The sequence below is a fragment of the Rutilus rutilus genome, assembly GCF_951802725.1.
Source record: "Rutilus rutilus genome assembly, chromosome: 1".
Taxonomy (NCBI): Eukaryota; Metazoa; Chordata; class Actinopteri; order Cypriniformes; family Leuciscidae; genus Rutilus; species Rutilus rutilus.
Genome location: NC_140209.1, coordinates 28,790,835 through 28,847,440, shown reverse-complemented (window position 1 = coordinate 28,847,440; position 56,606 = coordinate 28,790,835). Strand labels below are relative to the sequence as shown.

The window sequence follows — 56,606 nt, the reverse complement described above, 5'->3', positions numbered from 1 at the left end:
ATTATTTCCAAGACCCTTGTGATGGTACATCGACTTACAATAGGTTGAATGACACGTCTGCCATAGTCTGACAGGCACTATCGCTTTTACTGGCACTACGGAACTTCGGGGGTTCAGGTAATAACCCGAGCACAAAAAGAACTACAAAATTAGACTGCTTTACGGCATACCTCACTTCCCCCACCACCCCCCATTTCCTCAAATTCGGACGTGAGAGCCCAACTAGCGTTTGTTTGCCGGCTGGTCCATTTTGTGTATGTTGTTGTCATGGCCGAAGCAGCAACGAATCCGAAGAAGGCAAAGGTTTTGCCGGAGGAGACTAGGAAGAGAAAAAGGGAGAGTGACAAAATCAAAGGCCGGACGAGGATCAATATTGGTCCAGCATTCGATCTCTGGCGTGAGCTAAAGGAGGAGGAGGAGGGGTGCCCGACCGATGCTGACTAGGCCGTCATGCTATTGGACTAGTAAGTAGGGATGTCCCGATCAGGTTTTTTTGCCCTCGAGTCCGAGTCCGAGTCATTTGATTTTGAGTATCTGCCGATACCGAGTCCCGATCCGATACTTAATACATAAAAAAAAAGAATAAAGAAGAGCGAAAAAACAGATCCAGGATGTTCCTTATTTTTTATTTAATTCACCTTATTTTAACATTCAACAACTCTGTTAACAAACAGAGCACTTCTGTGAGGTAGCTTGAACAATCAAGTAATAAATAAATTCTTCACTTTTGGACTTAAGTGCAACAGCAAATATAAAAAAAGTCTAATATATAAACAAATAGCACCTCAACTTAAAATAGCCGGCAGGCATGTAAACAAATAAAAAATAAAAGTGCTACAGTGTTTGCAAAGCCAGTAATGTGCTTTTAGGAACTGCACTCCTAACTCTTACGCCGGTTTCACACTGCACTGTTAGCAGAGCGTGCAGTGCGTATTTTTTTCGCCGCCCATGTTAACAGATTAAACCAGGCTTTAGAGCATTCACACTGCGCGCAGAGGTGGCGCGGCAGTGACTAGCAGAGCAGAAGTGCCGCGATCGTTTCGGCGCCGAGTCTAATTTTGCTGCGCCGCTTTTGCTGAATTAAAGTGGCAATACATTGATCATGGCCAAAATACACCGCAGTTTTATCCAAAAAGTGCATTGATGATATCTGTTGTGTTTTAAACAGTCAATCAAATGACCAACAGCAATTTAAAAAGAAAACAAATGTCCAAAAACAAACTTGTTGCCATAACAATAAAAACAAAGATGAACCAAAAGTTATATAAATGAAATTATTAATAAAATAAGCTTCTTGACAAGTCTTTTCTCTTAAATGTATTTGAAAACGAAATAAAGCAATGCCAACTTATCCCTTATAGAGTCCTCTGTCTGTAGCCTACACAACCCGCGGTTCAGTCGCGCGTGACAAACGCTGCCAGTGTGAAAGCAAAACGCGCGTGTCCTGCTCCTGCTCACCATACACACTGCTCCTGCACTGCTTATGCTCTGCTAACGCGTGCAGTGTGGAAACGGCGTAACTCTGTGCCACCGCATAACTATATATGTGTTAAAAAATAATGAGATTATGAGAATATATATACATATATATCCGAGTCCTGATCGGGAGGTAACGTCCGATTCCGATCGAGTCTGAAAACACGTGATCGGGCCCGATTTCCGATCACGAGATCGGATCGGGACATCCCTACTAGTAAGTATATTGCTTGCATACTATCTCTAGTTTTTCGAATTTGTTGTCTGCCTGGCTATGTTACGGAAGCTATCTGGTCCTTCATTTATCTTCATATGACATGCTGAAATATGCCACTGTACCTGGGATGAAGACATTTCACACACAACGCAGGCAGTCTGCCCAAGACGTAAGAACTCCTGCAGAGTTCAGGGGTATCGGCTTGTCAACAAATGCACGTGTATCCCCTGGTGTAACCATGACAGATTTAACGACAGTAGTAGAAGACAATATTGTTTCCCAACTGTAGGGGGACCCCGAGAGCAAAACTTACATGGTGTTGCTTTAATATATAGCCATAAATGGTCAATTCATTTATTGCAGTATTTGGAAAAATATACTGCACTATATCCTATATATGTAAATGCATTATGTAATATATATCGCATTATATTTTGCAGTATATTCCCATTTATTTTTGTTCCGTAAGGGATGGCCTACTTGAAGAAAACCTGGGGAAAAGTTCCCTGAGTGTAAATAGGAGTAGTAAGTGGTGCCTTACTGCAAAAATGCTACATAGGTTTTTGAAATTATGGAGCTTCCGAGCACACTGCTTAAAATATGTGTGTTTACTTTCGAAGCAGAGGGTCCAGAGGCCAATGAGGGAGCCACATTTAATTATATGGTCTGGGTAGAGAAGGAGGAAGTGGTGTTTTGGCTTTAGACTCCAAATATTCCAAAATGGGGGGACAATTTTCGCACTTAAAAAAAAAAGCGGGAAAAAAATTAATCCCATTTCCTGCATTTACATACCTTTATGGACTATGGTGATACAAAATCCAGGAAATAATTAAGTTGATTATAATGATAGATTCTGCCAAAAAGAATATAGTAGGCTACTAAACTATGTATAAGAAAAATGTCTTACTTTCTTCATTGTTTAATAAGCGTCGATTGCCAAGACTTGAGAAAATCATTTTATAAAGTAAAAAATGTTCACCATTAATGTTTTGTGTGTAAATAAAATGTAAATAATGTGAGACTCAATTTCCACTGTAATGTAGAACCAACATAAAGCCAGTATATTTAAAATAATTCTTTAATGGCATCTTTTTTATGAATGAAGGCCAGTATCACTGATATTAAAGGGATAGTTCACCCAAAAATGAAAATTCTATCATTGTTTACTCACCCTCAAGTTGTTCCAAACCTGTATGAGTTTCTTTGTTCTGCTGAACACAAAGGAAGATATTTGGAAGAATGTTTGTAACCAAACAGATCTCGGTCCCCATTGACTACCATAGTATATTTTTTTCCTACTATGGAAGTCAATGGGGACCGAGATCTGTTGATTACAAACGTTCTTCCAAATATCTTCCTTTGTGTTCAGCAGAACAAAGAAACTCATACAGGTTTGGAACAACTTGAGGGTGAGTAAATGATGACAGAATTTTCATTTTTGGGTGAACTATCCCTTTAATATAGCTACTGATGTTTCAATGAAAATTATTTTTTACTTTTGAAAATTATAACAACTTTTAATGTGAGTGAACTTAAAACAATCCTCACATAACCCAAAAATAAATGTCATATTTACCTGTGCCCTTCCTGTCTAACAGGTATGAAATATACAGAAATTGAATAAGGTTATCAAACAGTCCGCACTGCATAAATTATAAATTAAATATAGATTAAACCTTATTAAAGCTGCAAGTGTTCTTTAGTCAAGAGCATTGAGTGATTTTCTCTGTTCCCTTTGTTATTTGGTTACCTTTACTGACAGAGAAAATTAGTGGCTGCTGTCACTTTAAGATCTGCCGCTGCTGACAGGATCTCACGCATCTCATTTTCTCATTTACTCTTGTTCATTTAAGACTTTATTTAACTCATTTAAGACTGCTTTTCTGTTATGAGGATACTCTGACAGGTTGGCATAAATGTGTGTGTTATTGTTCGCTCAAGCACGAAAGAGAACTGCCCAGCAAAACTGATTCTGGCACGCTGTCTGTGCGCTCGATACTGGTGCGAGTCTTTCTGTGACTAACCCTAACCCTTTCAGTGAGGTATTTTTAGTGTGTGCAAGCAACGTTTAATGCTGTGAATGGAAATGCTGTAAAGAATTGAAAACTGAGTCTTTTTTTTACTCCATCTACACATTTGCAGGGAGATGTTCCTTAGCATGCTGAATCATTGGGACGTCAACCAAGACAGAGTGGTGCTTGTGCTGCGAGACAGTGGTGCAAACATGATTAAAGGCCTCAGACTTAGGCCCTGATCACCAGTGACGTGCAGTGATGTCTTAAAGAGGCTAGGCACTGAGTTATGAAAGCCAGATTACCTAATTTATTGTTTAGGCTAATAATACGTAATAACAGTAAACTTTACGCACAAGCGCGGCATATCAAGAAATGTACAAATCAGGATGTATATCGTGTACTTTCACAGTCTCTCTCTCTCTCTCGCACACACACACACACACACACACATACATACACGCACGTCGCATGCACAGTCGCACACACAGTCACACACACACAAGCGCGGCACAGGTACACACCGGTAGTTAATGTCCACTCCAGCATCAGAATGCAACCATTCTTAATCCTTAATTGTTGCACAGCGGCCAATTATGTTTGTCAGTCAGCAAAAGTAAAATAACACACTGCTCAATTGAATATGAAGGCAAATGGCTTGCATTAATTCAACCACATTTATCAATTCAATATTAGTCCTTCATTGGGCCTTCAGTTTGCAAAGTCTCTGGCTCTCAATTGACAGAATGGCAAGGGCTGAAAGACGTGCTTGCCCGGTCCGGTTTCGACTGTAGGTTTTGATCTGTTTCAGAGTGGAAAATGTGTGCTCCACCGAAGCTGTAGTGGCTGGTATTGTCAATACCAGTTGCAGCAACTTTGTTGCTTCAGGAACTGTTGCTTTCAAGTCATGTTGTATTAAAAAGTCAAGAAGCTGTGTCGGTGATTTGCCCCTGAGTTCTTGTGAGCCATACAACCCCACAAGATCACTTTTCAGCCTGACGAAGTCAAAGTACCTTGCATACTTTGACAGCTTCTCCAGTTTGCTGTCATCAAACTGGCGCAACATCTCTTCAAACTTTTTACAATCTACCAGTCCAATGAAATCGAGATCGGAAAAATGATCCACAAACCTGGTCTTCATCTGAACATTAACATTGTCAAGAATGCAGTAGTAGATGCGAGCTCGTTCTGTTTTGTTTGACAGCCCATCTCGTGTCTCACGGTGAACGAGGCCCATCTCATCACATCTTTCCTCAAAGTGTGCATGAAAATGGTCAAAATCCTGTCGCTTGCTGTCCAACACTTTCATTGTGTCTTTGATGAAGATCCCTTCAAAAGCAATCAGTAGGAAACAGGAGGACCGTTTTGAAAGCCACAACTCAAACCCAGCAGCCATTGCCAGTGTTTCACCGTCCCAGTTGTCTGGATTGTCGCTGATTGCTTTAAACATGGCACGTAGATCTGGAAGGTGAAATAAAATCGTTTGGACCAGCCTTGAATTGGAGCTCCACCTGGCTGCTGCTGCTCTGGGTATGCAGCGTTTGACAGTCTCATCCAGGAAATGGGTGCGTTTGGATGATTTACTAAAAAAAGCAGAAAGTCCCTCTGCTGTCTTGAAAAATGTTCTGCACTCGGGGATGCATTTCGTGGACTGGGCTAGAACCAGATTCAACTTGTGTGCATAGCAATGCGTGAATATAGCTTCGAGCACCTTTTCTTTAACTTTTGCCTGCACATAGCTCTGAGGCCATGACAGAGGCTTCATCGTATGTCTGTGCAACCAATTTATCGCAACAGTTGTATTTCTCTAACGTGCCCAATACATACTGCGAAATAGCTGCTGCTCTCCGGTCGTTGCTGACATCATCAAAGCCAAGAAAGGCTTCTTTTACCTTTTACCTCTACATACATAACGTACAACAACAGATATTAGGGCTTTATTTGTCACATCAGTCGACTTGTCCACCTCCACAGCAACAAAGGGGGGTGCATTTAGGTCACTCCTAATGTCAGCGAGGAGCACGTCTGCCACTGAGACGATCAGATCATTTTGTATTCTGTTCGATGTTCCAGAAAATACAGTAGATGTACGTAGATGTCTAGCAAACCTCTCGTCTTTCTCAGCTAGCACATCCAGCAACTCGATGTAATTGCCCCTATTGATAGAGCTAGCGCTTTCATCATTGCCACGAAAAGCAAGCTCTTGCTTTGCAAGGAAGCAGGTCGCATTTATCAGATACTTTAAAACCTCTCTGTTTTCCTGTACCTTTTCATTGTGGTAGGTTATATTCAGCCTCCTTTGCTCGTCAAGTGCAAGGTCGATCCGAGATTTTCCAAAGGTTTTCAGCGTAATTTGACACTGGATGTGAGCTGACGACTTTTCATGCTTGGTTAAAGCTGCGGGCAGGTTGTTCAAATCACAATATCCCGCTGTAGTTCAAACAGTCTGACTCGTTGAAAAAAGCAGCCAGGGATAGCAGTACAGCCGCTGATTGTTAGCACAGCCACATAGCCAATCTTTTCTTCCATACCAGTCTGTTTGAAACGATCTGACAATTTTTGGGCCCTTTTGCTGCACTAGTCCATCTAAGCCTGGCGTAGACCTCCCTCTTGCTATTAACTCAGATTTTGAATTAAAATCGAGCTTGGAATTTTGTTTTAACTCTGTGATCATGGCCGGTGCTGTCATTTTGACTTTGAATTTGGCGGGGATTAGGCATGTAGGCTAGCTGTGGTGTAACATTAATGACGTTAGCTGCGCAAATGTCCAGTAATATCTCGATTTGAATTGGTCCATGTCTGATATGTAACGGAGATGTTTACGGGCATAACATATTTACGTCCAAAGGCACAGCAGATTTGTGCTTTTTGCCGTACATGTTGATGAATACAGGATCGAAGTGCGCATGCGCAACATGGGTTTTTCGCTTGTCATCTGCAATGAATGGACAGTAAAAGCACTGCTTATTCTACCATTTGTTTTTTATTTGATTGTGCGTAACTGCTACATTTGTCATCATAACGTCTAAACAATTGGAATAACACACATATTGCATATATAAATCACAAGAATAAACAGTAAAAATACAAATACAAGTTTATTATTTAATAAACATATTTATTTTTAAATAAATGAATTTTGGCAGGGTAGGCAGTGCCTAGTTTGCCTACCGCACGTCACTGCTGATCACACAAAACGCGTTCCCTTTCGAAAGGGAACTCGCACTGCTTCAATGATGCTTTGGGGAATGCCTCAGGCGTGACAGATGTCTGAAATCACTATCAAATCACGGCAATCATGTTGACCAGCGACAGCCCGTGAATCATTAGCGTGAATGATTAACGTGCGACCTGGAAATATAAAAGGGCGCCTTGCAAACATGACAATATCCTTTTCGTCTTTAGGGACTGTTCTGTCTGTAACGCTAAAGAGGATTACGGTAAGAAAATGATGAAACGCACGGCGAAGACTAACAGTTTTCTGAAGTGTGCCGACCCGTGCCCAAGGTTTTTGATGCCGGGTGACACACACAAACTGTGCGTTTTTTTGCCTGGGTGAAGAGCATGGACGGCGAAGGCGCGCTCAGCTGCTTTTAAGACCAGCACACCGGTGAGGTCCGGGCCCAAGCCCAGGCAGGCGGGAGGGCCTGGCCCTTCAGGATCTGAGGACCGTAGACAGGGCCAGAGAACCAGTGTCGCCTCTCGTGCGCCCCCTCCATGGAGGAGTAGGGCACAGAGGAGGCGTGACTCAAGATGGTGCTTCAGGCAGAGGATCCCACCACAAGGGGTATCAAAACACTCAGAGAAACCATGTTCCAAACTTGGAGAGACGATTTGCAAAGATGGAGGAGACCAAATGTTTGGTGCTGGCAAAACTGCTTGTTCCTCGGTACAAAAACTTGGCTGTAAGAAGAGCACGCCATTGTGTTCAAACAACAAAAAGGAGCCAACAGTGGAGATAATATTATGATTGTTTTAATCAAATCTGACTTCTGACCTGTAATGATGCCTGAATCATAATCATACACTGTTCGTTCATTGGCCAGAGGAGAAGTTTTCTTTCTCCATTCTGTCTCCTGATGGGAGTTTTGGTACTTTTGGATGTCATATATTTGTTTTTTATTATTATTAAAGCATTTAAAAATTTAAAAAAAAAAAAAGGTACCCATCACGTATTTGACCCACATAATCAAGCAAGTTAAACTCATCGAATTTAACATTTAATTTAATATTCAGCAATAATAATGATCTGCCTGCATTGACAGCATTATATGAGAACTGAACTGAGCTGGACGATGACATCACGGTTTTCTCCAGAGCGGCTATATATATATATAAATGAACTAAACTAATAACTTTTTACAACAAAAATGAAACATCACTGAACTTACTTAAGCTGCTGTGATGCTATTTTCTTCTGGAAACACATTTTGTTGCGTTATTTTCCTGTTATCTCTGTAAAGCTGCTTTGAAACAATCTGTTTTGTAAAAAGCACTATATAAATAAATGTGGCTTGACTTGACGAAGGATCAGAACCGAAACGGACAAGGGAGGAAGAAGAAGAGGAACCCGGTCCCTCTGGTCTACTTGAGAAAATGTATGCAAACATTTTGGGGGCTCAAGGAGCTCCCCATGTTTTTTTCTTGGTAAGAGCGTTAAAGGGTTAAAGACAATTACGTTATTCACTTTATATTCCAATACATTTTTGTGTGTCCATTTTATTACATGTTTTGTTATAAAAGTGATTAATATTAAGCGCACACAAATACGCTTATACTGTACACAAAATCACAACTTCTTTTGATCAATAATGCAGAGCAAAAACAATATTACTCCTGAATTTCTGAATTCAACAAAGAATCAACTTCTTTTATCTAAATAAAAAAACTTATTTCTAACTGTTGACAATGTTAACATCAATTGTTTTACACCGCAAAATTCCCAGAGTTAAATTAACTCTGCTCAGAGAATATTAGGTCCCTCTCTACAGAGAGTTAAAACAACTCTGAATCAGAGTTAAAGTTAATGAGATACTTAAGTGATTAATTAAGTGATGATTGAGCATTAATGATGAACACCTGCTGTCAACAAGCAGAATCACTGAATGAAAGAGATTCAACAAGAACAGAGAAAAAGAGAAACACAAGAACTACAACTGACTTCCAACCACAGCCTTGGATGAAATCACCTGAAGACAAAGGAAGGCATTAAATCTGTGAAGATCTCAGCAGAGGAGGATTAAACAACTCCACAAACAGCATTATCAGCTTCACTTATTACTAACCAGACTGACTTTAATTCTGTCAGACGTCTACAGAAGTTTTATTGAGAATTAACAGAGGTTTAGATGTTGATGATTTATTGAAAATGTTTGGTCACCATTGTGGTGACCAGTGTTTCCTTTAGTTGGGCAGTTTGCCAGTTGTTTTTCTTTTTGAGTTTGTGGTTTTTGTAACAGTTTTTACCATAACACGTAATTTGTTGCAAAGAAAGCTAGAAGCAAAAATGATCAGGTGATCTAGTTTTCAACAACAAAAAAATAGAATAATGCACCTATCTCATCACTGTCCCAAAGTGTTTTTTTGATGTTAATAGATTATATTCACCAACAATTCTCTCTTGCCAGAGAAATATTCTCTCTTGTTCAGAGTAATAATTATTCCTGCGGGCGGTGAGTGAGTGAGTTTTTTGAAGAACAAAACACAAAACCTTGCATCACAAGAACTGTATTGTGTTTGTCAAAACATAAATTTATTTCAATATATATCAGGTACAGTACATGTTAATTTTTCTCAAGGAAAAAAAAAACTATACAGGGAACCCTGTCAGCTGGTACATTATTATTGACATGTAATTAAAATGTTGCCTATAAGCTTTTGCCTATTCACTTTCCCCTATAGCATAACACGCAGAGTTACATGTGAAAACAGAAACTAGATCAAAAGTTAACAATGCAGAGGAATTCATTGTTGATTGATTTAAAACTTGTAAAGATGATTATAATTCGGAATTAATGAAGCCATCAAACATTACAATGAAAGCAACGTCTGACTTGAAGAGACACAATGAGTGAAGATTTAAAGTTTGTCCCTGTCCTGTACCAGTTCTGCATCAACACTACAGTTCAGGTAACTTATTTTCCCAGTGCTTTTCAACTTGAACACAGTGTCACACCAAGCACCTTTCTGACCTTTTGTCTTGACATCAGTGACCATAAACTTCTCATATGGAGGAATCAGCACCTCTTTCTGGTCTGGATATTTGGAGTATTTCATCACATCAGCGCCTTCACAAGTTTCAATCTCAAAACAAGATTTTGGTCCAAAATCATTTGCTACCTTACGCTCAAGAGAGGAGGATGCAAATGAGCCGAAACGAACCTCTTTGTTCAGAACATTCTTCTCAAACTCAACTGTAGTGCCACGATAAGTTGAATAGCATTTGCTTTGAGTTTTCTTCAGAATCTTTATTGCATCTGTTACCAGAAAGTGAAGTGAATACCATTTGAATGTCTTGTCTTTGTATTTTTGTTTCTCACTACGAACAGCATTATTGAAATCACGATAAACATTTGAATTGTTGTTAGTGTACACATAAATGGCGACTGAATGAATCTGTTCCAAATTTTCCTGTGGTTTCTTGGCTTTCTCTTCACCGTCGTTCCAAGTATAATTAAATTCAGAAGACTTATTGATTTCCTCCTTCAGATATTTTGTCTTCACCAGGTTTGTCATGTTCTCTCTACAACCGTCATACTGGTCATCAACAGAATTCAGTGCCATATCCAATGGATATATCTTTCCTACAGCAGCAGCTCTGTGATTCTGCAAAAACAGGAATCATAATGATCACATCATCAGTATTCATGTCTGTAATACTCTTACCAGCTGTAACTGTAGCTCAAACAGTAGAGTGTTGGCGCTTGCAACGCCAAGGTCAAGGGTTTGATTCCCAGGGAAAGCAAGAACTTATAAGAATGTAATTGTACACCTTGAAATACAATGTGAGTTAGATAAAAGCGTGTGCCAAATGTAAATGTAGAACACAAGCTTACCTGTCCTAGAGCAGCTAAAATGAGAAGAAGAGCTTCAATGATTAGCAGCATCTCGATTCAATCAAATCCCTCTGATGACCTAGTAGATCTAATGAAGAACAGATGCAGAAAGACAACAGTGTTTCACCAAATCCATTACTCCAATGGCAAAATGTCCCCTAAAATTACCTGAGAATATCGTGGTCTATTCTTGGAGAGGAGAAGATCAGAAAAGTCAGTCCCTCACAGCCAGACGACAACGACTCTTCAAACCAAGAGATGAGGAAGGTGGCTTTTTTATATTGCTGAAAATGTCTGTGCTTGAGTACTGGAACATATAGCAACTGTGCAACAGTTCATCTGAATAGTTTAACTCTCCATAATGCAACACCTGTGAAAGCGTGGTGTATTTGTGGTTTACAAAGGACAAACTCGTTCCTGTCATGTCAGTGCCAGCAGAATGGAAATGTGCATGTTTTTCTCCAGATTTCTGCAGGACTCACAAACACATCATTCAGTTCATTCTTATTTCTGGCAACACTAAATAATTTGTACATAAGCAGATGTAACTTAACATTAATATCTGAAGAGCTGCTTGCAGCGACTACAGAGACAGACATGCATCTCCTGTTGTGAATTAATTAGAAAAATAGTTGTGAATGTTCATAATAGTGCTGAATAATAACAGAAACAGGGAAAACTGCCTTGATTTAGGCTGTTCAGCTTTAAAAATGCTCTTCCCATAATGCTTTGGAGAGAGTAAGAGCTGTGAGGAACAGGGCAGAGAACTAAGAAAGTGATTCAATATGTGTGCGCTGCAGAAACAATTGAATCCCTGTTTAATACTGCTAAAAACTTCAGCAAACAGTTTTATTTTAATTCAAGTTGTCAGTCGTCATAATTGCATGCTAAGAAGAAAAGACACGACACCTCCAGTAGGTTTTGATAGTGTGATAACCAAACTTTTGTGGGTTGTTTCTCTGTTCACTGTGGCAATGACTCTTACACTGTTAAAAAAAAACTGTTAAATTTACGGTAAAAAAACGGCAGCTGTGGTTGCCAGTATTTTACCGTAAAAAATAAGGTAACAACCTTTTATGTTTTACGGGATTTAAATTTACGGGCAAAAAAAACACAATGTAAAAAAAACCCTGTGAAATTTACGGTAAAAAAACGTCAGCTTGGTTGCCAGTATTTTACGGAAAAAAATACAGTAGGAACTAGGGCTGGGCGATTTAAATCGCGATATTGTTATGCGCATCTCGTCAGAAAAGACGTTCAGACATCAATAATCAGCCTGTGAATCTCAACAATGGTGGTGACAATAATAAAGCATGTTGCAGTGGCTGCCACCAATCACAACTCATTAATGGCTCCCATCATGCATTGCGGTATGAATAAATTATGATCTGAATTGTCTATGTAATTTACTTTTCCTAATTGAATATTCTGCTCATCACCATTGTTGAGATGCATAGATTGAATCTTGACATCTGTGTGTGCCTAAAAGAACGATTTTTTTTTTAAACAAGTTTTAAGAAATCCTTTAAATATCACATATTCTGGCCATTTATTCAGATTCACAGTTATGCTGTAACCAACAACACAAATCGAAGTCAGAAAGAAGGATCTTAATGAGCTCAGTGATCGAGTTCAAATGATGATTGTCATAATATAGCCTAACCAACAAAGATCATTTTTTTTTCTTTGTTCAACTGGCAGTTTTAACTCAGATACAACCGCCAAACAAAACCTAAAGTACACATGAAAGGGTCAGAGCCCAACTAAAGCAACTACCCATCACAATAATGGTAACTTACAATTTGCGATTTTCTCCTTCAGCGATTCTACTTGTTAACATCAGGTGTCTTCAATAATGCTCAATCATCACTAAATTAATCACTTAGTTATCTCATTAACGTAAACACTCTTGAGTGTGGACTCATACACTCCCAGGGGTGTTAATTTAACACTGGAGGTTTTGCTGTATACAAAGAGCCGTAGTTAACTGACAAGCTGAGCCATATCGCATTAAATATCGCTGGCGATACGTCCGCGATATTGATGTGATTTGGCTCAGCTTGTCAGTTAACTACGGCTATTTGTAGTAAATGCCGCTTCATCTGAAAGCAGGTGATGGCGATTTACTACTAATCAAGGAACCGGCATTACTGATGAGATGCGCATAACAATATCGCGATTTAAATCGCCCAGCCCTAGTAAGGAACCTTTGTTCCTTTGTAACCAGACTGACTTTATTTCTGTCAGACGTCTACAGTTCTGTTTGAGAATTAACAGAGGTTTAGATGTTGATGATTTATTGTTTCATTTGAAGTCACCATGATGGAGATCAGTGACTGCTTTAGTTGGGCTCTTGACCCTTGACTTGCTGACATTAGTTTTTCTCTGCCTGCTATAACTCTGTGTTTATAAGACATGTTGATTATGGCTAGGAAATCAGAGAGAAAACGAACCATGTGATGTTGTTTGTATATCAGTGATGGCAATCACCTTGTTTGATTCACTGAGCTCTTATCTTTGATTATATGTGTTATTAATTTTACGTTATTGATTGTAGCAGCCCTATGATTCTACAGCATGTGGTTCATCATTGCTGTGATAACCAGAATAATTTTTTTAATATTGTGTACAATAACGGTTTGAACTACTGTATCTTTCAGACACACACAGACATCAAGAATCAGCATATGAATCTCAACAATGGTGATGATAAAAGTGCAGTGCACTTGATGGAGCCACCAATCAAAACTCATCAGTATCTCCCAGCATGCATTGCAGCAGGAATACCTTATGCTGAATTGCCTTAGTATTTTCTTTTATTATTATATCTGCTTTTATTTTTGATGTTGTTTTTGTTGCAGCTTTTTAGTAGCTTGTTTTGTGATGTTCAGAGTTTTATCTGATTATTGTGTTGATTGTCACCGTTGTTGAGATTCATACGCTGATTCTTGATGTCTGTGTTGGTTTAAATAAAGCAGTAATTTAAAACCTTTTTTCTACATCATGTATTTTTTAAAGTTCTTCAGATTATCTGTTGCTCACTGCTGGCTTACAGAGATATTATACTCAATAATATGAAATATTTATTTTTAATATTATAATTAATATTATCACTTTGCTCATAAAGTGAGAGATAAGGCTCTTTGTAAGATCACTGAATCAGGCCACAATATGACGACTATCTCAGCATTAACCATAACGCTTGTGTTATATAACCACACAGTTAAGGCAGTCAGAGTAAATCTACAGTTAAAAAGTCAAGGGTCAAGACCCCAACTAAAGCAAACAGTCATCTCCATAATGGTAACTTCAAACTTTATTATTTTCAATAAAACATCAACGTCTAAACCTCTGGTAATTCTCAATAATTAGATTACAGGAAACCACAGCTGGCAGGTTTTAATTTTTAAATTTTTTATATAAAAGTTCAGTTCAATGTTCAATGCCATAAAACCTAAAATATTACTACCGTATTTTTTACGGTAAAGCACTTGCAAACTGCTAGTTTTTTACTGTAAACTTTAGTTCAGTGCCGTAAAAGCAAAACAAATTCTACCGTATTTTTTACGGTAAAGTACTGGCAACCACAGCTGCCAGTTTTTTTCCGTAATATTTAGATCACTGCCGTAAAACCTAAAATATTACTACCATATTTTTTACGGTAAATCGCTTTCAACCAGCTGCCAGTTTTTTACCGTAAACTTTAGTTCAATGCCGTAAAACATAAATATTTATACCGTATTTTTTACGGTAAAGTACTGGCAACCAGCTGGCAGTTTTTCACTGTAATTTTTAGTTCGATGATGTAAAACTTTGTAAAATTAGTAAACATTTGCTACCGTATTTTTTACGGTAAGGTACGGTAAATGCAACGGTAAGTTTTTTTTTTTACAGTGTACTTCCAAAATCCGTACATTTAACAGTATATTAATGTAAAATTACATGAAATGTCCCGTGAGAGCTATTACAGTTTTTCACTTTATATAGTAAGGGTACATACCGTTAAGGAATTAACAGTTTTTTTCCGTTGCTTTTTTACAGTTTTTTACAGTTAAAATTACGAAAATTTTTTACAGTGTACAATGGGGTTTTCGTGAGAACGGTGTTGAAGCTTTGTCAGAGTTAAAGTGAAAAATGGTATGTGATTCAGTTTAAATATGCAGAAAGGTGTGTTCCCTTTCGTCAGCAGGGAACTCCGACGCCTCGTCGGGGGAGTTCCCCTGACGAATTGGGATCACGCTAGGGAGACCAATTGCCTTTGAGTGAATTAAAACGAGCCAATGAACATTGGCATGCAAGATTTGCATTCCGCAGCCCGCCTACCAGTGCGGGTATAAGGCGGAAGCAAGCGCATACACAAACGTTTTTAGCTTCGGAGCCGACCGATTGTGTCCTCTCTGAGTGAATGAGCTTTAAGATTGTATTTATCTTACGCTCTACAAGTCTGCTGTTTCGGGAAGGGAGCTCTCTGTGTTGGTGAGACGGCGTTTCAGCGACCGTGCGATTTCCTGTCTGCCGGCTGCGTTTTTACAGCTGGTAAACGGTTGAGTGGGGCACAGCGGACTTGCCGCGTTGGGTCCCTGTGTGCTTCAGCACAATAAAGAGAGTATTTTCTTTCTGAAAGAGCAACACGAGTGAAGATCGCGTCCTTTTCAGGATGACGTTTCACTCGTGTGTTTCTGGATGTGATCGTTTCCTGTCCTCATTGACGGCCACGTTCATTGTTTCACATACCTAATCAGTGTGTGAGACTACGTTCGTGGGTGGTTCATGTTCTCTCAGGAGTGCATGACCACGTCGGCACGTTGTTCGTCTCCCCTTTTTTAAAAGGCTCGAGCCGCTCAGCGTGCCGTGTGCCGTCAAACGCCGGCTGACAGCGCGGGTTGTCACGGCAACCCAGCGCGCGTCATTCGGCGCTCTAGATGCGCGATCGAGACTCGTGTACCTCTATGAGGTTGAGTCCCTTTGCTTATTCCCCATCTAGTTCCTTTTCAAAAAAGAGAACTACTTTGGCTAATAGCATTGGTGATCTGGGGGTTACAGTGCGGAATGTCTCGCCAGGTGAAAGACCCTCACGAGCTTCCCACTCCTCTAGCGCATTGCAAACATGCTGAGACTGTGTTCGTGGGTGGTTTATGCTTTCTTATGAGAGCATGACCACGTCGGCGCGTTGTTCGCCTTGCCTGAAGGCTTGAGCGCCCAGCGTGCCGTGTGTCATCGAGACGATGGCCACGTTCACTGTCTTGCATGCCTGGTTGACGGCCACGATCACTGTTTCACATGCCTAATCAGTGTGTTGAGACTGCGTTCGTGGGTGGTTCATGTTCTCTCATGAGTGCATGACCACGTCGGCACATTGTTCGTCTCCCCTTTCTCATAAGGGCTTGAGCCGCTCAGCGTGCCGTGTGCCGTCGAGGCTTTCGGACGGGATTCTGGTCTTTCTCATGAGGGACCAAGCATTTCATTCGGGGCCCCAGGGGAGGGCAGATGTCGATTGCTACATCGGAGAGAGGGCTGTTATACTCTGAAAATGATGCTGAGTTCCTACTATAATGGTGTGTTCTCATGTTGAAGATTCAGACTTGACAGCCACACTTTCCTGGGCTGTTCTAAAGTGCCTGGATGGGTGTGAAAATTTTTGGCAGTATGGAAGCATTTTGGTGCCAATATGGCAAGCCAAACATGCCTAAATCTGCAGAAGTTTTTCCTCTCTCACTACCCCTGCACATTCAGTGCACGTGGGTAGTTCTGACTCGAAGTAGAGCTGCGCTTTATGACTGACCGTGATTAGTCACAGCGCTGGCCTTCGGTCAGACGATGTCCACACTGGTGGTCCAGAAGCCCCCCAGAACCAGCCCGCTCGGAGTTCGTTTCCCCCCAGCAAAAGGAAGGGAAATGACCCTGAGAGGAGCGACCCAGAGTATGTGACGTCTGCTCTTCAGGAGTGCGTGTCATCACCACTCCTTCCCCCGGAGGAGGGCCGGGTGGAGAATTTCGTTTCTGTTCAGTCACTCACGGGCCCCAGCGCTCAGATGACAGTGAGGGCTACGGCCTTGTCGCTCTCGTCTCTCGCTGGGCGAGGAGGAAACCAGGACTCGATGCCCCCGGGCCTCGCTCCTCGTTTCCCCTTACGGTTGAGACTGGCAGTAAAATAAGGCCAGTCTCCTCCGTTCGAGAGGGTCAGAATGGCAGTGCGCGCCGCCCCTGAACGGCGCCACTCCCGCTCCCCTCTCCCCAGCTTGCAGATAGCAGTGCCGCCACCTCGGTCACGTCACTCCTGTCTGCCACTGGGCGGGAAGGCTCGGAGACCAGCAGCCGCCCTTGGGCCTCGCTCCTCGTCTCCTCCCCTTCCTTCGCCAGGCGACAGCCCGCAGTAGAACACTCTCGGGTCTTCTCTGCCGTCTGTCCCCCGGTGGAAGCAGGTAGGTGTTGTCCAAGTACACACCCTGACCCCGCTCTCGGCCGCTGCAATGCCACCGGAGCCGTGTCCCTGCCTTCCACCTCACTGCCCCTCAGCGGGTACGCCGGTGCTGCGGGTGGGCTCGTTGCGGCGGGTTCTCGGAGCCTGGTTTGGGCTCTTGAGGCCGTCGCGCTGGTTCATCCGCACCATCCGGCTCGGCTATGCAATTCAGTTTGCACGCCGGCCTCCCAAGTTCAGGGTTAGGGTTAGGAAGAATCGAGACATGAAAGTACGCGTCCTTCAGGTCGATCGCTGCAAACCAATCCCGGGGACGGATGCATTCGAAAATGCGTTTCTGCGTGAGCATCTTGAACGGGAGCTTGTGCAGGGCCCGATTCAATACTCGCAGATCCAGGATTGGCCGTAACCCACCGCCTTTCTTGGGTACAATGAAGTAAGGGCTGTAGAACCCTGACCTCATCTCGGCTGGAGGGACCGGCTCGATCCCGTCCTTCGCCAGCAGGGCGTCGATCTCTTTCCGCAAGACAGGAGCATCCACCGGACGCACACGGGTGAAGTGGATGCTCCTGTCTTGCGGAAAGAGATCGACGCCCTGCTGGCGAAGGACGGGATCGAGCCGGTCCCTCCAGCCGAGATGAGGTCAGGGTTCTACAGCCCTTACTTCATTGTACCCAAGAAAGGCGGTGGGTTACGGCCAATCCTGGATCTGCGAGTATTGAATCGGGCCCTGCACAAGCTCCCGTTCAAGATGCTCACGCAGAAACGCATTTTCGAATGCATCCGTCCCCGGGATTGGTTTGCAGCGATCGACCTGAAGGACGCGTACTTTCATGTCTCGATTCTTCCCCGACACAGACCATTTCTTCGGTTTGCTTTCGAGGGTCGAGCATATCAGTACAAGGTCCTACCCTTCGGGCTGGCCCTGTCGCCCCGTGTCTTCACGAAAGTCGTGGAGGCGGCCATTGTTCCCATGAGAGAACAAGGCGTTCGCATTCTCAACTATCTCGACGACTGGCTCATTCTGGCACACTCGCGAGATGTGTTGTGCGATCACAGGGACATGGTGCTTCGGCACCTCAGCCAGTTGGGGCTTCAGGTCAACTGGGAGAAGAGCAAACTCGGCCCCGTGCAGAAGATCTCTTATCTCGGTATGGAACTGGACTCGGTCGCCCAGACTGCGCGCCTCACGGAGGAACGCGTCCAGTCGGTGCTCAACTGCCTCAAGTCTTTTCGAGGCAAGTCAGCGGTTCCACTGAAACAGTTTCAGAGGCTCCTGGGGCATATGGCAGCCGCAGCCGCAGTAACGCCGCTCGGTCTGTTGCATATGAGACCGCTCCAGCACTGGCTTCGCGATCGAGTCCCGAGGTGGGCGTGGCAGAGCGGCACGTTCCGGGTCAAAGTCACCCCGCACTGTCGCCAAATCTTCACCCCTTGGTCGGATCCTGTGTTTCTACGGGCCGGAGTGCCCCTAGTCCAGGTTTCCAGGCATGCTGTGGTGTTCACAGATGCTTCTGCCAAGGGTTCGGGGGCCACGTACAAAGGGCATGCAGTCTCGGGTCTGTGGACGGGGCCCCAGCTGCATTGGCACATCAACTGCCTAGAGTTGCAAGCAGTATGCTTAGCCCTGTGTCGCCTCAAGGGGCTTCTCAAACACAAGCACGTACTGGTCCGTACGGACAACACTGCGACCGTTGCGTACATCAACCGACAAGGTGGTCTGCGCTCCCGTCGTATGTCGCGACTCGCCTCCCACCTCCTCCTATGGAGTCAGAAGCATCTGAGGTCGCTTCGTGCCGTTCATGTCCCAGGGGAGTTCAATTGTGTGGCCGACGAGCTTTCACGTCAGCCTCCCCTTCCGGGAGTATGGCGACTCCATCCCCAGGTGGTCCAGCTGATTTGGCGAATCTTCGGAGCCGCACAGGTAGACCTGTTTGCCTCTCCGGACACGACCCATTGCCAGTGGTATTACTCCCTGACCGAAGGAACTCTCGGCACGGATGCCCTGGCACACAGCTGGCCCCGGGACTTACGCAAATATGCGTTTCCCCCAGTGAGCCTTCTTGCACAGACCCTGTGCAAGGTCAGGGAGGACAAGGAGCAGGTCCTTTTGGTGGCCCCGTATTGGCCAACCAGGACTTGGTTCCCAGAACTCATGCTCCTCGCGACAGCCCCTCCTTGGCTGATTCCTCTGAGGAAGGACCTACTTCTCAGAGACGGGGCACTCTGTGGCACCCGCGTCCAGACCTCTGGAAACTCCATGTCTGGTCCCTGGATGGGACGCGGAGGTTCTAGATGGCCTGCCACAGTCAGTGGTGGACACCATCTCTTCAGCTAGAGCCCCCTCTACGAGGCGCCTCTACGCTCTGAAGTGGAACCTGTTCGTCGGCTGGTGTTCTTCCCACCGGGAGAACCCACGAACTTGCCCGATCAGAGTCGTGCTCTCCTTCCTACAAGAGGGGTTGGAGCGAAGGCTGTCTCCCTCCACCCTCAAGGTGTATGTTGCCGCAATAGCTGCACATCACGATGTAGTTGAAGGTAAGTCCGTGGGGAAGCACAACCTGGTCATCAGATTCCTTAAGGGTGCTAGGAGGCTAAATCCACCTCGCGATTTGCACCCTGTACCCTCTTGGGACTTAACTTTAGTGCTTAAAGCACTCCAGAGTCCTTCCTTTGAGCCTTTGGCGACAGTTGAGCTTAATTTCCTGTCCATTAAGACAGCGCTCCTGTTAGCATTGGCATCCTTCAAGAGGGTAGGGGATCTGCAGGCTTTTTCGGTCGACGAATCGTGCCTAGAGTTCGGGCCTGGCCTTTCTCATGCTATATTGAGACCCCGGCTCGGATATGTGCCCAAGGTTCCTACCACTCCCTTCACGGACCAGGTAGTGAACCTGCAAGCGCTGCCCCAGGAGGAGGCAGACCCAGCCCTAGCTTTTCTCTGTCCCGTCCGGGCCCTCCGGGTTTATATAGACAGAACGCAAAGCTTCAGGACCTCAGATCAGCTCTTTGTTTGTTACGGATGCCAGCAGAAGGGGAAGGCTGTCTCCAAGCAGAGGTTAGCCCACTGGCTAGTGGATGCTATCACCAGGGCTTATGAGTCCCAGGGTGAGCCCTGCCCACCCAGGTTGCGGGCTCACTCCACTAGGAGTGTTGCCGCTTCCTGGGCTCTGGCATAAGGCGCCTCGCTAACAGACATTTTTAGAGCTGCGGGCTGGGCGACACCGAACACGTTCGCTAGGTTTTATAGCCTACGTGTGGAACCTTTTTCCTCCCGAGTACTTGCTACGGCCAATAATTAGAGGGAATAGGTGTGTCGGCTTGCGACGCCATTCCGTAAACGGATACGTGCGTCTTCTTGCTCCGTTGGTTAGTCCAACAAACGGCTAACCTCGTGAGTTCCTCCATCACCCCCTCCGGTGCCAGGCGTTGCGGACCGCCCGGCACCAGGTCTGCTACCTTCAGTAAGGAGTTGCTAGTAGACTGGGTGCTTTTTCCAGTGGTCCCTGCGGCGACCCGTGATTGCCACGTGCAGTTCAGCCATGTCTTCCCCTTGACAGACTCATTCTGTCGTCCCTGTTGAGTACGCTCCTCACTCCTCCGGACTGGGACTACCTTCATGGACTGCCATATGTTTCACTACCCTACGTGGTTAGTACATGTGTGTATTTGAGGGCCTTCCTCTAGGCTGCCTCAGCTTCCGCAGCGTCCCCCCCCCTATTATTTCCTTGGGGTCGGGCACGCTTTCCCAGTGTTATCCAATATCCACTGATTGGGTCTTGCGGAACAGCAGTGTGATTCCCTAGCTAGCTCCCGCAAAATTTCTGGAAACTGCTGCAGGGCTGTAGCTTAGCTGGGCGCTGGAAGGGGCCAGCACCATGGCGTTTTGGTAGGGATCCCAATTCGTCAGGGGAACTCCCCCGACGAGGCGTCGGAGTTCCCTGCTGACGAAAGGGAACGTCTCGGTTACGTATGGTAACCCTCGTTCCCTGAGTCCAGGGAACGGAGACGCCTCGTCCCGTCGCCATGCTGCTGTACCTTCGCGGAGGACTGGACACCGTTCGGCTCCTCAGCGAAAAGCGTTTGTGTATGCGCTTGCTTCCGCCTTATACCCGCACTGGTAGGCGGGCTGCGGAATACAAATCTTGCATGCCAATGTTCATTGGCTCGTTTTAATTCACTCGAAGGCAATTGGTCTCCCTAGCGTGATCCCAATTCGTCAGGGGAACTCCCCCGACGAGGCCTCTCCGTTCCCTGGACTCAGGGAACGAGGGTTACCATACGTAACCGAGACGTTTCTTAATGTGTTATCTGTAAGGAATGAATAATGACTTTAAACTACAGCAATATAAAACAACAATTTAAACTTTTTGACCTGTTGATGGATGAATATTCAGAAGTGCACTTAAAGATATATAGCAACAAATGTTGTATTGAAAGCAGAATTAAAGAAGTCTTCTACATAGAATTTATCCATATATCTCAAACGTTTTTTGCTATGGCGAGGGATTAAAGTAATGTCAAAAAAGGAAACAGAAAAAGTCTATTAAAAATGTAAGCATGTTTGGAAACATTTAAAGGGGTCATGACATGATAAATCAAATTTGCCTTGATCTTTTGACATATAAGAGGTATTTAAAGCATCCTGCAAGTTTCATAGCTTAAAGGGACACCAGGCAAGTCTGAGTGTTTTTTCTCTACGAAGCTCCCCCTAGCGTCTGGTAGTAAATGCTTTCAAACACATTGTCGTAAAAACGAACTGTTGTCCCTCGCCCCTCGCCACGAGCAACCCAGCTGATCAGCTGTCAACCCAGCTGAGCAGAGGAACCGGCTATTTCAAAACCAGTTATGTCTACCGAGGCAAGTAAAGCAATATTTTCTTCACAACTGATGGCGATTTTTTTATATTTTTTTTATTGTGTTATCATGCATACTAGTATTTTTACCAGGAACGAACGATATGAACGAGGCTAACTACTGCTTTCGTGTTTTGTTTTTTTGGGAGAGTGGACATGAGCATAAAAATATATATATATATATATCGGAGGATAATATTTGTCTAAAGTTATATTAGCAAGGCCTAAAAGTTAATCTGGTATAATGACGGTTTACCTTTGCTTGTCTAAGAAAACATCAGAACGTTTATTCTAGCTCGATCATGATATGTGCAACATGTTTATTGCCTATTATCCGACTCGTTGACTTAGTGACATAAAATAAAAGTGTAGGCAAGCGCAAAAGCAAGAATGCGAGGTCTGCATCTGACTTGGAGCCTTCTCTGTCTTTCAGCTCTCGCCATTCTGAAAAAGCTTGACCAATATTGATTTGTGTGCGAGCCCTCGCTCGGTCTGAAGCTCTTTTCCTTTTTTTTTATTCTTCTGTCAAGGGTTTTCGCTGCTTCTTCCCCGGCTCTGCCATTATCAACAATCTCTAGCCGAATTTCTTTAGCCTGCCTCTGTGCTGGGGATGCTTGCCGTAAACTGATCCTGCTTCTCGCGATGTTTGAGACTTTGTGAGACTTTGCGAGACTGAAGGACGCAGGTAGGATACACTGAACTTGCAAGCGGGATATTCTTCCTACAGGCAGTATTTGCGGGTGAGAGAGTCTTCATTCGCCCTGTAATGAGTCATTTAACCATATACCGACTTACGAAGATGATTTATTAACACGAAAAAGTTGCCTGGTGTCCCTTTAAAATCAAGCTCCAAATACGGCTCGTTTTGATAATGCGGGATCTGTGACGTCACACGGGCAAATTAATTTGCATAAGACTGCCTCCAGAGTAAGACATCGACGAATAGTTTAACATCATCGCATCACAGGCCCCGCCCACTGGAGTTCAGATGCTTAACAGCTGACGTTTGCCTACACTGGACTTAAAAAGGATCCCAACATCAGAAACAAGTGGATGGTTTATTTTAATGCTGTCCCGAATCGTGTCGGAGGATTAAATGTTTGTTCGGGGCATTTTATTTAAGCCGCGTTTCCACCGCAAGAACTTTCCCCAGGAACTAGATACTTTGGGGTGGGACTTGATGTGTTTCCATCGCAGGAACCAGAGTCTATATAAAGTTCTCGGTAAAAATGTCTTCCTCCAAAAGTCTCTGCTTGCGAGGTAGTACTTTTTCAAAGTTCAGGAACTTTCAGGGGTGGGACTTGGGCACTGCATGTTGATTGGATGAGTTCATGCCACATTTTGATTGGTTGACTCCACGCAGCATTTTATTTTAACCACCATCTGTTGCGGTGCGTGCAGTAACAGTTGTTTGCTATTCAAATCGACAATGGAGTTTAAAAAGTACGACCAACGCCGACGAAGTTCAGGCTTTATTAAGCTTAAATTCAGAAGATGAAATCCAGGGGAACTGTAAAGTAGCGCGCAGTCCTACGTCACCGGACTAATTTGCCTAATCTTCACGGTACTTTAGACCTCGATGGAAACGCAGACAGCAACAGGTGTAGGGGAAAAAAGTTCCATGGGACAAATTGCTCCGGTTAATTTCTGTGGAAAGGTGGCTTTAGTCAGCTAGGGACAGTGTAATGGAGAGTTTGTAAAGAAACTTTTGCTGACAGATGAAGCAACAACTGTATTACATCTGACAGCAGCTGCATCACAAACCGTAAATAAATAATCTCATAATAATTTGTCTGTAAAAGATGGTTTTATATGGATAATGTTTTTAAAACACTTACTTACATGCAATAGCGAGTGGGCGTTGATACTGTTTCCATTACAATGACAATTGTAGCCAATCATAATAGTGGCTGTTTATTGACAAGCCTTAAATGAGTCGCGCCTTAAAACTGATGATTTCAGACAGAGGGTCAGAATGAAGGTTGAAAATAATCGTCATTAAAACATTAATAATAAAATCCATATCATGATCCCTTTTAGCTAAACATTTCGTATAGCTGTGAATTTTGTGGACTGGAAAAAGAAACAATTTTGCATTTGCATTTACTCAAGAATATTTTGGAAGTATTTAGAAACCTATACTAGCAGAAAACAAAGTGTTTGCTTTTTTTATTTTCAGAATGACATTTTGGAAAGCAAAGAAAATTTTATGGCAGCTAATGTAAAAAAAATGACTGTGTGACTTGTTATTGTGGCATTGAATAAAAAAGTACATACAGGTGGAAAAGAAAAAAATGATATAATTTCCTGTTTCACGGAGTCTGTCACCTTCAGCTCCACCCACTCGTTCCCAGCAGAGGTGGGAAATCCAGGGGCCAATGAGTAAAAGTCCTGCCATATGTTTATTCCACCCATGAACTCAGTCAGCTGATTTCACTAATTAATTCTATCTCCTGTCTGAATTAGCAAATCCAGGTGATTGGAACAAAATACTGAGGAGGACTTTTACTTTCTGAACCTGGACTTTACACCTCTGGTTCCCAGTCACCCGATGTCAATGAGGAATTAAAAAAATTGGTTTGAGAGCCTGACCCCAGATTTGATCAGATGATATTTCAGAACCTGCTCTACAACTGTACCAAATTTCATGACATTTTGCAAAGTGTAACGAGGTTCAGATGTTATGGGAAGAAGGAGGCGGGAACCGGCGAATATTCAAGAATTTTTCCTCACGGTCGACTACCGCCACACATAATAAAACAAAACACAACATAAATTCAGGCCTGTTCCTCTCTCAATCTCCACTGTCGTCGCTCCTCCAGTTATGCTTCCGCTCCTCCGCTCATTATCAATCACGCCACCGGCCTTGCGCCGTCCTCCCACGGCCCTCGACCTCGTCCTGCTCGCCACACATATAATTGCACACGGTTCTGGCTGTCGGTGGCAAAGGGATCAGAAAAAGAATGAGAAAACTAACAGACGCAACATGCCAGCAACTACTTGGCCTCTACTAAGTCAGTTCAGTGCTATAAACTAAACACTTATTGTAAAAGAGATTTGCTTAAATTCAGCTTTTATAAAATAAAAAAATGAGAATAAATTAATATAATACTTTATGCTTTATGCATTTTAGTCTGGAACTAGCTTAAGCTAGCTTGTCTATGAAACCGGGGGAAAGATTATTAGGTCGATCACAGGGGATTTAGCATATTCGAGGTTCATTGGTATCAAACGTTTAAAAACCTGTGCTCTAAGAGGTTGAGTGGTGAAACAGACTTACAGACAATAGAAATAGCAGACAAAAGGCATATGTTCAGAACATCCTTATCGAAATTCAAATGTGTTACGATGAAGCAAACATTAATTCTCAGGTATTTGCTGTGAGGAATCTATATATAGCTGAGGTGTGATGATGATGCAGCCAGCTCATGTTTGGCTGTAGGAAAGTGTTCAGCTCATCTGAAAGTGCAACACCTCTGAAGGCCTGGAGTGTTTGTGGTTTCACACACACAAGCACAAATTCTTCCAGTCAGTGTCAATTAAAGTTTGAGTAACAAGACTAGACCAAGTACATTTAAAAAAAGTATATTGTAGCCTGTATTGATGTATAGCATGCTAAAAAACTGAAACAGAATGTTAATGTATGAGATGAAAGTATAAACCTGTGGCTTACCATGATGGTAGTTGATCAAACTCAGGGCTATGGTATTAGTTTGAGTTGACAAAACCAAACCAATCCAATCAGGCTTTGATGTTAGCCATGGAGCGTTAGTTACAATGTTGATGAACACCGCTTAAAGCCAAAACACTTTTATAGGGCCTAAAACCCAGCCCAGATAGCAACATTGTTTCGGCCCAGATCCGACCCACATCTGGCACGTGTGGAGTGATGATCTGGCCCACATGCAGCGTGGAATGACGGCACTTGACTGAACCGCTCCTGTTTGCCAGATCTGGGCCACAAGCAGGCCATAGCAATGCCACATGTCATCAGCCAAGAGCAAATAAATAAACCAGAACTGGACCTTATCTGAGCCACAAAGTCTGTGTATATTAAATATGGAGTCATCTCAGCCTTGATAAGCCAACAAGCAGAATCACTGAAGGAAAGAAGAGAACAGAAAAAGAGACGCAGACTAACTTTTGTTGGTTGCAGTACGTAACCTCACCACAATACCACTAAAACTTAAAACACCTTTAAAATACACTGTAGAAAAAAAAAAAACAAAGAAGAAAAAAAAATGAAAGCCATAGCAGCACATGGTGCCCAACAATTATCATTAATGAATTAACGGCTAAAGATAGTTAAAATATAATTATTATTATGCGTGCAGACAGTAAGTGAGCTGCATGACTTTTAGCCGTACTTCATTTTTTTCCTCAAATTAAAGTACTTTATTGTCATCATTGTATCAGGTGAAGATACAGGAGGGATGCATGAGGCACATTCACTGGCTTTATTTACCTTGATAATACAATTAACAAACGGACAGGGAAAACACAATCCAGGACATGCTCAGGAATATTTTCAATCATAATAGTTGATATATCAACTTCTGCCCTTATTTGAAGGAAAGAAGAACAAATCTTCTCATCTTCTTCCCGCTGTCTTCGTTCATCTCATCTGATAATGCGACCCTTGTGAAGAAGACCTGTGGTTTCATGCAGGACAAACTCTGAGTTTCTCTCTGCTTAAGATGAGTCATACAGCCCACATGTAGCCCCCATCAGTTTTGTTTTTTGTTTTTTTGATCATTTTTAATGCCAACTGCATTAGTTTGTATTTTATTAGTCAATACTATTTCACCCCAATTTCCTTTATTAAATCAATTTTACACTAGGTACACATAGTTCCACTCAGGTTCTTAAAGACAGAAATGTCCCCATTGAAACCCAGTTTTAATCCCAGGAACATTTGACTACAAAATAATGCAATCATCTTTTAAAAAGCTTTCATTCTTTCATTAAATGTTTTACTATTTTTTACTAGATGGTGCCAATTTCTCAGGTTAGGCCTATAAAGCAAACACTTGCTTTATTCTGCTTCTGCATAGTAAATTGAGTAGGCTAATTTACATGGGTAAATTGGATAGATTATGCAGCTATAATTGTATGGGTGTGTTGGTATGGATGTCAGAGTGTGGTTTGTATGTGTGTAATAATAAAAAGAATTGTGTGTTTGTGTGTGTGATATTTGAGAGCGAACAACTACTGCAAATCTGTGTGAACCAGTGGAGCTTTGCTGGCATCTAATGGGGAAAATCTGGTATTGCGCCCAAACAATTTTTTTTTCTTTTTTTTTTCTAGGAGCTTTAGAGGTCAACACGTTTCATAATATATATATTTTATGTAAAATAATAGTCAGAAGTTATTTTCATAACTTAAACCTCTATAACTTTTTTTTTTATTATTATTATTATATATATATATATATATATATATATATATATATATATATATATATATATATATATAATATCTTCAAAAATATTCTATCCAGGGTCTTCTTTAAAATGAGACCAGACTTAAGTCTGTACTCACAAGCTTCAAACTTTCATGGCAGTTTTTGACAGACATTTTTGTCCTCTATAAGGCCCTCAGAGTAACTGTTTTAAATTGGGTTTATTGAGGAAAGCTTTTCCACACAATTAAAGTTCATATAAGAAGACTAGAATTTAAACAAATGGACATTTTTGTTAAACTAATTGAATTAATCAAATTTTCCAATTATGGAAAGTGGGGCTCGGGCACGAGACATGAAGGCATCTGATTGGTTCTTTACATTCGCACCGAATGGCAGTGATTGGTCAGAGTTTTTACTGTCCTGCAGCTGCTACAGAGGTCTGATTTTTTTCATTCCTTTTTCTAAACACATAATGTATTGACTACTATCAGGATGGAAGGACCATTTCACCCAGTATAAAAAAAAGTGTTTCTGAACAGGATTACCTACCCTACCTTTAACTTTAACACTCTTGAGTCTGGAGCCAAATAAACTCAACTTGCGCACAAAAAGTATTCTCGTCGCTTGATATACTTAAGATTGAGCCACTGGAGTCACTTGGACTATATTATCGATCTCTTTAATAACTTTTCTGGGCCAGCAAGTTTCGGTCACATAGATGCCTATGGAGGAGTGAGACAGCTCTCAGATTTCATAAAAAATATCTTAATTTGTGTTCCGAAGATGAACGAAGGTCTTACGCGGTTGGAACAACATGAGGGTGAGTAATTACTGACAGAACTTTCATTTTTGGGTGAACTAACCCTTTAAGATTTTCTTTGGCTGCTATAATTGAGTGTTTATAAAACATATTTGTTATGGCACAAAAGACAAGGAAAAGTCTGATCGGGTGCTGATGGTGAAGGACTGATGATGACAATCATCATTTAGTGACTTGATTCACTGATTTCATTCAGAGTCTGATCTCTGATTAAAAGGGCAACATATTAGTTTCACATTCAAAACTGTGATTCTACAGCATAAGAGCTAGCCATGTTGTGACCATCAGATAATATGAAGGATTTTACAAATAATTGTGCACAAAAAGTTTCACAGAAAAGGTATTGCGTAACTAAGACTCACACAGACATTAAGAATCAGCATATGATTCTCAACAATGGTGACCATTAAAAAATTATTCATGCTGCAATGCATGCTGGGTACTAGCATAATACAAAACCTATCCATGTTTTGCCATGCAATTATGAAATTATGCCATGCATTGCGGCATAAATAAATTGTTTAATTTAAATTTTAAAATTTTAATGGTCACCATTGTTGAGATTCATATGCTGATTCTTGATTACTGTGTAAGTCAGCATGATACCATATAGGTTTTTAAAATCTGATTGTCACAACAATGGGCCTTACAGCAGAATCAGTTCTATTATAATGAATAATACGAGTAATACATCACCTGTCTAATCAGAGATTAGGCTCTGGAAAAGATCAGAGAATCAAGTCACTAAATGACAATTTGTATTATCTAAACACAACCACATGCTCATATTTTCTCTTGGCGTATGTGCCATAACAAATGTGTTTTATAAACACTCAGTTACAGCAGCCAGAGGAAAAACTGGTGTTATAAAGTCAAGGGTCAAGAGCCCAACTAAAGCAAACACTGATCACTATCATGGTGTCTTTAAATGAAACTCAATAAATCATTATTATCTAACCCTCTGTTCATTCTCAATAACAACTTCTGTAGACGCATGACAAAAGTCAAACTGTTTAGTAATAAGTGAAGCTGGTAATGCTGTTTGTGTAGTGGTTTAATCCTCCTCTGCTGAGATCTTTAGAGATTTAAGCGTCTTTTATCTTGAGTTGATTTCATCTAAGGCTGTGGTTGGAAGTCAGTTGTAGTTCTTTTGTTTCTCTTTCCTTCATTGATTCTGCTCGTTAACAGCAGGTGTTAATCACTAATGCTCAATCATCACTTAATTAATCACTTAATTTATTGACTGCAATGTATATCTACTTTTAGTAAACTCAACTAAAATAAGTTCAGAGTACTCATAACTATTGTTTTTATAAACTTAATTGAATTGAGGCAATCGGTTTCCTCAAATGTAATAAGTTAGCTTAACTTGTTGGGTTTTACAGTGAGGATAGTTCAAATAGTATTGTTTGCTATTATATATATAGTAATAGTATTCAGTGAATATGAATATGAATATATGAATAACATTCTGATGAATATGAATAGTAGTTCAAATAGTATTGCCGGCGCCGGTGTGACCTTTCAACGTGATGACGTAGTTCCCTGTCCGTTTGTTGATCAGCTCAATCCGAACTATTGAAGGTAAAAAGTCTATAAATTTTTTTTTAATGACCTATCGTTTCACTAGATAACAACCTCTTCTTCAGCTGTGCTCGCGTACAGCCCGTTTAAACACTTTAAAGACTGTTGAAACTGCATTGATTTGGACTTAAAAACAGTGGTAACCAATGAAGTCCATTGTTAGATGAAAAATCCAGAAATGTTTTCCTCAAAAAACATAATTTATCTCCCACTGAGGAAAGAAAGACATGGATATCTTGGATGGCATTGGGGTGAGTAAATTATTAGGAAATTTTCATTTTGAGGTGAACTAATCCTTTAAACTGCCTAAATACTGTGTACAACCCTGAATTTGTTAGCATCAAAATCAAATTGACAAAATTCATAATTTGTCAAAAAGCAGGTTGTAAACTGAGCCTAAATAACCATTTATCATGTTACTTCTGCAGTTTCAACTGTATATAATTTAGTTGTCCTTTGGTTACAGCACCACCCACTGGTCAAAGTGTATGCATCATATTTAGCGAAACACTGTTAGAACATAATTTTGTTTTGCAGTCAGAACTGCTCAACGTACAACTGATATGGAGTAAAACACTTAGATGTGTAAAGGTTTTTTTTTTTTTTTTTTTTTTTTACTTAGTGTCCAGTTTGTCCAGTGAGAAACCATAGACCTTCACAAGTTCTCCATTATGATGAGCTCAACAGTTCAGTTCACATCAATATCATACTTCAGTTGTTATACCTCAGAAAACACACACACACACACACAAGTACACACACACACACACACACACACACACACACACATAGTACTAGTGATACAAAAAAGACAATATATTTGGGAGGTAAAGTACAAGGTGAAGCTTATTGTGCAATACTACGCACATTGCTACTCTCTCTGTTTTTTTTTTTTTTTTTGTTACATCAGATCCCCTTCCTGACACACATTTACACTCTATGACAATTTGTCATATCCAATGCACCCAACCTGAATGTCTTTGTACTGTGGGGGAAACTCACGCTGACACGGGGAGAACCTGCAAACTCCACACAGAAAGGGTGGAGCCAGGACTTGAACCGGGACCGTCTTGCTGTGAGTCGACAGTGCTATACCCACTGAGTCACCGTGCCGCCCCTCTAGCACATTGCTACTGGAGTCATTTATGTAGTATTTGTGAGACGCTGTTTCTAGTTGTCTTTCAGCATCTGTTCTTCTCTAGATCTAGAGCATCTGAGGGATTTCACTGAATCAAGTTAACAGAGTTTGTTTAACTGTAACTTTCACAGAGTCAGAACTGTTGACTCAATTCTTTCTGACCGCTGGTTTATACTTTCATCTCATACATTTTTTTTTATACTTGTCTCGTTACACAAACTTTCATTGTTGACTGATAGACTGTATTGATAGACAGGAAGAATTTGTGCTTGTGTGTGTGAAACCACAAATACACCAGGGCTTCAGAGGTGTTGCACTTTTAGATGAGCTGAACACTTTCCTACAGCTAAACATGAACTGGAAGCATCAACATCACACTACAGCTATATTGGCCTATATTCCTCACAGCAAGCTAAATATCTGATAATGAATATTTTCTCCATCGTAACACATTTCAATTTCGATAAGGATGTTTTGAACATGTGCCTTTTGTCTTTTTCACTGCTCAACATCTTAGAGCACAGGTTTATAAACGTTTGATGCCAATGAACCTCGAATATGCTAAATCCCCCTGTGGTCGACTTAATAATCTGTTTGTTTGAGCTGTTTTATCTGAAAGCAACTTGCACTGGCATACATGTCAGTGCCATTGTTTTGTCTCAAGATGCACACTATTTATTATTTTTCGAAGGCACGTTTATAAAAGCAACTTAAATATCCTAATTGAACTAAAGCCTAATCCTGGCTTAATCTAAGCGCTGTCTGTGAAAACTGGCCTGAATTATAGATCTTAAAGGGATAGTTTACCCAAAAAAAGAAAATTCTGTCAATAATTACTCACCCTCATGTCGATCCAAACCTGATAAGACCTTCATTCATCTTCAACACAAATGAAGATCTTTTTGACCCTCCATTTACAGCTATACAACTAACACATTGAGGCTTTAAAAAGTTCATAAAGAGATCGTAAATATAATCAATATGAATTGAGCGCTTTAGTCCAAATTTTCTGAAGAGACACGATTGCTTTATACAATAAACATCTAGGTTACTAATGTAACCCCTGTTCCCTGAAGGAGAAAAACCCCACAAAAGTTTGGTTGTCACACTATCAAAACCTACTGGAGGTGTCGTGTCTTTTCTTCTCAGCATGCAATTATGACGACTGACAACTTGAATTAAAATAAAACTAACTGTTTGCTGAGGTTTTGAGCATTAAACAGGGATTCAATTGTTTCTGCAGCGCACATATTGAATCACATTCTTAGTTCTCTGCCATGTTCCTCACAGCTCTTACTCTCTCCTAAGCATTATGGGAAGTGCATTTTCAAGGCAGTTTTCCCTGTTTCTGTTATTATTCAGCACTATTATGAACATTCAAAACTATTATTATTCTAAATGATTCACAACAGGGGTGCATGTCATGTGTTTGTCTCTGTAATTGCTGCAAGCATCTGTACTTACTCCTCAGATCTTAATTTCTACATCAGTAGATGTATCTTAAAAAAACAAAAAAAAAACAAAAAAAAAACATTATTTAGTGTTGAGCTTAATATGTATGAACTGAATGATGCACATTTCCATGATCATAATCTGGTGTCAACCCTGCTTTCTGCTGGCACTGACATGACAGGAACGAGTTTGTCCTTTGTAAACCACAAATACACCAGACTTTCACAGGTGTTGCATTATGGAGAGTTAAACTATTCACACGAGCTGTTGCACAGTTGCTATATGTTCCAGTACTCAAGCACAGACATTTTCAGTGATATAAAAAAGCCACCTTCCTCATCTCTTGGTTTGAAGAGTCGTTGTCGTCTGGCTGTGAGGGACTGACTTTTCTGATCTTCTCCTCTCCTCATTGAGCTCCTAAAAAAAGAGAAGAAGAATAAACTACTATTTTCTCAGGTAATTTTAGGGGACATTTTGAGTAATGGATTTAGTGAAACGCTGTTGTCTTTCATCATCTGTTCTTCACTAGATCTACTAGATCATCAGAGGGATTTGACTGAATCAAGATGCTGCTGATCATTGAAGCTCTTCTTCTCATTTTAGCTGCTCTAGGACAGGTAAGCTTGTGTTCTAGTATGAATATTACAGACATGAATACTGATGATGTGATCATTATGATTCCTGTTGCTGCAGGATCACAGAGCTGCTGCTGCTGTTGAAGGACAGATATATCCATTGGATATGGCACTGAATTCAGTTGATGATCAATATGACGGTTGTAGAGAGAACATGGCGAATCTGGTGAAGACAAAATATCTGAAGGAGGAAATGTCTGACTCAGAATCTGAATTTGCAATAGCTTGGAAACATGCTGAAAAGAAATACACGCCACCAGGAGATAACTTGACAAAGAATCACTCAATTGCTATTTATGTGTACACAAACTCCATTTTAAAGCTATATGAGCATTTCAATGGTGCTGTTCGTAATGATAAGAAAAAATACAAAAACAAAACATTCGAAAGGTATTCACTTTACTTTTTGTTAACAGACGCATTACAGATTCTGAAGAAAAAACAAAAAGGATGCTATTCAACTTATCGTGGTACAAATATTGAATTTAATAGGAATGTTCTGAACAAAGAGGTTCGTTTCGGTTCATTTGCTTCTTCCTCTTTTAATCGTAACAGAACAAGGTTTTTTGGAAATAAATCTTGTTTTGTAATCAAAACTTGTAAAGGTGCTGATCTGACAAAATATTCTAAGCTTCGTCATGAGAAAGAGGTGCTGATTCCTCCATATGAGAAGTTTAAAGTCACTGCTGTCAAGACAAGAAGAGATCAGAAAGATCTGTGGTGTGACACTGTGTTCACTTTGAAAAGCACTGGAACAAGAAGTGACCTGAACTGTGCAGTGGCATTTAATAAACCATAGCAAAGTACTATGAATCATACTGAAAGTTCTGAACAAAGTGCTTTAAATTTATAGGAATTAATCATGCACATCAGCTCAAACATTGTTCCCTTTTGGTTTAGTTCATTTATACTTTGTCAGAAAACACAATTAATATAATTTCAACAAAATTAAATAAAGGTATTTTTAAGTGACCCAGTTCAGTGGCCTCAAAGTGATTATATATGTGTCTTGAATTCATTTCTTCATTCATGCTTGCATCTTTTTGCATCACTTTACTGAACATTTACAGCATTGTCAGCAGTAGCTTATTGACTGAATGACTTTCTAAGTGCAATGCAGCTTGCAGCAATAATTTCTATATTTCAATATTATCAATATGCTAAAAAGTTTTTGCTTCTTGTTGAATTTAATTGGTTTAATTGGTTTTTATTTATTATTATTTAAATTTAAGTTAATATTTTTACCTTAGTGATGTTTGTGGTTTTCATTGTGCAGAAGAGTGACGCTTGTGGTTTTGTTGTGTTTGGCTGTGTAACACCATGACGCTTTATGAAATGAGCAATAGCTGCTAAAACCTGTGAAATGACGAGTCTCTTCTTAAGTGTTCATCCCTTTACATTCAGTCTAAAATTATGTTGCTAACTAGCAGAAAATGAAAAATTAACAGCTATTGCATTTCTTTCAACAAAATATAATTTGTTTGAATGGAATTATTCTATTCATTTTATATACATTAAATGGGTGGAAATTTTCCTCAATTTAATTAAGTTCATTGAATAAAATAATAATAATAATAAGCTTGTGAAATATATGCAAGATTATGACTCATCTTAAGCAGAGAGAAACTGAGTTTGTCCTGCATGAAACCACAGGTCTTCAAAAGTGTTGCATTATCAGATGAGCCTGATGCTTCAAGATTATTTTATCTCTATAGTGCATGAAACCACAGGCCACAAGTGACAATCAGGTGATCTAAACCGTTTATATGGCCAAGATGCATCACAAACACACACATTATCAGCAAAATAAAAAGGCACCTTCCTCATCTGTTGAGTCGTTGTCGTCTGACTGTCAATGACTTTTCAGATCTTCTCTCGTCGTTGCTTCTGAAAAACAATGAAAAGAAACAGACACAGACACAGAACCTGACAAAAAGAGACAACAGTATTTTCAGGTGAGTTTAGGGTTAAAGTACAGGGTCAATACCCACATGGCAATTTTTTTCTGGCCCAGCTCCGCCCCTTTTTTTTGTGTCTCTGATACAAGTTTGTCATAACAAAAAAAATGCAAGAGAAACTCTGCTCAGATGATTATGTTCACTCTTTTGCACTTATCATCATCATCATGTAGTAGTCTGATTAAATGTTCCTAGAGTCTAATCTCTGATTAATTTGTTTAATTAAATTGTTAATTTCTCATGCCAGTACTGAGGAAAAGGATTCATATCTTTGTATAAAAGTTTGAATTTGGATCTGTTCCTGGTATAACTTGAGAGAGATAGGTCTGAGAATTAAATATTGATCTTTTACTGAATTCAACAGTAAGCAGTTCAATCATGCGCATCACATGTGGATCCACATGCACAAACAGCAGCTTCTTTGCTGCTTTTCAAGCGAAGTTTAACTGCACTAGGGTATTTACATGACTACAACATTTTGGGGGCCTGAAAACGCAAGACTTTGAAAATGGGTTTCAAAGTGCAAGGTTTTGAAAACTTTGCATTTACCATCTCCTTATAAACCACAAAAACGTGAATTTATGAAAACGGCATGCGTATTAAGTGTTTGCGTAGTGTTTCTTTACAAAGTGACATCGCCAGCTACTGGACCTAGCAAGCATAATACAACCTTTTTAGTCATTATCGCGAATCCGTGTGAACAGGGTTTGTTTCGACAATGTTGTTGTCTGTTTTTAGTACATTGTTTTTGTGTAAACATACCCTTAGATTTCCCCCATTAGAATGTCATAAATATTCACATACAACTTTCAAATCTCACTCTACAACAGTTCCTCACTAAAAGCATCACATCCCGAAGATTTTATACAGTGCATAAATAAACTGTTGTTTGCTGTGATCATGATGTGCCATCATTGCCACACATGACCCAGCTCAAGCTGACAGGAGGCCAGCAGTGCCAGCTTGAGGACACATTCAGGCCAAGATCACTTATGTATAACACATCAGTGAACATCACAGGTTTAAGTGATTATAAAAATTTAAAATAAAATTAAAAATCTGTCCGAAAATACTAGTAATCCACAGACCCTTCACAAGTGTTGCATTATCAGATGAGATGAACAAAGACAGCTGGAAGACGATGAGAAGATTTGTTCTCTCAAAAGGGCAAGAAACTGAGCGATAACAGAGGAAGAGATGTTATCTGCGAGAATTTTGCATGCATCACCAGTTTAAGACCATCCCATTTTTTCATAGTTGAATCATTTGAATATATGGAGTGATTATGTTTATGTAGGCTATGACCATTTTCAATAGGATAAATAACAAATGACCTAGGCTACTATACTGCTTCACCAAATATTTTGCATCTGGCTGTCCCAGAAGAAAGATGACCAATCGTTGCGATTTTCTGTGGTCGTGGTTCCACCTAGTAGTTCTACTTCGTCTATTGGTCTATTTTCCCCAAGCAATGACTGCGTCCATATTCTCCTCTTTCACTTCCTCTTTTTTTCAGCGCACATAAAAAACATTCATCTGGCTCTAAGATGCATCTACTGATTTACAAATTATTTAGTTTTGCCCTAAATATGAATGACCTGAATGATGCACATTTCCTTGATCATGTTAACTTTGTTTTATGCTGGTACTGACATGACGAGATTGTCCTTTGTGAAACCACACATTTCTTAATTTATACTTGCATTTACTTGCATCTTTCAGATTACTGAACATTTGTAGTGCTTTCTGTCTAGCTGTCTGCAATATCATACTGACTGAATGAGTGCAATGCAGCAATATTTTCCATATATGCTAGTGTTTTTGCTTCTTGTTGAATTTAATTTATTTCAATGAACTTTGGAAATGAAAATTTGTATATATTTTTGTTGATATATATATATATATTTTATCTTAGTGATGTTGGAGTGTTTGTGGTTTTCATTGTGCAGAAGAGTGACGCTTGTGGTTTTGTTGTGTTTGGCTTTACTAACACCATGACGCTTTATGAAATGAGCAATAGCTGCTAAAACCTGTGAATTGACGAGTCTCTTCTTAAGTGTTCATCCCTTTACATTCAGTCAAAAATTATGTTGAAAATTAAAAAGATTTTAAGTAAATAACTGAAAAATGTATTTTCTTTCAAAAAATATTAGGCTATTTGTTTGATTTGACTCAATCTATTCTTCTTATATACTTAAAAAGGGTGGGAAGTTTTCCTCTATTTAATTAAGTTCACTAAATAATTTTTTTAAATCAGCTTGTGAAATATATGCAAGATTATGACTCATCTTAAGCAGAGAGAAACTCAGAGTTTGTCCTGCATGAAACCACAGGTCTTCAAAAGTGTTGCATTATCAGATGAGCCTGTTGCTTCATCATTATTTTATCTCTATAATGATCTCACAGTGACTCAAATATATTTCTGAATGTGAAAAAGGTACTTTGTTGTCCCACCACAACTCTAAAGTAAGTTTTTGGAAATGTTCCTTGTGACTAATAAAATATTTCTTGAAGCCTTCCTGAAAAGTGCTGATTCCATGAGAGATATTTATTATTAAAATAAATCAGAGAAATAAGACAGGGCCAAACTGTGAATTATCATTAATTGATATCATTCATCATTCTAGTTGCTTTAACTTAACTATAACATTTAATAGATTGATTAATTCTGAATGAAAATCAGTCTTTACAAGTTTTAACTGTTTAGTAATATTAGTAATAACCCGGTCGCGCACGTCCATGTAAACACCGGCAAAAACCCGGATATGACCCCTGGGGTACGCCTTTTCTAACCCGAATATTTGGTCATGTAAACGCGTATCGGCATATCCCCATCAAAAGGAACATTGAATCACAGCAAGAATAAAAAAGCTGTCTATGAAAGAGGACAACTAAAATAAAAAGTATTGCTATATCAGTGCAAGTAAAAGTTGTAAAGTTAGTTTATACATTTGATAAAGGTAGAGAAAATGTAACATTTAACCTCACATATAGTCATTTTATAGCTTTATCTATTGGTTCTAAAGTATATTTATATGTGTCATTTTTAAGTTTTGAAAAGTTTTGGACAATCTCACACAAATTTCTTCAGTTAAGGCCTGTTCACACCAAGCACGATAACTATAAAGATAACGATAAAGATAACTATATATGCGTCCACACCAACGACCGATAACGGTCTTTTTATTCTAAGCACGCGCGCGCCCGCCCCATTTTAAATGCGCGAGACCTTTAAATTAGAATGGATTCTGATTGCCTGTCAGTGTTTTATCGTTTGACAGCTGGAAAAAAATCGCTCTGAAAGTGATCCCAACGATATCGTTCCTCATATCTTTATCGTTATAGTTGTGGTGTGAACTCTGTTATTCTTTAATATGGAGAACGATTTTTAGAATTATATCTTTATCGTTATCTTTATAGTTATCGTGCTTGGTGTGAACGGGCCTTTACAAATGATTTTTATCACATCAGTGGAGTTCATTACCTTCTTGTCTTATCACTTTTAAGTTCCAAAAGTGAATCAATCAATTCAAATTACAAGGAATGCAATTGTTTTACTGCAGTTCTTTCTCTGTTAAAGCAGAAAAGTTGATCTGCTTTATCAATGCACAAATGTTCTCCATGAACACCTGCAATTGGTGATAAAGCACAAACTTACATGAAAGTCAAGGGTCAAGAGCCCAACTAAAGCAAACACTGATCTCCATGATGGTGACCTAAAATGAAACATTTTCAATAAGACATCAACATCTAAACCTCTGTTAATTCTCAATTAGAACTTCTGTAGACGTCTGACAGAAATAAAGTCAGTCTGGTTAGTAATAAGTGAAGATGGTAATGCTTTGTGGAGTTGTTTAATCAGATCTTGATAGAGTTAATGTCTTTTATCTTCAGTTTACCTAAGGCTGTGTCTGAATAAAGTTGTAGTTTGTGTAGGGCTGGGCGATTTAAATCGCGATATTGTTATGCGCATCTCGTCAGTAAAGCCGGTTCCTTGATTAGTAGTAAATCGCCATCACCTGCTTTCAGATGGAGCGGCATTTGGGGCTGAGGAGATAATTAAGTGATTAATTTAGTGATGATTGAGCATTATTGAAGACACCTGATGTTAACAAGCAGAATCACTGAAGAAGAAAATCACAAATTGTAAGTTACCATTAAGGTGATGGGTGTTTGCTTTAGTTGGTCTCTTGACCATTACATGTTTACTCTAATACTGACTGTTGTTTGTTTGCTGTTATTGATTTATAACAGTTAAATGAACAAAGTAAAATGTTATGTTATAGTGTTGGTTATGTTTTGACATAATCATGCTGTGATCTGAAAAGGAAACTTATTGAGATAGTTTGGTTTAACTTGTTAGCAGCAGTTTAGTGATTCTTCAGCCTATGATTATCAGTATTTTACTTATAATTCAAAATATTTAATAAACATTGTTCTGATTAAAAGACATTAAAAAAAATTCATTTAAAACACAGACATCAATAATCAGCCTGTGAATCTCAACAATGGTGACAATAATAAAGCATGTTGCAGTGGCTGCCACCAATCACAACTCATTAATGGCTCCCATCATGCATTGCGGTATGAATAAATTATGATCTGAATTGTCTATGTAATTTACTTTTCCTAATTGAATATTCTAATCGTCACCATTGTTGAGATGCATAGACTGAATCTTGACATCTGTGTGTGCCTAAAAGAATGATTTTTTTTTTTTAAACAACTTTTAAGAAATCCTTTATAGCCTATTATATCAAAAATTCTGGGCATTTATGCAGATTCATTAACCAACAACATAAATCGAAGTCAGAAAGAAGGATTTTAATGAGTTCAGTGATCAAATTCAAATGATGATTGTCATAATTTAACCAACACCATCAGATCACTTTATTCTTTGTTCAACTGGTGATTATAATTCAGGAACAACAGACAAACAAAATCTAAAGTTAATAATATAAGGGTCAAGAGCCCAACTAAAGCAACCATTGATCGCCATAACGGTAACTTACAATTTGAGATTTTCTCCTTCAGTGATTCTGCTTGTTATCATCAGGTGTCTTCAATAATGTTCAATCATCACTAAATTAATCACTTCATTATATCATTACCTTAAACACTCTTGAGTGTGGACTCATACACTCCCAGGAGTGTTAATTTAACTCTGGAGTTTTTGCTGTGTACAAAGAGCCGTAGTTACCTGACAAGCTGAGCCATATCGCATTAATTATCGCTGGCGATACGTCCGCGATATTAATGCGATATGGCTCAGCTTGTCAGTTAACTACGGCTCTTTGTAGTAAATGCCGCTCCATCTGAAAGCAGGTGATGGTGATTTACTACTAATCAAGGAACCGGCTTTACTGACGAGATGCGCATAACAATCTCACGATATATATCGCCCAGCCCTAAGTTTGTGTTCTTATTACTCTTTCAAAAGATGATTGAAATAATGTTTCAGGAACATCAAACTAACCTTTAAATAACATTCTAGTAACATTAAGGAAACTGGATATTTTTATGTTCTTGGAATGTTAGAAATAAATGTTCCTATAATGTTGAATGTTAAATCAAAATTAAGTTGAAAGAACGTTTGAGGAACATTATACCTTTTAAAACACATTCCTCTGACATCAAGAAAACCGGACATTTTTCACGTTCCCAGAACCAACACTGAATAATTGGAGGACATTCTTATAACAAAAGTCTGTTAGCTGGGTATGGCAAAGAACACCGCTAAAAGCCAAACCACTTTCATGGTGCCGAAAACCCATGGTTGGTGCAAACTAAACTGAAACATATCGGGCTAGCCACCTAAACCGGCTTCATGGTATAGGCCCCTGGTGATATAGTTTGCAGCATCATAATTCACTAATCGTATCTCTGACCAAAAGTGCTCTTTTGTTATTAATAGATTATATTCAACAACAATATTTACTTGCCACAGATCAGACATTCTGAATTTTTAAATACATTATTGTGACAAGCTTCATACAGCAATGCATGTTGAGAAGCACCATAAAACCAGCATACATTAAGCATGTCACCATTGTTGAGATTCATATGCTGATTCTTGATGTATGTGTCTGTCTAAAAAAATAAATAATGCAGTTTGTGGTGAATATAATCTACTAATAAGCACTTTTGGTCAAGGCTAAAATTTGTGAATTATAATTATAATAATTATGCTGAAAACTATATCACCTGATCGTCTTTGTTTGTGGTTTACTTTGCAACAAAGTATGTGTTTTGGTAAACACTGTTACAAAGACCACAAACTCACATGAAAAGTCATTTGTTGTGGGACACCACACCACAACAAATGACTGTCCCTTCAAATAGTGCCCTATTTGAGGGTATAGGGGGCAATTTCGGACACATCCCTTGTGTTTATACTGTGCCAGTTTGTCATCAAATGTTCCAGTCTTGAGTTGCCCAGTCAAACTGCTGCTCATGTTTTCTCCCATGGGGTAGTTTTTTTTTTTTTTTTTTTCATGTTATTATTAATAAAAAGCCCATCTTGAGTCTTCGCCTCATATACCTTTACCTCAACCCACACTCAGGGATAGGTCTAGGATTTGGATTAGGGATGAATGGTATGTTTTCATTAACTATTTCAGGCATCATGTACCATTATTACACATTCTGAAGAGATCAGGTTGAAAAACATCTTCGACAAGTTTAACCAGTGTAAAACCACACATATAGACAAGATCTTCACAAGTGATAATCAGAAGATCTAAATTTAGATGACCTAGATGCATTAGTCACGCTATTAACACACATCATCAACAATATAAATAAGGCACCCTCCTCATCTCTTATTGTCTGAAGCTGATCTTCTCCTCTCATCATTGCTGAACTCCTGAAAAATAACGCAAAGAAAACAGAATCTGACAAAAGAGACAACAGAATTGTCAGGTAAGTTTAGGGTTAAAATAAAATGTCAATATAACACTTCCATAAGTGTAATAATAATCAGATTTAAGTGATTTTGTAAAAAAAAAACTTTGAATATAAACCATATTCTGAACAGTTTTATTGTCCAGATCTGTGTACATATTCCTTCCCATTATATTTCATGTCATATATTTAGTATTTGTGAGACGCTGTTGTGTTTCTGTTTGTCTTTCATCATCTGTTCTTCACTAGATCTACTAGATCATCAGAGGGATTTGACTGAATCAAGATGCTGCTGATCATTGAAGCTCTTCTTCTCATTTTAGCTGCTCTAGGACAGGTAAGCTTGTGTTCTAGTATCAATATTACAGACGTGAATACTGATGATGTGATCATTATGATTCCTGTTGCTGCAGGATCACAGAGCTGCTGCTGTTGAAGGACAGATATCATTGGATATGGCACCGAATTCTGTTGATGATCAATATAAGGGCTGTAGAGATAAAATGGCAAAACTGGTGGAGACAAAACTTCTAAAGAAAGACCTCAATAACTTGAATATTTTTAAAACGGCTTGGGAAAAAGGGGAAAATAAAGTCAAGACCCCAAAGAAAGGTTTAAATAAGGCTCATGAAATTGCCATTTATGTGTACAGTGATGCTCTTGTATATGATGAATTCAATTCTGCCACTCGTCGTGATAAAAACCAGTGGCAACACAAGACATACAAATGGTATTCACTTCACTTTCTGTTAACAGATGCAATACAGATTCTGAACAATTTAAACAAACAAACAAACAAACAAAACAAATGCTATAAAACTTATCGTGGCACTAAAGTTGAATATGATCAGGATGTTCTGAACAAAGAGGTTCGTTTCGGCTCCTTTGCATCCTCCTCTCTTGATCGTAAAGCAACAAAAAAATTTGGAAATGTATCTTGTTTTGAAATCTACACATGTGAAGGCGCTGATATAACAGAATATTCTAAACTTCGTCATGAGAAAGAGGTGCTGATTCCTCCATATGAGAAGTTTAAAGTCACTGCTGTCAAGACAAGAAGAGAGCAGAAAGATCTCTGGTGTGAAACTGTGTTCACTTTGAAAAGCTCTGGAACAAGAAGTGACCTGAACTGTGCTCTGTTCAGGAAAATAACCAAGACCAAAACAAAGTAGTGAGAATCATACTGAAATTACTGAATAAACTGCTTTGAATTTATGATATAATCATGTACATCATCTCCAACATTATTTCCTCTTGGTTTAGTTCAATAATTATTTGTTAGAAAACACAATTTGTTTAATTTCAACAACATGAAATAAAGTTATTTTAAGTGACCCAATCCAGTGGCCTCAGACTGATTTTATATGCATCTAATTTTTTTATTTATATTCATATCTATTTGCATCATATCACTGAACAATTGTAGTGCTTTCTATCTAACAAACTTTCAGCGATAGCATATTGACTGCTAAATTACCTTCTGAGTGCATTGCAGCACTCAGAAATAATTTTTTAATGATTTCTTTATATGTATATGTGTATATATATATACATACATATAAAATGTAACTGTGTGAAATCAACTTTATTTATTTGTTTGTGGTTTTCATTGTGCAGAAGAGTGACTCTTGTGGTTTTGTTGTGTTTGGCTTTACTAAGACCATGACGCTTTATGAAATGAGCAATAGCTGCTAAAACCTGTGAAATGATGAGTCTCTTCTTAAGTGTTCATCCCTTTACATTCAGTCAAAAATTATGTTGCTAGTACGTATAAAATAAAATAATTGAAAACTTTGATTAATTCAATTAACTTAACAAAATGTCCATTTGTTTAAATTCTAGTCTTCTTATATGAACTTTAATTGTGTGGAAAATCCTCAATTGAATAAACCCAATTTAAAACAGTTACTCTGAGGGCCTTATAGAGGACAAAAATGTCTGTGTCAAAAACTGCCATGAAAGTTTGAAGCTCTTAAGTCTGGTCTCATTTTAAAGAAAGACCCTGGATAGAATATTTTTGAAGATATTTTATATTATATATATATGTAACGGAGGCCAGCTAGTAGTTGCTGTGTGAGTAAACCTCACTCCTCTGATCGCAATAGGCGCTCTAGCGACAGACGCTAGGGGCTGCAGTCTTTAGCCTCCTTGTTAGAACGCCTGACTCTCACGTCGGAGACCCGAGTTCGAGACCCGCACGGAGCGGAGTGTGAAGGACCCGGGTGAGAGGGCTTACATATAGGCTATATAAAAGAAAAAAAAAGTTATAGAGCTTTAAGTTATGAAAATAACTTCTGAATATTATTTTACATCAAATATATATTTTATGAAACATGTTGACCTCTAAAGCTCCTAAAAAAAAAAAAAAAAAAAAAAAAATTGTTTGGCCGCAATACCAGATTTTCCCCATTAGATGCCAGCAAAGCTCCACTGGTTCACACAGATCTGCAGTAGTTGTTCGCTCTCAAATATTCAACCCTGTATCATTTTATTCATTTACATTTATTCATTCATTTAGCTGACGCTTTTATCCAAAGCGACTTACAATTGCTATATATGTCAGAGGTCGCACGCCTCTGGAGCAACTAGGGGTTAAGTGTCTTGCTCAGGGACACATTGGTGTCTCACAGTGGATTCGAACCCGGGTCTCTCACACCAAAGGCATGTGTCTTATCCATTGCGCCACACCACCCCCTATTATCACATTTTGCAAATCGCAATTACGTTACATGCCAACATATAAGCAGTGCTATTACGTTGGTCCTTAACCTAATATAAGCAGTGCTATTACGTTGGTCCTTAACCTAATATAGCCAATCTATTGCAGTGCTATTACGTTTGTCCTGAACATAATACATCCAAAGCAGGTTTCTTTTCACACGTAGCAGCTAATGCTGTTCATTTTGTTTTAATTATTTACTCCCTTTTTTCTCATTGGGCTACAAAATATTATCTATGCCAGGGCGAGTCAAATGGTGGCACCCAGATAATTTTTATCTGGCCCTCCAACTGGTTTTTGATGTTTAAAACCCCTCGCAATCTGATATCAAAGTCCCCGGCCTCCCCGCAAAGGTTTAGCGCGTTCAGCGATGAGTTTAACAACGCACGGCAGTTCGTGATATGGTCACGTAATTTAATCTATTGATTCGTGCCACGGACACGTTTATTTCGTTATTTTCGTAATACCAGCACATTTTTTAAACTAATGTATTTTCAATGGGAAGCGTCTTTCGTGATAATAACAGCACAATTCTTTCTGAATGGCTGTCGCTGCAGCAGAGAAGCTGTTTAATCAACATGTATTCACGAGATCTTATGTATTTTTATGTATTTTTTTAATGTTATTATTTCGGTCTTATTGCCAGGGAAGCTGGATTGCTTTGCTGTTTATTGATATTTTTTAAATTATATTTTATCAGTAGGAAATCGCGCTGAAGAAGTCTCGTTCCGAACACATCGCGATATTTGGCATCAGTTCACGTGTGTCAGATGTTGGTAAGTAAATACCCAAATACGCTGTCCTAATAATGTGTGATATCATGTCTTTTCTGTTTGTCGATATTAATCTGCCATTATATCTGCCATCTCCACGGAGACTTTGCGTTTCATTGCTTTCTAATTCAAAACAGGGTGATTAACACTGCCTGTCACGTGACGTGCTATAGGCCTAGATATTCATATCAGATTAAAAATAGTACAATTAGTTCCAAAGTTGTATTTGTAGTAGAAGCACAGTAAAAACAACACTTACCATGCTTTTACCACAGTAACATTAGTTTTACTGTGATAAGTGTAGTAAAAAGACAGTAATCACAAAACTTCCATGCTTTTACCACACTATTTGTAGTTTTAATGTGGTACTTATTGTAAATGCACAGTAACCACAAAACTTACCATGCTTTAAACCAGTAACCTTAGTTTTACTGTGATTGGTTTAGTAAGGACAGTAATCACAAAATTTACCATGCTTTTACCTCAGTATTGATAGTTTTAAAGTGATATTTGTTGTAAATGCATATTAACCACAACACTTGCCATGCTTGTAAGGCTTTATAATGTAACATCCAATATTTGTAAGGTAAATCAGTACTTTTCCCTTTAAATAATCCTATATATTATACATAATGATATTTTCTTTTCTCTTTTTTCAGCTGAAAAGACCAAAAGGGCCTTTCGGACTCAGGCATTCCATTATTGTTTGAGGAGAAGTAAACGGAGGAGACGGACAGCTACAAAGGCAAATATTCGCAATGGTATGTATGTGTTGGTTTTAACCCTAAATCAAACATTTTATCAAGCATTTGTTGTTTCTTAAAACTTTTCTCACAAAACCCATAGCCCAATCAGTACAAACATAGTCTGAAAGTCTTAATAATTCACAAGATTTAACAAGTTGTCAAATTCGTACGATACTCGTACATATTTGTATACTCGTACACAATCCTGCAGCTTTTACTCCTATAGTGCTGTCATTGGCTACTGCCTCAATTCCTGTACATATTTATCGCGATATTTGTAAATCAGTTGCGCCACTTCTTGGAAAGTTGTCGGATGTCACACACACTGTCAGAAAGTTTATATTAATTGCAAATTGGACCCTGTCTGTTTATGTTCCAGTGATACATGATGTCTCTCCACACCTCATAACCTACCTCTGTTTGCAAGAGTGGAAAAGCTTATCTGACTTATCACATGACATCAGATACTCGATTATTTTGTCATAATCAGAGCAGTAACACTGCTGATAACTGTCCCGTTTGCATGTAAATCATTTTCATGATTATTGCTTGCTATTAAAGACATACTTTTATTCATAGAAATGCCCACATATCAGTGAACTTATTACATAAAAATGCTTTTAACATTTAATTATGCAACACTCTTTACAGAAAACATATCCTACAGTTATAAACTCACAACGTCATCATCAAGTCCTGTGCTGGGCACACTGGGCAACAACTGTCCTCCAACGTATTCGATCCGTGGCCAGGTTCTTCACATCTTCCCATGGGACACTGACATTCTTCAGGTCTTCATGAAACATCTGTCTCCATGTCTTCCTTGGTCTTCCCTGTCTCCTGCATCCTCCTGGTGGTGTCCACTTCATCACTGTGTTTGGGTGTTGTTGTTTGGGCATGCGTAGGATGTGTCCAGCGAGGTGCACCCTTTGCTCTGTCACAGTTTCTGAAAGTCTTCATGTGAAGTCCCATTCCTCCTCAGGATCTCTTTGATATATGCAGAACCAATATTGAAAATAGTGATTTATCTTTTTCCATATTGTTAAAGCATTTTGTTTTCTCTTTTCAGCTTCATAAACTGTACTTGATTTCTGCCTAATGCCTTTATCAAAAAAGTGTCAGTGTTCATCAGGTGTTTTGCTAAAGGACATATTCATTGCATAGTTACAATAAAAGTGACCAATAATCACTATGAAGGTAAATCAGTAGCAAAACTCGAGAGCACGTAGATGTGAATTTGAGAACTTGTACAATAAATATTGGTACTTGTACATGAACATTTACACTCACAGCTCCAATGTGAAAACCTGTAAAATAAAAATCTGAAGTTTAATGTTGAAATTTGCACTCGCATACAATAGTCACAAACCCGTATTCTGAATCTGAAGCTGCAGACAAGAAGACACAAATGTGTAAAATGCCATTCACAGAAATACAACGACAGACACAAACTTGTAATATATATTTTGCGTTTAATCTTACATTCACATTCGCGGTACACAGTAAAACTAACAGTGTTAAACAAGCAGTGTTACTCTACATTTACTCTTAAGGAGTTAATTTAACAACAACTAGTGAAAGATACCCCCTAGTGTTGGTGAAAATTATCAGAGTTAAATTATGTCTCGTTAATTTACACCGTTAAGCTCCGCCCCTCAACCTAACCAGATCTGACTTGAATTTCCTCGTGGTTGTCGCCATTTTCTTCTACATCGCACCAAATGGTAAGCTCTTTTAAGTAACACTTTAAAACATAATTTTAACATTTTATGTGAATACATGTGTTAATATTACTGTATATGTTGTAGTTTGATGAACTTTGTGTAATTTGATAGGTTCAAACTCCGAATGGAACAACTTCGCGGTGAGTTCATGTGGTGGAGAAATATTTTTTTCATCACAATGTGGTAATTTAATCTAGAATGATGTCAAAAATCTTATTTAATTTGTATTTCTGTTGATTGAAGTTGGTATTGTTATATCCAGATAATTTGTATATTGTTATTTTTGAACGTTGAGTTTTATGCAATGCATTAGCCGCCCGATTTTATGGGACGGTCAAAATGACAATGTTCAAATTCAAAGACCTAACGTTAGGCTAACGTTAAAGGGATACTCCACTTTTTTCGGAAATAAGCTCATTTTACATCTCCCCCAGAGTTAAACAGTTGAGTTTTACCGTTTTAGAATCCATTCAGCCGAACTCCGGTTCTGACGGTACCACTTTTAGCATAGCTTAGCACAGATCATTGATTCTGATTAGTCCAGTAGCATTTCTTTCAAAATGACCAAAAAGTTTCAATATTTTTCCTATTTAAAACTTGACTCTTCTGTAGTTAAACCGTGTACTAAGATCGACGGAAAATGAAAAGTTGCGATTTTCTAGGCTGATATGGCTAGGAACTACTCTCATTCCAGCGTAATAATCAAGGAACTGTGTGTCTGTACCATGGGTGCAGCAGGCGTAATGATATGACGCAGCGCCTGAAAATAGTCCCCAGCTCGGTAACTTCTTCCAACGTGACCGGGACTAAGTTTGTCTAACCTATTAGACCTATTTTCAGGCGCTGCGTCATATCACTACGCCTGCTGCACTCATGGTACAGCCGCACAGTTCCTTGATTATTACGCCGGAATGAGAGTAGTTCCTAGTCATATAGGCTTAGAAAATCGCAACTTTTCATTTTCCGTCGATCTTAGTACACGGTTTAACTACAGAAGAGTCAAGTTTTAAATAGGAAAAATATTGAAACTCTTTGGTCATTTTGAAAGAAATGCTACTGGACTAATCAGAATCAATGATCTGTGCTAAGCTATGCTAAAAGTGGTACCGTCAGACCCGGAGTTCGGCTGAATGGATTCTAAAACGGTAAAACTCAACTGTTTAACTCTGGGGGAGATGTAAAATGAGCATATTTCCGAAAAAAGTGGAGTATCCCTTTAACGTTAGTTAAAAATATTGTATGCAACATGTTGCAACAGAATTTTGTTACTTATTTATTTGTTATAAATAGCAGCCATTTTCCACTGTCATCTGTGTAAAATTCTGTCTCCTATTACAGAGCATGCTGGTTAAGGTGAAACTTGGGGATGGTCAAAAATTTGTTAAAATAACCGAACTGAGCCTGAAGGAATTTTTGTCTGCTGGTAAGAAAAATATATACTTTTACTGCGATTAATCGTTTAATTATCGCGTTCTCGATTTAAATGTGTTCTGTTTTTCAGTCGTTTCAAACACGCATCCTTCGAATCCTTGTTTCTGGGATTGCAAATATTAAAATTAATAACTGAAGTACTGGGATAAACGTTTAATGTCTGGATATAAGCATTGATGTCCATGGTAGAGATTAAAAATCGAGCAAATCACCTTTTTTACACTTCAAATTAAGATTGTAGCTACCGATTACACCGTTATGCCTCAAGATGGCGCCAAGAGACTGTAAAAAATGTATTTGTCCTTGAATCATTCATTCAAAAGATTAGTTCAAAAGGCTGATTCATTCGGCAAAGAAACATTTAATTTAATTAAATAATTCATTCAAGTTAAAAAAAAAATAGTTGGACTGCAGCAATTAACATTTTGTTGGAGTAAATTAGTAAATTACATGTTATTTTGTTGTCTATTTAGAATCATGGGTGAACCATGATGTCAGTTTGAAACAAAAAAAAAAATCATGATTCTCCATTAATTTTAGTATTTTAAAGAATTTGTAAAAAAATAAATAATAATAATAATAATTTGGTATTTTGGTAATAGTTTGGTATTTGGTCATTTTATTTTAGAATATATACTGTCACATGTTATATTTGCTCTGATGTTAAGAGTTACCAGCAAATAATTGATCAACCTTGTAATGTATACCCTTTCTCATTAATTTGCATACATTTTTTTTCCAGCTTTTTTAAAATTCGGTGTCCCAACTGTACCCGAGAATGTGAAGGTTATTGATGAATCGGGGACTGAGGTGGATGATGATGTTTTTGAGGATGTTGTTAAGGATCCCTCAGTTGGTGTTCTCACCATAAAACATGGTGCAGGTTCGTGTTTATTTTATTACTTTCTAGAACATTTCTCAATGCTTATTTATTAGTATCATGAAGACTTTGACCACCCTATATGCAACTAGACTTGGAATCTGCCTCTCCACAAGCCTCTCCTGTGCAGTTGAATCTGTCCCTGTCTTCATCAATTGACTCCACTGACTCACAGGATACAGTAATTATTGAAGAAAGCTCTACAAGTAAAAGAATGAGACTAGATGATGAAGCTAAAAAGGTGAGCATCAAAGTTGTTATTTATAAATGTTGGGGGGAAAAGTTAAAATTCATCAATCTGAAATAGCCTATTTTTTTTTTTTTTTTAATTACACATCTTGTTTGAGGTAATGTTTTGTACTTAACATGCCAAACTTATGCTTTTTTATTTTATTTTTATTTATTATTATTATTAAGTTGGTGGAATCCGTTCTTGTCCATAAACCTGGTGGGGAGCATATAATAAATGAATACAACCGATTTAAGACTTTGGGAGATGAAACGAGGAGGAAAATGGTGAACATCCTGGCAGCTGACATAACAGAAAAGAATGGGTAATCTGCATATCTTTAACTGGTGTATATGATCTCTCACTGTAGTTCTATCATTTCTTGTTTTTTTAACCTGTGCTAAAGATAGGTGATTTTTTTTTTTTTTTTTTTTTTTTTTTTTAAATTATACAGTACATCACCACCAAGGCAGGTTAAAGAAAAATACGCCAGAGGAATTGTGTCCTTGTTCCCTTACCTCAGTGACCCCATGTCCAAAAATGGATACGTAAGTATCACAACATTTTTAAATTTTAATTCTGTGTTGACATGTCTTAAATGCTGATGATCACACACAATAAAGGTAGTGTATTTTGCTCTTGAATTAAGACTTTTTTTTTGTCTATGTATTTTTGTCTTTCTAAGGAGCATTACTATGATGGTGAGAGTGGCACTGGGTACTTGGCATGGAGAATCAAAACTATACAGAGAGGCCTGGCTAAAGAACGAAGAGCATCATTTGAAGGTACAGAATTAAATTCAGAAATTACCTTTATTGCTTTTTTTCATAGCTCATTGTGCCATCTATCACGGTTTTGCAGTTTTGTTGCTGCTGAGTTGCCTTAACTGTGACATTTCAATTTTTACAATTTTTTTTTTTTTTTTTTTTTAGTTTGAACTGTATATAGTATTCTTTATGCAGTGTTTAAGCTTTTAAAATGCTTTATTCATCAGGACAAGGATTGTCTGCTGAGGTGATGTCTGGTGGACCAACTGCAAGACGGGAGTTTACTCCGGAGACTGTCTTGAGTGAGGATGAATGCAAGGAAGCTATTGCATTCATGAACCATTCTGCTGATGAGGACGCAGTCAAGAAGAAGATGAAACTGACATTTGACTATCGCCGCAACATGGTTCTTGACCCTATGCAGTCAAGCGATATATTGACAGTCTTTCCACGTTTCAAAGACGTTAAAGGTTTGGTAAGTAAAGTCTTTATAATCAAATATTTAAGGATTTTTAAAAATGCATTGCTGTTGTCTAAAAATAAGTTTCTTCAGGGTTTATATCTAATAATGATTCCCTTTCTTAGATTGAGCAAGACTTTGTTCTGATGTTTGGAGAAGGAGTGTCAGGCAAGCTACTGGAGAAGTGGACGACTGCGTTCAAGAAAAAAGTGATTCAGCAGTGCAAAAAGCTTCCAACCACCAGTGATGTTGGAGAACTCCTGCTAGCAGCTGAATCTCCTTCTGATGACTCCGAAGAGGGTGTTAATTTTGGTAAGATGTTTAAGATTAATTTAGTAATATTCGTTTAACACACTGCCTCGCCAAAAAAAAAAAAGTCACTGTTTGGATTTAAATAGGCAAATGCTTAAAGTCTATGATTAGATCATTGCAGTGATTATTATGTTTCTATCATGTTATATGTTTGGGAACAGTTCTTTTAATCCTAACTGATGGAGAATGAAGCTTTTCTGAGAGGTGCAGACATTTATGGTCAAGATCTTGTATTGACAATGCAAGAGATGCCAATTCATACGTGGAAATTATTCTTAATGCACCTCCCAACTATTCTTTCACAGTTTGAGCCTGATGAATCTTCACATTGTCAATCCTGGAATATGACCATGCTGTGTCTTCCTACATAGTTGTTTAAGAAATGAAAAGCTACACACTCCATCAATTAGGATTAAAAGAACTGTTCCCAAACAGCATACTGTCCATAACATGAAACATAATAATCACTGCAATGATGATCCAATCATAAACTCTTTTAAGCATTTGCCTATTTAAATCCAAACAGCGACTTTTTTTTTTTTTTTTTTGGCCATGCAGTGTATTTTGAGGAACATAAGGGTGATATATTTAGTCCCTATAAATGTTTTTAATATTTATTCTTTAGTATCAGTTTTCATTATTGATGAATTTTTGCTAACATAATTAATATTGTCTAAACAGTTTGGGACACTGACCTCTCTTCTATACTACTGCTGTTGCATCTGATCCCACCTTCTGCCCAAGGCCGGAAGAGACCAGGAAAGGTGTCTGCTTCTCAAGCAGAGAAACATCTTGTTGTCTTCAAGAAGGTTTGTTTTTTTTTCTGTTTTTTTTATAGTTTTCTTTTATTTAATATAGAAGAGTAATGGTTCTCTTCAATTTGCTTGGTGTTCTCAGAGTGGAACAAACATTGAGGAGCATCTTCGAAACATCACTGCTAGTGCTCAGCCCTATCTTCTGGCTGTGGGACCTCAGAAGAAATCAGTTCACCAGTACTTCATCATTCTCGATCAGCATGCCATTCCATGCAAGTCAACCTCTTCTCTTGGTGCCTTTGACGAACTGTTTAAGGCACACTTTGTTTTTGGTACCTCTTACAACACTATGCTACACAACATGTACACTTTCATTCAGACCACTGTGTACAACATAGATGTTGGCAAAGTAAAAGAGAGTCCTCGTGTTGCTGAGGTCAGAGCAAGGCTGCTTAGTTAGGTCTCTTACGTTTTTCTGCCCCCATGAAGTGTTTTGTTTGTCAAGCTGATTTAAATGGTTCTAAAATGCTTCTTAGGCACTTCAGATTAGTTCATGGTTTTGTTCCTGGAAAGATTCTTCGCCTTAAATGCATAGAAGCAGGTTGTGGTTCTGTGTTTGGTACTTTTTCAGGTTTTAGGAAACATCTGCACGCAAAACATGCTGAGCAAATTGACAGTGAGCAGAATTTTGACACCACTGATAGCCATGAGACTGCCAAGGCAGATGGACAAAGTAGTGCTGAAATATTTGATCAGATTGGCAGTGCCGAAGAGGTGGCCACAACATCTGAATTGTTAACGTCAAATAAGAGCACTTTCAATATGTGTGCGTCTGCTATTGCACAACTAAAAGTTGCTGGATTAAGTCAATCTGCTATAAATGGTTTTGTTTCATCTATGGAGGAAATGGTTTCTGAGATTCATAGTCAGGCCCAGGATGCAGCTTTGCTCTGTCTGCCTTCACAGGACACTGCTACTAAAAGAAAAATAGAAAATTCATTTCAAAACTTAGAAAATCCATTTACTTTGTTAAATTCTGAAGCCAAACGAAAGAGACTCTTTATGGAAAAATGGGGAATTATTGAACCAAGCGAAATTGTGCTTGGCACAAGATTTGACAGCAGGAGAAATAAAACCACAGGAACATTTGATCAAGTTGTTGTAACTGATAAATTTGCTTATATTCCCATTTTAGAAACACTAAAGGCAATTTTACAAAATCCACAACTTGCTGATTTGTTTAAACCCAGGCATGTTCCAAAGGAAGGCATTTATGTTGACTTAAGTGATGCAGCATATTTTAAAAGTAATCCTTTATTTTGTACAGAAAAAGATGCCTTACAAATTCAGCTATTTTATGACGATTTCGAGACCGCTAATCCGTTGGGATCTAAAAGGGGCATACACAAATTGGGTGCCATCTATTTTACATTAAGAAATTTCCCCCCAGTTTTTAACTCCTCATTGGTGAATATTCATGTGCTCTCTTTCATGCACAGGATATTAGGCGCTATGGTTTTAATTCTATACTTGTGCCTCTAGTTAACGATTTGAAAGTACTTGAGATTGAGGGGGTTAAGAATCCAGTGACTGGAGGTTGTATTAGAGGTACTATTGTTCAAGTCACTGGAGATAATCTGGGCTTGCACAGCTTGTTTGGGTTTCTTGAGTCATTTGGGGCTCGATATTGCTGTCGTTTTTGTCTTCTCGAGAAAGATCGCTTTCAGTCTGTGTTCTGTGAAGATAATCCTGAGGTTGTACTAAGAACATCTGAGATGCATGCTCTGCACTGTGAAACTTTACAAACTAATTCTACACTACCTCATGTTTATGGTGTCAAACGGACATGTTTGTTAAATTCACTCAAGTATTTCAACACAGCCAACAATTTCGCTGTAGATATAATGCACGACATTCTAGAAGGAGTTGCTCAGCTAGAGGTAAAACTTGTTCTGCAGTACATTCAGTGTAATTTTCTGAGCGCTGATGATATTGCTGGTAGAGTACATGCTTTTGACTATGGTTACAATCAGCAGAGGAACCGTCCTCCAGTGGTCAAATTGTTCGATGGAAGCAATGATTTGGGTTTAAATGCAATCCAATCTTGGTGCTTGTTGCGCAATATGCCCCTATTATTTGGTGATTTAGTCCAAAGAGATGATAAACATTGGCATCTTTTGCTTTTACTTTTGCAGATTGTCAACATTGTATTTTCACCAGTCCTAACAGAAGGCATGACCATTTATCTTAAATTTTTAATAATTGAACATCACCAGCTATTCAAAAAATTATTTCCCGAAAGAAATCTTCTGCCAAAGCATCATATAATGATACATTACCCACGGTGTATAAGAAAAATTGGACCAATTCTTCACACGTGGTGTATGCGTTATGAAGCTAAACACAAATTTTTTAAAACGCAATTAAAAAGTTTCAAAAACATCACCAAAACATTAGCCACAAAGCACCAATTTTGTATTGCAACGTACTGGGAGTCTTTTAGCCAGTACAGATTGTCTTTTGGCCCAGGAAAGATGGTAGAACTCTGTGAACTTAAATGTGGCCAAGAGATTGCTTCCAAACTAGGAGTGGTAATGTCAGAAGTTGTCTATTCTGTAAAGTGGATCAAACACCACGGCACAGAGTATCGCCCTGACTTTATTATCTGTACAGAAGTAGCATGTGAGATGCCAGTGTTTTGTAAGATCAAGATTATTGCTGTAAAAGACGAAAATGTGCTGTTGTGTGGAACACTGATGGAAACTATATGTTTTGATGACCATTACCATGCATTTACAGTCAGACTGCATCCAGACAGAGTTTTTAAGGTAGTGAATGTTAATGAGCTGTGTTCTTTCAAACCATTTGATCTTCAGATGAAATATGGTACAACAGATTCTGCACTGCATGTAGTGCCGTATTGCCATTTAATGCAGATGTGATGTGTTTTTGTTCATGTATGTGCATGTGTCCTGAGCCAGAATGTTGTTTTAATAAATGTTTTAAATTTGACATTGTTGAAGTTGTTTTCTTTTTGAAAACTTGTTTTAAGAGTTAATTTGACATTGTAGAAGAGTAATTGTTATACTATACTTATTAACCAGTTGCACCACAAATGGGTTTTAAGAATTTTACTCTTGAGTGAGAATTTTTCACTATAAAAAACTTAAATAAACTCTACATTAGTGAAATATTAACACCCAATAAGAGTTAATTTCCCCCTAGTGTTAAACTGTGGTAACACCAAACAGAGTTAATTTCCCCCTAGTGTTAAACTGTGGTAACACCAAACAGAGTTAATTTCCCCCAGTGTTAAACTGTGGTAACACTATTCAGTGTAGAGCAGTGTTGAATTTTTACTCAAAATAGAGTTAATTTTACTCTGAAAATTGAACACTATGCCTAGAGTCAATTTATCACCAATTCTGAGTGGGACCAAATACACTCGGACCAAGTGTTAAATTTAACTCTTATAGAGTTAATTTAACACAGCAAAATTTACTGTGTACTTCCTCAATTAGGCACTTGCAACTTCTCAAATCTGTCACTGCAATTTCAAATTTCGCGCCTTGACTTTTGCTACTCTTTCCGCGATATATCAGGTGCAAAACTAACTTGTGCACTTGAAACTCAGAGGCGGTGAGAGAGAAAGGGGGGCGGGAGGAGGGGGGGTCAAAGGAGCCGTTTTATTGGTTGGCACCTAGCCAATGAAATGGGACTTCGATGATGTCACGAAACCCGCGTGCACTGAAACGCTAACATGGCTTAATGCAATGCATTAGACTGATATTAAAAGAAATAAACGATATTATCAAACTCAGTAAACACAATGCTAATAATGCATACTACAGAATAGCAGATGAGCACAGAATATGACGAAAGAAA

At 39.1% G+C, this 56,606-nt stretch overlaps 4 protein-coding genes across 6 annotated transcripts; 3 read left to right on the top strand and 1 right to left on the bottom strand.

Moving 5' to 3' along the window:
• Window positions 1-9,717: 9,717 nt before the first annotated feature.
• Window positions 9,718-10,850, bottom strand: LOC311278058 (ecto-ADP-ribosyltransferase 5-like). The gene is made up of 2 exons (XM_084388636.1): window positions 10,761-10,850; window positions 9,718-10,530 (listed from the first exon to the last, which is right to left on the bottom strand). Exons 1-2 carry the CDS (start codon window positions 10,809-10,811, stop codon window positions 9,784-9,786), a joined length of 798 nt encoding a protein of 265 aa, XP_084244762.1. The 5' UTR covers window positions 10,812-10,850; the 3' UTR covers window positions 9,718-9,783.
• Window positions 10,851-32,525: 21,675 nt separating this feature from the next.
• Window positions 32,526-34,059, top strand: LOC311286942 (ecto-ADP-ribosyltransferase 5-like). The gene is made up of 3 exons (XM_084403414.1): window positions 32,526-32,885; window positions 32,959-33,046; window positions 33,123-34,059. Exons 2-3 carry the CDS (start codon window positions 32,996-32,998, stop codon window positions 33,861-33,863), a joined length of 792 nt encoding a protein of 263 aa, XP_084259540.1. The 5' UTR covers window positions 32,526-32,885; window positions 32,959-32,995; the 3' UTR covers window positions 33,864-34,059.
• A 935-nt stretch (window positions 34,060-34,994) lies between these two features.
• On the top strand, window positions 34,995-43,256 carry LOC311280485 (ecto-ADP-ribosyltransferase 4-like). 3 transcript variants are annotated; one of them, XM_084392657.1, is made up of 3 exons: window positions 34,995-35,019; window positions 42,175-42,262; window positions 42,339-43,256. In XM_084392657.1, the coding sequence occupies exons 2-3, from the start codon at window positions 42,212-42,214 to the stop codon at window positions 43,095-43,097; spliced, it is 810 nt and encodes a 269-aa protein (XP_084248783.1). In that variant the 5' UTR covers window positions 34,995-35,019; window positions 42,175-42,211; the 3' UTR covers window positions 43,098-43,256. The 3 variants fall into 3 exon arrangements, with proteins under 3 accessions (XP_084248783.1, XP_084248784.1, XP_084248785.1); XM_084392658.1 differs by lacking the exon at window positions 34,995-35,019 and adding an exon at window positions 41,862-41,943; XM_084392659.1 differs by lacking the exon at window positions 34,995-35,019 and having other exon boundaries at window positions 42,235-42,262; window positions 42,347-43,256.
• Window positions 43,257-47,717: 4,461 nt separating this feature from the next.
• LOC311306662 (uncharacterized protein) lies at window positions 47,718-54,176 on the top strand. Its single transcript, XM_084435184.1, has 11 exons — window positions 47,718-48,027; window positions 49,226-49,310; window positions 50,061-50,201; window positions 50,291-50,439; window positions 50,616-50,752; window positions 50,882-50,975; window positions 51,113-51,212; window positions 51,422-51,669; window positions 51,780-51,966; window positions 52,648-52,775; window positions 52,864-54,176. The coding sequence occupies exons 2-11, from the start codon at window positions 49,229-49,231 to the stop codon at window positions 53,179-53,181; spliced, it is 1,584 nt and encodes a 527-aa protein (XP_084291310.1). The 5' UTR covers window positions 47,718-48,027; window positions 49,226-49,228; the 3' UTR covers window positions 53,182-54,176.
• The last annotated feature ends 2,430 nt before the right edge of the window (window positions 54,177-56,606 follow it).

What these genes read in the sequence shown, in the direction of transcription:
- LOC311286942 (XM_084403414.1), top strand. Translation starts at nt 32,996, where the DNA reads ATGCTGCTGATCATTGAAGCTCTTCTTCTCATTTTAGCTGCTCTAGGA. An exon ending in TTTTAGCTGCTCTAGGACAG is followed by an intron (nt 33,047 to 33,122) that starts GTAAGCTTGTGT and finishes CTGTTGCTGCAG; the next exon opens with GATCACAGAGCTGCTGCTGC.
- LOC311278058 (XM_084388636.1), bottom strand. Translation starts at nt 10,811, where the DNA reads ATGCTGCTAATCATTGAAGCTCTTCTTCTCATTTTAGCTGCTCTAGGA. An exon ending in TTTTAGCTGCTCTAGGACAG is followed by an intron (nt 10,531 to 10,760) that starts GTAAGCTTGTGT and finishes CTGTTTTTGCAG; the next exon opens with AATCACAGAGCTGCTGCTGT.
- LOC311306662 (XM_084435184.1), top strand. Translation starts at nt 49,229, where the DNA reads ATGCTGGTTAAGGTGAAACTTGGGGATGGTCAAAAATTTGTTAAAATA. An exon ending in TAGATGATGAAGCTAAAAAG is followed by an intron (nt 50,440 to 50,615) that starts GTGAGCATCAAA and finishes ATTATTATTAAG; the next exon opens with TTGGTGGAATCCGTTCTTGT. An exon ending in TCAAAGACGTTAAAGGTTTG is followed by an intron (nt 51,670 to 51,779) that starts GTAAGTAAAGTC and finishes TCCCTTTCTTAG; the next exon opens with ATTGAGCAAGACTTTGTTCT.
- LOC311280485 (XM_084392657.1), top strand. Translation starts at nt 42,212, where the DNA reads ATGCTGCTGATCATTGAAGCTCTTCTTCTCATTTTAGCTGCTCTAGGA. An exon ending in TTTTAGCTGCTCTAGGACAG is followed by an intron (nt 42,263 to 42,338) that starts GTAAGCTTGTGT and finishes CTGTTGCTGCAG; the next exon opens with GATCACAGAGCTGCTGCTGT.